The sequence below is a fragment of the Mustela putorius genome, unplaced genomic scaffold (assembly GCF_011764305.1).
Source record: "Mustela putorius furo isolate JIRA1106 unplaced genomic scaffold, ASM1176430v1.1 tig00003987_pilon_pilon_pilon, whole genome shotgun sequence".
Lineage (NCBI taxonomy): Eukaryota > Metazoa > Chordata > Mammalia > Carnivora > Mustelidae > Mustela > Mustela putorius.
The window spans coordinates 1,130,396-1,202,484 of NW_025422126.1; the positions used below are offsets into that span (position 1 = coordinate 1,130,396).

At 36.6% G+C, this 72,089-nt stretch overlaps 5 protein-coding genes and 1 pseudogene across 5 annotated transcripts; 3 read left to right on the forward strand and 3 right to left on the reverse strand.

Moving 5' to 3' along the window:
- Window positions 1–7,117: 7,117 nt before the first annotated feature.
- On the reverse strand, window positions 7,118–8,062 carry LOC101680017 (olfactory receptor 51V1-like). Its single transcript, XM_004768267.1, has one exon. The coding sequence runs from the start codon at window positions 8,060–8,062 to the stop codon at window positions 7,118–7,120; it is 945 nt and encodes a 314-aa protein (XP_004768324.1).
- Window positions 8,063–15,831: 7,769 nt separating this feature from the next.
- On the forward strand, window positions 15,832–16,776 carry LOC101679719 (olfactory receptor 51V1-like). Its single transcript, XM_004768266.1, has one exon. The coding sequence runs from the start codon at window positions 15,832–15,834 to the stop codon at window positions 16,774–16,776; it is 945 nt and encodes a 314-aa protein (XP_004768323.1).
- A 4,325-nt stretch (window positions 16,777–21,101) lies between these two features.
- Window positions 21,102–22,058, reverse strand: LOC101679424 (olfactory receptor 52Z1-like). Its single transcript, XM_004768265.2, has one exon. The coding sequence runs from the start codon at window positions 22,056–22,058 to the stop codon at window positions 21,102–21,104; it is 957 nt and encodes a 318-aa protein (XP_004768322.2).
- A 21,844-nt stretch (window positions 22,059–43,902) lies between these two features.
- On the forward strand, window positions 43,903–44,868 carry LOC101679128 (olfactory receptor 51A4-like). Its single transcript, XM_004768264.1, has one exon. The coding sequence runs from the start codon at window positions 43,903–43,905 to the stop codon at window positions 44,866–44,868; it is 966 nt and encodes a 321-aa protein (XP_004768321.1).
- Window positions 44,869–60,878: 16,010 nt separating this feature from the next.
- LOC101678819 lies at window positions 60,879–61,804 on the forward strand (annotated as a pseudogene).
- Window positions 61,805–63,543: 1,739 nt separating this feature from the next.
- Window positions 63,544–64,500, reverse strand: LOC101678529 (olfactory receptor 51G2-like). Its single transcript, XM_004768263.2, has one exon. It carries the CDS (start codon window positions 64,498–64,500, stop codon window positions 63,544–63,546), a length of 957 nt encoding a protein of 318 aa, XP_004768320.2.
- Window positions 64,501–72,089: the final 7,589 nt, after the last annotated feature.

A 72,089-nucleotide genomic window follows, 5' to 3' on the forward strand; every position in this document is an offset into this window, starting at 1 on the left:
TGATCTATACCAGGGTCTTCCTCGACTTGTGTGACAATGGCCAAACGACTCAAATTTTATTACAGTATTCCTCTCATCTATGAAAACAATAATACTTAGAGTTGTGAAAACAATTTTGTGTATTTATGAAAACTCATGATATACAACACGATATGTAACAAACACATAATAAATGATGGCTAATGTACATATGTTTGTTAGATGCCATGAATTTAAAACTCTGTTATCTGGGCAGTTTTCACATTTCTGCTTCATTTTTTGATACCCTGTCTGAGTTTATAAGTCAATAAAGAAGAAACAAAACATATAACTCTTGATGATCATAAAATTGAAAAAGGAAAATATAAAACCATTGTTTGTACTAATATTTTTTTCCAAAGTCATGCTGCTATGTCTTTGGACAGAACTGATTTCCCTCTTCTTTAATTGGTGAAATACTTCTTCTCCTTATGTTTACACAAAACCATATTTTCCTAATCTTTGCTTACTTACCCACTTCAATCACAGTAAACTACCATGAGCTCACATACTTAACAATTTATTAAATATTATTCAATTTACATTTTCTAGCATCATCCAAGCTATAGCTAATTAACATGATCAAAAACACTTGAAGCTATTAAGTAGTAGAGAACTGATTATCTTATAATTCATCTCTGTCTCAAAGAGTGCCGCAAAGGTAACAGACTGGCCATAGGGGTAAGTAGGACCTTGGCCTATGTTTGGAGTTTACCATTATATTTGGGCAGAATTCTACATCTCTGAAAAATAAAATGACATAAAGAAAACTTTTTGTCATCAGGTTTATATGAGACAGCATTTAGGGGTGAGTGAGTAAATCTAGCGATCCTTTTCCCCCCTTTTTTCTTCATTTATTTGAGAGAAAGAGAGATAGAGAGAGAGAGCACGTACAAGCAGGGGAAGTGGTGAGGAAGAGGGGAGAGGGATTCCTTAATCACACTCCCCACTGAGCTTGGAGCACATCTAGGCTCAAGGTAGGTTCATCCCAGAACACTGAGCCCATGACCTGAGCCTAAACCAAGAGCTAGCTGCTTTAACTGACTGAGCCATAAATCCTACAACTTAAAAACAACAAAAAGCAAATTTCCAAAAAATGAGCAAAGGACTTGAATAAACACTTCTCTGAAAAATATATATAATTGAGTAGTTACCACATGTAAAGATGCCCATTATCACTAATCATTAGTGAATGAAAATAAAAACCACAATGTGATGCCAGTTTACAATCATTAGGATGATTATTATAAAAAAACAAAAACAAAAACAAAAAAGCAAACAAACAACAACAACAACAGACTAGCAAACAAATAAAACCAAGAAAATAACAAGTGTTGGGAAGCATGCAGAAAAATTGGAACCTTTGTGCATTGTTAGTTGGTACAGAAAATGCTGTGGGAAACAGTATACAGTTCCTGAAAGAAGTCAATATAGAATTACCATATGATCTAGCAATCCCAGTTCTGATTGCATACCCAGATGAATGGAAAGCAAGGTCTTGAACAGTCTTAGTCCTCCAATGTTCATAGCAGCATTGTTCACAATAACTAAAAAATGCAAACAGTACAAATGTGTATGGATAAACAAAATGTGATATATTCATACAACTTAATATTGTTTAGCCTTAAAAAGAAAAGTAATTCTGACACTGGTTATAGTATGAATGAAACTTAAAGACAATATACTAAGTGAAATAAACTAGATAAAAAAAGGGAAATTACTGTATGACTCCATTTAAATGAGGTACATGGAATACTCAAACTCACAGAGACAGAATATAGAACGGTGGTTGCCAGGGGCTGAGGTAGGGCAAAATGAGTCTTTATTGTTTAACTGGTACAGAGTTTTAGTCTAAGGTAATGAAAAGGCTGTGGAGATGCATGGTAGTGATGCTATACATCAATGTAAATATTTAATACCACTGAACATCAATGTAAATATTTAATACCACTGAACTGTGCACTGAAAGATAATGACAATTGTAAATTTTTTTTAAAAGATTTTATTTATTTGACAGAGAGAGATCACAAGCAGGCAGAGAGGCAGGCAGAGAGAGAGAGAGAAGGAAGCAGGCTCCCGGCTGAGCAGAGAGCCCAATGCGGGGCTAGATCCCAGGAACCTGTGATCATGACCTGAGCCGAAGGCAGCGGCTTAACCCACTGAGCCACCCAGGCGCCCCAAAATTGTAAATTTTTTATTATGTATATTTTGTCACAACAAATATAAAGTTCTTATAACATTCCCCTCCAACTAAAAGGAAATAAACAAAAGTATCCCTATAGATTCCAAATCAAAGGAGTTAAATATAGAAATTTAAAAATGGAGATTGTGGTAGACTGAAAGTGTTTATGTTTTACTCCATGACTTATGAATATATTAGCTAGCTCACATGGCAAAAGGGTGCAGATGTAATTAAGTTAAGGAACTTGAGATGGGGAGATTTTTCTGCATTATCTAGGTAGAATTATGTAATCATAGGGTCCTTGTAATACAGAGGTCTAAGGGTCAGACTTAGAACAGATAAGGGACAACAGAAGTAAATGTCATATTAAGGCTACAGCTGAAGAATGAAGACCACCTCTAGAAATTAGATTTTCCTTTATATTATCTAAAAGAACAGAACCCCACTGACCCATTTTGGACTTCTAACTTCCAGCATTGTAAGATAATAAATTTGTGCTTATTAAACAACTAGATTTGGGGTAATTTGTTATAGTAGCAATAGAAAACTAATACAAAGATATCTTACAATCAGTTGAAGAAGTAGGTGCAGCTTCCAGAGTGAGGCAAGATTAATCCTATAGGGATTGTTACACTGATAGAAGATAGTTTAAGTCTTGGAGATTTATGTTTGCAGTAATCCTAATACAGGTGTAATATCAATAGGGTTCTATCAGAAAAGTGAGATTTTTTTTTTGAATGAGATTTGATAATTGGATTCTAAAACACAAAGAGCATAATAATGAATCAGAAATTGTCTTTGTCCTCAAGATGGTTCACATCTAATTGGAGAAAAATGAAAACAGACATATAGAGCATTTCTGGATTATATTAAAAATCCTATGTGAAACAAGTAAATTAGACAATACATTCAAGATCATTGTGTAATAGGATTAGAAGTCCTTCTAATCCCATGGAATTATGAATTTATTGATTTAAACTCTCTATTGCAATATGGTGATATTTAGATTTGCTTGGCAGAGGTATGGTGAGAGTAACACTTACTATTGCAGTTAGTTAGTGATTTTCCCACATAATTAGAAGAATATATACAGTTCAAGTATCCCACTATTTATATAAATTTAAAGATAATTCCAAATGTGTCAGAATGCAGACAATTCTGGACAAACTAATGCTAAATTAATGCTTTTAAGCCCCATAAACATCGCTGGACATGTATTCTTCACGAAGATGAAATTCACAATCTTCTTACAAACACAAAAATACAAAAAGTTATGGAAAAAATATATAGCAGTGCCAATATATTCATTCAGAATTCATTTACTAACTCATTTTTAAAGAAAAATTATATTGAGAATGCACTTTGAATCCTGGTTAATGCTATTGAGGATAGAGTAGTAAAAAAAAAAAATGAAAGTGAAACCAACAGAATAGACCCCATCCTTCAAATATTTATAGTCTAAAAGATAAAATAATCAGTAAAAAATAAATTAATCAGATTACCACAATGTACACTTTAAATATCTTATCATTTTTTATTCTCTACTTTCTTTTTAAAAATTTTTTTATTAACATAATATATTATTTGTTTCAGGTGCACATGTCTGTGAATCATCAATCTTACACATTTCACAGCACTCACCATAATACATACCCTCCCCAATGTCCATCACCCAGCCATTTTATCTCTTCCCCCACCCCCTACCCCTCAGCAACTCTGTTTATTTCCTGAGATTAAGAGTCTTATAGTTTGTCTCCCTCCCCAGTCCCATCTTGTTTCATTTTTCCTTCCCTACCCTCCACCACCTCCACCCCACCTCTCAAATTCCTCATATCAAAGAGATCATATGATAATTGTCTTTCTCTGATTGACTTATTTCACTTAGCATAATACCCTCTAGTTCCACCCATTGCTGCAAATGACAAGATTTCATTTCTTTTGATGGCTGCATAGTATTTCATTGCATATATATAGATATAGATACCTATATCTATATATTTATGTACCACATCTCCTTTATCCATGCATCTGTTAGTGGACGTTTAAGTTCTTTCCATAGTTCGGCTATTATGGACATTGCTGCTATAAACATTCGGGTGCATGTGCCCCTTTGGATTACTACATTTGTATCTTTAGGGAAAATACCAAGTAGTATGATTTCTGGGTCATAGGGTAGTTCTCTATATATGAAAACCTCTATTTTAAATGATTAAAGAGCTAATACTTATTCATCAAGAGTAGGACCAAGTAGAAAATGGTCCTACTCTTGATGAATAAGTATTAGCTCTTTAATCATTTAAAATAGAGGTTTTCATATATATATGATCCTGTACTTTTCAGCAAAGATTTGGAACACTGATATGTGTTACAACATAGATGGACATCAAAAGCATTATGCACAAGTAAAGAAGTCAAACAAAAACAAGAACAAAACCAAAAAACAACAAAAAAAAATGCCTTGTATGTTTCTATTTGTAAGACATATTCAGACTGGAAAATCTATACAGACAGTAAGGAGATTAAGTGGTAGTCAAAGACTGGGGTTGAAAATAGAAAATGATTCTAAATAGGTACAAGTTTTCTGTTTTGAGTGACTTATTTCTAAAATTAGATTGTGGAGAAAAATTGAAAAATATACTAAAAATGCTGATTTCTATGGTGATGTTAATTATATTTCAATAAATTTTGGTCATTCTCACATGATTTTGGTATACTCATACCTATCTTTAAAACACCTTTCCATTTGGATTCATTGATATAATGCTCCCCTAGTTATTATCATATCCTTTTCAAACTATCTTTGGTGGTTCAACTATATTGTATTTTAATGTTCAAGTATTATAGCATACTCATACTCACACTTGATCAAGTTATCCACCTTCATGATCTCAAATACCATGTTCATGATCATGACTTTCAAATTCATTATCCAGGTTTACTCTTCTCATCAGCTACCTGATACCTATATCAAACCTCTGCTGGACATCTCTTCTTCAGTGAAGCCTGGGAAGAACAATAAATTGAAAAGCCTACATCAAAATCAAGTCCCATGCGCCTGAACCTTGCTTATCTCAGTAAGTGGCTATAGGATCTCTGGAGTTTCTCATCTCAAAAATATAAACATGGCTGGCACCTCCGTGTCTCTTATCCCTGACAGTCAATCAATTACCAGACCTTTTGAGCCTACCAATTAAATATATCTGGTATGTGCCTACTTCTTGCAACTCTCTGAGTGAACCCTTATTCAATAGCTACTGTATCCTTTTATTAAGACACTCCTCTCTGGTCTTCTGCTGTCACCTCATGTCCTTCTCATCAATTTGGCACAAGACTGACTTTCTTAACATACACGATTGATTATTTCACCATTCTGATTGCAATTCATAAGTACTTACATATCACCCTAAGGATTAAAACTTAATCTTTCCTAACATTGCTTCTGTCTGCATTTCAACCTTTATGTCTGAATCTCAAATACCTGAATCTCAGGTATTTGCTTGCTTTTCATACAGTCTGATGTATTTTCAGTGTTTTTGTTTCTTCTTCTGATTGACTGAAAACTTCTTTTTTATTTTCCTCTGGTTGTTTTGAAGCCTCAACTATACATTACAGGGCAGTCACCAATTCCTCTGTACTCTTATTACATCCCCAGTTAAGCCTGTCACTGCTCTCCTGATTTCTCAATAATGGTATTTTTCAGAATTTTTAATTTGGATGTATGATTAAAAATTTGTATTTGTGTCATTTCTTATACTGAAGGCAAAATGCTCTTTTTGCTCTCCACAGTTTTCCTGTACCTGAGCAATGCCTAGCACTGTGTCTGAAACACTGAGGGTACTTACTCAATATTTGTAATGGATTTTATTAATGCTCCACAGATTCTTCATGTTCAATGTTCATATGTTCAATGTAGTTTCCACTATCTCCACTTGCATAAATAATGCTCTTTCTTTGTCACTATCTCATTGAAAGACACATCACCAATTTGATTTCACAAACTAGAAACATGAGCATCAAGTATGAAGCTACTCTGTTCAGCAAGGCACATGCAGTTATTAAGGTGTGTCCATAGATCCTAAATATTCTTCTATCCCTTATCTGATATTCTCTTTTCACAACCATTGCTCTAAGGGAGGTATCATCAGTTCTCAATCCTGCTTTTGCAGAACTTTCAAACTAAAATCTTTTCTGTATACTATGGAGAATTTAAAATACCATTAAGAAATCCCAATGGAAAAAAATCCCAATGATACTCAGTGAAAAAGTGAAGAATGAAATTTTTATGTGGAAAAGGTAATATTTATAGCATGGGAAAAAGTGATAATAAAGTCTTTTGGGTAGTTGGATTCCATATTTTTTTATTTCAAAATTCCTTTGATAGACTTGCATTTGTCACTAATGGGGAAAAAATAATAGAGGTGGGGGAAAGCTCAACATTATAGTTTCAGATGTTCTGCACCTCACCTATAGGAATGAAGAAAGTCCAATTTCACCATATTATGTATTGTGGTATAAGGACTAATTAATGGAAGAATCTAAGCAATAAGCATGTGTCCAAAATTGAGGAGGAAGAGGGTCTAAATGGAATGAAAATATTGAATAATGGAGAGTCATGATTTTCATATAGCAACCATGTTTCAAGAACATGTCAACAAAATGCAGAGACACTTGTTCCTTATATGATGGCCATGATTATTCTACAGCAGACATTCAGAAATATTTTCTGGAATGTGTATTTTAAAAATTAGTTCTATTTTCCCTCTTGTATTGAAAAGCCTCAAGTTCTTTAACACTCAAGTCCTCATTAAACAATAAAATGTTATAATAATTATTATTTATATTGCAAGTTGTTGCACATATGGGAGGTGGCTTCACTCTTCTGACCTTAAACATTCTTACTGATTGCATCCAAGGTTCCTACTTCATTTTTAGGGAAAACCACTTCTTCATCCGGCTTCGGATCTGCTGGGTCTTTACACTGTAGATGATTGGATTCATCAGGGGTGGAAAGAGAATATAGATATTGCCCATAAGCGCATGAACGGAAGGTGAGAGATGCTTTCCAAAGCGGTGCACCATGGTAAGGCCAATGATGGGGATGTAAAAAACCAGGACAGCACAGATGTGGGATAGACAGGTCTGCAAGGACTTGAGCCTCTCCTCCCAGGATGCAATTGCCAGCACTGTATGCAAGATGAAAACATAGGAGATGAGAATGAGCACAGCATCCAACAACAAGGTACAAATCACCAGAGCCAGGGCATAGAAGCTATTGAAGCGGATGTCAGAGCAGGCAAGTCGGAGTAGGTCCTGGTGCAGGCAGAAAGAGTGGGAGAGGATATGGGGGCGGCAGTAATGGAAGAACTTCAGGCGAATGATGACAGGAAGAATGGACAATGCACTTCTCATCAAAATCGCCACCATGACATGAATGACTCTGTTGTTAGTCAGGATGGATGTGTATCGTAGAGGATTGCAGATTGCAATGAAGCGATTGAAGGCCATGGCCAGAAGGACTCCAGACTCTGTGCAGGAAAGTCCGTGGACAAAGTAAGTCTGTGAAATGCAGGCATCCAGACCAATCTCCTGGCTGAGCCCCCACAGGACCCCCAGCACCGTGTGCACTGTGGAAAGCCCTATGCACAGGTCAGTGAGGGCCAGCATGGCCAGGAAGTAGAACATAGGCTCATGCAAGCTCTGCTCTGTCCGGATCACATGCAGCACCAGGCAGTTTCCCAGGAAAACCACAGCATAGATAGAGGAGAAGGGAATTGAAAACCAGGGATAGTACTGGTCTAGGCCAGGGAATCCTGTGAGAATGAATACTGAGGTGTTGATAATGGAAGCAGAAGAAGCAGACATGATTATGTGAAGGTAATTTTCCAGAGAAGATTGATATTTACTGACCAGTTTTGTCCAATGATCTGCTGTGCTGAGAGTAGTGGAGTATGACACAGCTACTCACACTGTAGCACAGGTAAGGCACATTGTAGAATCCCATGAAAGCTCCACTCTACAGGAGAAGCCACAGCCTAGGATGATTTCCCAAGAAAGTTCCTTGATAGTTGGTCTCAGGTCATAGAAGCAAGTCAATGCCCTGACCATTTTGGGCAAATTAGATCATTAACTTCATTCTCTTTTAATCCTTCTGAGTCACTTGTAGGACACACAGCAGGTGACAGTAGCTAAAGTTCTTGAGGGGCATAGGGCTGTTCCTGCTGTGCTGCTCCCGAGGAAGCCCCCTGAACACTGTCTTCTTGCCAGTGACTGTGGCACCGGGAGCCAGAACGCTCAGATTTATGAGAAAGGAATGAACAGGATTGCGTGGGTCACGTGGACCCAGGCTCCTGGGAGGCCACCATTCCCATTTGGAGGCTGACGCAAGTGAGAGATCCCATCCAGCCACTCACTGCAGGGTAGTAGTTTGAGTCCCTGGGACTGAGAGGAATGGGTAAAAGGCCACATTGTCTAGGGACCACAGATCTTTTTAATTCTCGAGGGAGAAAGAATAACCGTGTTGACTAAAAATTTACTACCTACTCAGAAAAAAGCAAGAAGTAAATACCCAAAGGAAAAAATAGTACCAGAAGAATCTTTAGTCTTTATTTCAGTTTGAAATCAACCAAAATATTTACATAAGTTTTACATGAGGTTTATTCATTTTTTCCCTAAATTTCATTTTTATTGTTCACTGACTTCCTCAGTAAACATTTCTCCCTTTTCTGAGCCCCTGAAAAATTTGTCTCCTTTTAGAGAGGCATAATATGAAGAACCATATATAAAACATTTGGAAAAATACTATAAAAATGACACAAAATATATTGACATTCACTTGAGTGTCAATAGTACAACGTTAATTATGCTCTCATGAGTGAAATAGTTAAAATATTTTCTTCTCTTTATTATCTGTATAATAAATCACCAGTGCTGTATAAAAAAGTTATAGATAACTGGGGTGCCTCAGTGCCTTAGTTGGTTAAGAAAATGACTCCTATTTCTGCTCAGGTCATGATCTCAGGGTCAAGAGATCAAGCCCTATGTGGGGACTCCATGCTAAGCAAGAAGTCTGCTTGAGATTCTCTCCCTCTCTCAGTGCACCTCCCCTACTTGCTTTCTCTCAAGTTTAATAAATAAATAAACAAACAAATAAATAAATAAATAAAAGGAAAAAAAGGGGGAAAAAAAAGAAAGAAATGGGGCACCTGGGTGGCTCAGTCAGTTAAACGTCTGACTTGGTTTTGGCTTAGGTCATGATCTCATGGGCTGTGGGATCGAGCCCTGTGTTGGGCTCTACACTTGGCAGGGAATCCACTTGAAGATTCTTTCCCTGCCCCAACTCATGCATGCTCATGTCTCTCTAAAATAAACAAATATATCTTTAAGAAATATATCTTTTATTTAAAAAAAAAAACTTTTCTCCATTTCTCTATTTTGGTCACATTTTATTTTTTTTCTTTGAGATATTTTCAATAGTTTTATGGGAAAGTTTTAAGTACAAAGAACATTTTCATGAATGATTTAATGATGTTTTCTACCCAATGCCCTATCCTTCCTGAATTCTTTAGTGTGTGTTTTCTATAATCAAGGACATTCTCTTACATAACTATAAAATAATCATCATTATGAACTTAACTCGGACACATTACTATTATCAAATTTTCAGACCCCGGATAAACTTGCTTCCATTATGGGGTGCCTGAGTGGCTCAGTGAGTTAAGCCTCTGCCTTCAGCTCAGGTCATGATCTCAGGGTCCTGGGATCAAGCCCCACTTTTTTTTAGTATATGTGCTGCCGAAGTGAGCACGGGATCGAGCATGGGATCGAGCCCCTGTCAAATAAATAAATAAAATCTTTAAAAAAAAAAAAAAGAAATACTTAGTAATGTACTATATCCCCATTTATTTAAAAAAAATTTCTCCAATTATACCATCAATGTAATTTATAGTAAACAAAAATACAGTTCAGAATCATGTATGTATTAGTATTCCTACTTTTTAAAATTTCTTCCCTGTGAAATGTCTTCAAATTTCCTTGATTTGTATAACTTACAAGTTTTTGAAAATTACACGTCAACTATTTTTTTAAGATTTTACTTACTTATTTATTTGACAGACAGAGATCACAAGTAGGCAGAGAGGCAGGCAGAGCGAGAGGGAGAAGCAGGCTTCCCGCTGAGCAGAAAGCCTGATGCAAGGCTTGATCCCAGGACCCTGGGATCATGACCTGAGCCAAAGGCAGAGGCTTTAACCCACTGAGCCACCCAGGTGCCCCACAAGTCAACTATTTTATAGAACGCTTCTCATCTGAGTTTGTTTGATTCGGCCTCATGGTTAGATTCAGATTGTGCAGCAATGTAATGACAATGAGGTTCTATTCTTCTCATGTATATATATTCATGTCGTATGTAGTTTGAATCTGTCCAAATGCTCATGGTGATCAACATGAGCATTTGTTAAGGTTGGGTCTCCCAGGAATCATTACAGTAAAGTTGTATATTTTCTTTTGACTTTAAAAGTATTTTGCAAGAGAGTATTTGATGCTATGGAATTATTTTATTGTTTTTATCTTATTTGATAGGTAATTATAGTCACTATTATATTTTTAGTGTTCAATTTGCTCTAGATTTGGTCATTAAGAGGACCATAATTTGGCTTTTGCATCTTTTTGACATTTGTTTTACCACTTCTTTAATTTTTGGCATAATGGTATGCTCAGCATACTTTCCCTAGATGGCCCTATCAGCATCTATTTTCCCAAAAAGCTAGGGGCCTTTTCATACAGATTACTATTTAGAAGCTTAAGATGTGGATGCTAGGTAAGTCATTTTTATAGGGGAAATGAGCTAGGATATTACATTCATATGTATTTCTCCGTATACATACATTGAAAATCTCAATGCACAGTCACAAGTCAATTACCTTTATTCATGGTTATAAAGTTGCCACAAACACGGAATCATTGAATACTGAACTATTACTGCTAGGAAAAATAAAAGGTAAGATTTCTACAAACCTTAGTCACATTAGTGAGTATAACAGAATTTTGCATTTAATAGCATTTAGCAGAAACCCCATCATGTTGTATAGATTCTCTTGCCAGTGTCACTATGAAACAAGTCAGTCTCATCAGCATTGAAAACCTGCTTATGCACAAAACTGTTTTCCTGTAACATTTAGCAGATAATGAAAGTTTCTCCTGCTTCCTGATCTGTTGATTCTGTCCTGCCTGAAGTTTCACATTTTTCATGCCATATAGCCTTTTGAAACATGCAAACCAGCTAGTACTAGCTCAGTAAGGTTTACATTTTCCCAACTAATGTGTATGGTGACCCTAAATTTCTAAATCTCAGAAGGATGCCCACTATGCAGCTTTTGCCATCTGTCATCTCATGAATCCACAAACGTAGCTGGTTTTCCATCTTTTCCTTCACTTTAACATGCACTAAAGACATTGTTTTAGCCCTTTCTGGGGAATTCTCCCCTGCAGATGAGAGAATTCTCTTTTTCTTTCCTTAGGAGTACCCTATCATTGGTTTGTTCACATTGAACTCACATAAACTCACATACACCATTATTATAAATCATGCCTGAAGGAAGTTTATCTCATGCACACACATATTTTATCTATAAGGTATGTCAACAGCCTTCTTGCACTTAAGAATGCTGGAAAAACTTCAGCACTGTGCTTGGAGGCCATTTTAAATAGTGAAATAACTACCCAAATTACAAAAATTCTTAAAACATGGCACTAAATACACCAAGAACAGGGTGATGCATATAATAATTGAATCAATGTGTTGTATACCTGAAATTAATATTACATTGATTTTTGAAAGTTCTGTTGATGTATATGATTCACTGATTCATTACACAGCATTGCCAGTCTGCTGATGTTATCATCAAAGTCATTCTTTATTTCTGTTAAGGTGTTTTTTATTTCTAGCATTTTATTTTGATTTTTTTCATAGAATTTCCATCTCCTTGCTTACATTATCCATCTGTTATTGTACATTGTATATGTTTTCTATCCATGCCCTTACCATATTAATCATAGTAATTTTCAGTTCCTTCTTTATGAATGTGACTCGTATCTGAGTCTGGTTATGATGTCTGCTTTGTATCTTCATATTGTATCTTGGTTTCTTTTTAGCAGGCGGTTAGCAATAAGCTTTTGTTGAAGGATGGACAAAATACATCAATGATAGGTACTAAGATGCATAACCATTCAGTGTATGGTTTTATATTAAACTAGCTACAGGTTGGAACATTAAACATTTACTGGAGTCATACATGCTGAAGCTTTCAAATTCCTCTATTATTTTTGTCTCTACTTTTGTCTTTAGTTTTCCTAAGAATACCTTAAATAGAGTGTGCACCTTGCAACTTCTCAGCTATAACCCACTGTTGATATATCAAGCCTTGTTGATATTGTGGAAAGAAGTGAGAGAGGGAAAACATTCTTTTACCTTATGGCAAGTCTGTCTTTTGGTGGGCCTGAGTCTTTAGGTTATCATATTTACTTGTGTTAATTTGCTTTTCCCTCCCTTTTGGGTGAGATAGGAAGGCTACAGAGAGCCGGAGCTGGTGATTCCCTTTTTCCCTCTGCCTAAGATGGACACTAGCAAAGTCTCTTCTACTGGAAAGTAGTCCTTTCTCAGGGACACCACACTGGATGTGTTCCAAAATGGCTAATTGCAACTTCCCCCGCTACAGACACAAGATGATTTTTTTTTTCCCTTGGCTTTTCACTGGAAGAATTTTGTGGGTTCTTTGAAGTAAAGTTCATAAAAGTACACTGCCATGTTATTAGAGTCTGCAGAACCCACTCCCTTTCATGTTAACCCATACTGAGCACCCTGAACTTCATCAACAGTGCTGATTAAGTATTTTATTTTATATAAGCATTTATATTTCCCTCGGCTTCTTTTGTCATTCTCTTTATTCGCCTTTCTTTTGTACTTCTAGACTATGGTTTGCCCTGTAACTTCAGTTCTCTGATCGGTTTGAGAAAAGAATGATTTTCAATTTGTTTAGTTTTTATTATTGTTGCTATAAAAATGGGAACTTCTGAGGCCTTTACATGTCAGAACAGAAACCAGAAGCATAACAGTTTGATTCTGAAATTAAAAAAAAATTCCATTATAATTGCACCCCCAAAATAAAATATTTGGCATTAAATCTAAAAAAAATGTTCAAAATGCTAGAATGAAAACCAAATAATAGTAATGGAAAGATCAAAGAATAGACCGATTTAAATATGTTCCATAGTAATGCATTGAAAGACATGCTGATTTTTCCCCAATTTTATTTTCTAGTTTAACACACTCTCAATCAACTTCTCTACAAGTTTTATGCACATATTTACAAATGTATCCCAATATTTATAGGTATGGGCAAAAGAATGGTGGTAGCCAGAACAAATTTAGAGAACCTTGCTGCATTTTAAGACTTTTCTTATAAAGCCACAATAATCAAGATAGGATGGTGTGGTGGAAGAAGGGAGACATAGATTAACACCAGACTAGAGAGGTCAGATACACCACATAAATGCATTCAAATGATTTTTGTTCAAAGTTCAAAGCCAAACCAATTGAGAAAGCGTAGCCAGAAAGGATGAATACCCAACTTTTGTATCAAAATGGACAGGACTGGAGGAGATTATGCTGAGTGAAATAAGTCAAGCAGAGAGAGTCAGTTGTCATATAGTTTCACTTATTTGTGGAGCTTAACAAATAGCATGGAGGACATGGGGAGTTAGAGAGGAGAAGGGGGTTGGGGGAAATTGGAAAGGGAGGTGAACCATGAGAGACTATGGACTCTGAAAAACAAACTGAGAGGTTTGAAGTGGCGGGGGGTGGGAGGTCAGGGTACCAGGTGGTGGGTATTATAGAGGGCACAGATTGCATGGAGCACTGGGTGTGGTGAAAAAATAATGAATACTGTCTGAAAATAAATAAAAAATAAATTAAAAACAAGAAATAAGACACTTGATTTAAAAAAAAAAAGTGTAGCCTTTTTCAAAATGAAAGTGCTGGAAGACAGAAACAAACTTGATACCATTTACAGAAACCAATTCAAAATGGATTATAGGGGCGCCTGGGTGGCTCAGTGGGTTAAAGCCTCTGCCTTCGGCTCAGGTCATGATCCCAGGGTCGAGCCCCACATCAGGCTCTCTGCTCAGCGGGGAGCCTGCTTCCTCCTCTCTCTCTCTCTCTCTGCCTGCCTCTCTGCCTACTTGTGATCTCTGTCAAATAAACAAAATGGATTATAGAACTAAAAGTACAATATAACACTTCTAGGAGCAAAGGAAGGAAGACTTGTGACCCTGGATTTGACACAGAGTTTGTAAACATAACATAACATATACCTTCAAAGAAAAAGATGTATAAATTGGAGTTTGTCAACATGAAAAAAATTGCTTTGCAAAAGTCACTGTTAGGAGAAATAAAGGACAATTTGCAACCTGAAAATAACTATTTGCAAATCAAGTGTCTCCTAAGGGTTTTGTAATTTAAATGTGTAAAGAACTCTACAAACTCAATAAGAAAAGAACTTCATCACAAAAGAAAAATTATTTGAATAACCATTTCACCAAGACTTGTATATATAACAAATAAGCATGTAAAAAGATGCAAAAGAATCATAAGGGAAAGACAATTTAAAACCATAGTGATATATCACTACACATCTATTAATATAGCAAAGCAAAAGAAAACCAAAAAATCTGACCATACAAGGTATTGGCCTAGATGTGGAGGAACTGTAATTCTCATACACTGCTGGCCTGAATGTCAGATGGTAACTTGCCTTGGAAGACACATTGGCAAGTATTTTAGAAAGTTAAATAAATACGTACCATATGATTTAGCCATTCTCTTTCCAGCTATCACCTGAGATGAAGTATTGGTTTGGTTTAAATGACAGTTTAAAATGTCATTTATGTTATATAAAAAGATAAAAGGGATAAAAACACAGAGGACCAGATAAAGGAGGAATCTCATGCAGAATAATGAGGTACATAAAAATAAAGAAAAATATAATGAAGTACAACTAAAAAGGATAAATGATTTAGAGGGGGCTAAACAATGTGGAATATGTAAAAAAAAAAAAAAGTTCTGATTTCTTAGTTTGTTAGGTTTCTCTCAACTAAATTGTAATGTTCTGCAAGTTAGTTTACTTTAATCAGTTTGTTTCCTCTGGGGTCTTATAGCCCCTTGGGAATAGTGACAGAAACATTTTTGGTACTCGAGAAGTATTAGCAATGCATTCCATATTTTACTGAGGATAATAACAGCCGTGGCTGTTACCTTCTTTGAGGAATGAACAAAGACTCCCAGAAGTCCAGCTCCAAATCCAAATCCCATTAGCATCATTATTTCTGCATAAAACCCCCCTAGTTTCTTGGCATACATAGCCACTGGTCCTGGAAAATCTCTGTCTAGACAATGGATTTTTACCTTAAAGAATACAGAAGCAGGTCTCTGTTTTTCTAAGTTTATGACACTTAAGGAAACTGTATTATATTTTAATTTATTTTCTTCTCAAAAGCTGACAAGTGTTACTAGAAATTAGAGGAGCATAAACTGATCTAACTTGTAACATCTCTCTAGAAATATTTTCAATCTTCTACTAATGTCTCGCATCTCTATCTTGAATGTCAGTAGTTCCAGATTTATTCTCACTGGTTTTCCTGGCCTTGAGGTTCACTATCTCTGGATCTCCATCCCTTTCTCCTCCATTTATGCCATGGTCTTCCTGGGAAACTGCATGGTGCTGCATGTGATCCGGACTGAGCCAAGCCTACACCAGCCCATGTTTTACCTCCTTGCCATGCTGGGCCTCACTGACCTGTGCATGGGACTGTCTACTATGTACACAGTGCTGGGGGTCCTGTGGGGGATCATTCATGAGATCAGCCTGGATTCCTGCATTGCCCAGTCCTACTTTATCCATGGTCTGTCCTTCGTGGAGTCCTCTGTCCTCCTTGCTATGGCTTTTGACCGATACATTGCCATTTGCAACCCGCTACGCTACTCTTCCATCCTAACTAATGACAAAATCATGAAAATTGCGGTGGCAATCTTATGCAGGAGTTCTTTACTCATACCTCCAGTCATCATTCGCCTGAAGTTCTTAAATTATTGCCGCCCCCACATCCTTTCTCACTCTTTCTGCCTGCACCAAGACTTAATTAGAATGGCCTGTTCAGACATCCGCTTCAACAGCATTTATGGTCTAGCCCTGGTAATCAGCAACCTATTGTTGGATGCAGTGCTCATACTTATCTCCTATATCATGATCTTGTATGCAGTCTTAGCTATTGCATCACGAGAGGAGAGAATCAAGTCCTTGCAGACCTGTGTATCTCACATCTGCGCTGTTTCAGTTTTCTATATCCCCATCATTGGTCTGACTATGGTGCACCGCTTTGGAAAACACCTCTCACCGTTGGTTCATGTCCTCATGGGCAACATCTATATCCTTTTCCCACCCTTGATGAACCCCATTATTTATAGTATCAAGACCCAACAAATACGAAGGAGAGTCCAGAGATTGTTTTATCTGAAAAGAATGTAAGTCTTGAGATCAAATGTGAATGTATTTGAAAGTCAACAAGTGGAGCTTAAAAGGGTAAGTCAGTAAATAGTTATAAATATATTTAATGATTTTTATTTGTATGTTTTTCATGTTATTCCCTCTCCTTTTTTCCCCACAACCATAAGTCAGTGAAACTGATATGGGTTATATTGTGATCAATTTTATAAATAAGAAAATACATATATAATGGGCTGAGGATCCTATTAATGTATAAGGCACATTCACTATTAAAATGTATATCTTACCATGTTCAGCTGAGTGAAGGTATTTTGGGATCTACTCATTAAGGAAAAGATAAATTTTACTGATTAAAATCCTTTAATTAATTATTTAAGTGTCAGCAATGATCTTAGTCCATTTCTACTACCTTCGGTAGCATTCTTGTTTATTCAGCCATTCTCCCTGCTAACCACTCTATCATATGGTCGTGTAATGGAGTAAATATTATGAAGAAATTTGACTCTTCGGGCCGCTTAAAAAGTAGTGAGACAAACAATGAAAAACTAATCTTGATACCAAGTTACTCACCAGCCACTCAATCTTTCCCTATTCCCTTCCTTCGAGCAGTAATTGAACTAAAGATATTGACAAGCAGTAATTGCCAGGGTAGAATGAAATAGACCTTTGTGATCAGTTTGTTTACCCAAATAATACAAATAGCAACTACCATTTGAAAATAATTCCTAATCTCATTTAAATTTCCTGGCCCAGTTTAAAAAACAAAAAAAGGAAAGAGAAAGCATAAAATGTTACTATGGCCAAGTAATATAAATGTTTATTTTTTGAAAAAATAATCAATTAATTATTTTAGAGAGAGAGAGAGAAAGCAGGGAGGGGCAGAAGGAGAGAAAGAAGCTCAGGTAAGCTCCATACACAGTGAAGGGCCCAACACAGGGCTTAATCTCATGACCCTTCGATCATGAACTGAGCTGGAATCAAGAGTCAGATGCTTAAACAACTGAGCCAGCCAGGTATTCCTCAGTTTGTTTCTAATTTATCTCCCCAGCAAGACTCCATGTAGGTATTATTTTTTTACATACATGGATAGTTTAAAACACATCAAGGTTAAATAATAAGTCAAATTTTGAGGAGGTAGAAAGTGATGGGATTTAGATATATTATTTGATAATTTTCTCCTGGATTCTTCTTAGAGAGGTATCCAAAATGTTGGATCTTAATCTACAAGCCCTGAAACCTGACCTATTTTCTCTTACTTCCCCAACTCTGGCATTTGTGTCTATAGCCCTTGGCTACAGAACCATTTTTCCCTAACCAAAGCAACTCCATTTTCAACTTCCCTAGGCAGCATTTGCCATGGTCTTTGTGTTCCCCACAATGCTGTGAAAAAATCCTATATTCACTGTTGTCTTTGTGAAATAGAAGGAAACCAGTTCTCTGACTGAACGTGCCACATGGTCATTTTTACCCTAATGCTACTCTCTCATAAAGGCATGAGACAACTTGCTATGAAATCTCTTTCAGATATTTAAGCAGGAAATAAGATATTCATCTCCCCTCCCTTTTTCTTCCTGTTCAAAACTCATTGGGTTTCTGTGCTTTTATTCCCTGACATTTTGAACAAGAGTCAGAGAGTGTGAAACTGAAACTAGAACCTTGAAGACTGTATCTTCCCTCTCCTTTCCATATATCTCTTTCTCATCTCATGCTGAAAGGGGTTCTCTTTTGTGTCTAAAGGAACTTCATCTGCATCTAAACCTCCTTCCTTTCTACCCTTATTCTAGCTGGTACCCTTTAACAGAGGTACTTAATGATAATAGACTTAGTGGAGGAAATGAAAACTCAATAGTTTTCAAAAAGCAGAATATCTTGGTATTTCATGTGTATGTATACATACACACACACATACACGCACACACATATATATACACATATATGGAATATATATGGAATTTAAATATCTTTATGAGATATAGATATATAGATATATTCTGATAGGTTAAACTAACTATTCATGGTACTATTTCTTAATTTTGGCTGCTTCTATTTATTATAAGGTAATGTTTATGTATTTTTGGCATAAGTTAAACTTTCTTTACTAAACTACATGTATATCAATTCCCAACCCCAATGTGTCCCTTTAAATGTGCAAGTAAATGGTTCTTCTAAAAATTTACACATTAGTAGAATTCTATATATTTTTCCAGAATTTTTGTGCAAATATGCATATATATGTGATTCCTTATATGAATATGTATGTGTGTGTACATCCATTTATTTGAGGTTACCTGATAAGTCCGTCCCATCTTATGAACCTGTAATTTCTATTTAAAACATTTTTAGCTTAGGGACCCCTGGGTGCCTCAGTCAGTTAAAGATCTAACTTGGGCTCAGGACATGATCTCAGGGTCCTGCGTTGGAACCCCACTTTGGGCTCCTTGATCAGTGGGAAGTTTGCTTGGGCCTCTCCCTCTGCCCCTCCCCCCATGGGGGTTCTCTCTGTCTCTCTCTTTCAAATAAATAAAAAATCTTTAAAAAAAATAATTTAAGTTCTGGGTGTGGAACCGGCTTTGATTCTTTCTCTCCATTTCCTCTCTATCCTCCCCCTCCTTCTCTTTTAATAAAAAGTCCCCCTGAAACAAAAAAAAGCCCCCCAAATTTTAACTTATTTCCATATTACTGTTTTATTGTAATTTTTTCTGTAATATTAATAATTACACTATATTTTAAGTAATGTATTTATCCTGTGCATTTATGTTTTCAGCTTTCACCTTCATCAGCAATGGTATGAGCAAATAAGACACATTTGTAAATTTGCATGAGTACTTGTACAAGTGAATACATATTCATATTCATATTCAATACATATAAAGTTCCTTTATTATTTATTTTGTTACATATTTATTTCATCTGACATCCCATTGTTGCTTTAATTCCCTGATAAATATCTTTTACTGTTACCAGTAGCAGTAATAATTATTGCTCTTATTGTGAAAAAAATACAGTTCATAGCATTCATGTAATGACTAGGATTGTTATAACTACTTTAATATTCATTTGAGGAGCAGATATGGATTTTTTGTCCATCCTAATGCTTTAACTAACATATATGATAATAATTCTTCAATTTCTATCTCTAACAAAATCTTTCTCCTGCCTTCATACCGAGAAATTAAAATGGTTTGATGCCCCCAGATTACCTAAGTCATTATGTCCCAGAATGTCTGACATTATGTGAAGAAAGGAACTAGAGCGTATCATGTTTAGCGAAATAAGTCAAGCAGAGAAAGACAACTATCACATGATCTCCCTGATATGAGGAAGTGGTGATGCAACATGGGGGCTTAAGTGGGTAGGAGAAGATCAATGAAACAAGATGGGATTGGGAGGGAGAGAAACCATAAGTGACTCTTAATCTCACAAAACAAACTGAGGGTTGTTGGGGGGAGGAGGGGTTGGGAGAAAGGGGGTGGGGTTATTGACATTGGGGAGGGTATGTGCTTTGGTGAGTGCTGTGAAGTGTGTAAACCTGGTGATTCACAGACCTGTACCCCTGGGGATAAAAATATATGTTTATAAAAAATAAAAAATTAAAAAAAATACATGGAAAAAAGAAAAAAAGAAAGGAGCCTCCTTTTTCTATCCTGTCCAGTATTTGTGGGATGCAGATCAAATATACTACTGGTAATAATAGCAATAGGCAACATTCTTTGAATTTCACTGTGTTATACACTGCTTTTACAAGTTTTGTATAAATCATCTTATTTAATACTTTCAATAGCCTTATAAAATATGCAGTATTTCCTGCTCACTATAAAGATAAATATGTAGAAACCCAGAAAGGGTAAATACTCTTTACCAAGGCAAGACATCTGGAATTCAAAACTTGAACTTGGAGCTCAAATGCTCACTACTAGATCACAATGCTAAACACATATTATTTTCTCTGAATTTCAAAGGTAATATAGGAAAATGGAAAGAGAACCTGTTAAGTTGATTTGGAATTCTGCTTTATCCATTCTTTTTTAGGGTGTGGGTTGTGTTTTCCTATTTTTCTGTGTTCATATGAAATTGAAGATAGTGACTGAGTTAATGTGCTTTAAGTCTGTTGTAACTAAACTCAAAATTTACAGAGTCTAAGGTGTCCCTAATCTGATACTGTCCTGAAAAAAATCAGCAATAAAATAAATGAATAAGTAAATAAGCTTTTAACATGATCTCAGAAATTCACTGTTACTGTCTTTTCGTAATGCTGGCATCATATAAGATGTCTGATATAATTTGAGGGACTCTACAATTGGTGGAATTACATAGAAGAATGGAAAAATTAAATTGTATAGTTGACATCAGCATAATTTTTTGCTCACAGAAAAGATATGGATAAACTTCTCCTGAATTTGCTTAGTCTTAACTCCATAAATAATCGGGTTGAGAGTGGGTGGTACCACCACATAAAGATTGGCAAGGAGGATATGTACATGGAGTGGTATATTGTGGTCCCCAAATCGGTGAGCAAAGAATGAAAAAAAGGCCGGAGTATAGAACAGTAGGATAACACAGACATGGGAGCCGCAAGTACCCAGAGCCTTGAGTCGGGCATCTTGGGAAGGAATTCTAAACACAGTACGGAGTATAAGAGCATAGGAAATGATGATTAACACGACATCCAGGCATGTAGAAAATAGCGCTACAATCACACCATAGTATATGTTGACTTTGATGCTATCACAGGCAAGCCTGGCAATGCCCATATGTTCACAGTATGAGTGATGAATAATATTCTTCCCACAATAAGTAAGCCGATAAACCAGAAAAACCAAGGGGAGGCAGATAAAGAAACTCCTAATCACAGATGCAATACCCATTTTTCCAATGACTGAGGGGGTTAGAATATTAGTATATCGTAATGGATAACAGATGGCTACATAGCGGTCGAATGCCATGGCCAGCAATATGGCAGACTCTGCCACAAAGATGAAGTGTAGAAAAAACATCTGGGACACACAACAACCAAAAGAAATACCCCCATCTTGGAACCAGAAGATTGCTAACATCTTTGGTGTAGTGACTGTGGAGAGAAAGATATCTGCCAGGGCCAACATGGACAAGAAAAGGTACATGGGTTCATGAAGACTGCGTTCAGTAAATATCAGGAATAATAAGAGGGTGTTGCCTATGACAGCAACTATGTACATGGAACAGATGGGAATGGAAATCCATATGTGTGCATCTTCTAGTCCTGGGATACCAATCATGGTGTACCAAATATCTCTAAGGTTGGTGTGGTTTGAAGAGATTGCCATATTTTACTCCGTCTGCTGATACTGGAACTAGAATTGAAAAAGAGAAAGGGAGAGAGTGAAGAAGCAGAGTTATTTTATCAGGTTTCAGTATGAATCTTGGCACTGGAATAAAGTATTGCTTTAAAAAAGAATCAGTAATCAGTAATGATTCAAGGATGATCATTCAAGGATGATTCAGATAGGCTTCACTGATGTGAAAGTTACCATGACCGTATAGAGCTGATGCTATGGTAATTCTAATGGTTATAACTACAATAATAACAAAAATTATGGGTTTATAATTTGGTCTAGACCCTATGGTTGATACATTATACTTATTGACTTAGCATTATACATGAAGTCTCTTAAATACTCTTGCACATCATGGTTTTCCTTCTCATTTGACTGTTTTTTTCCAATGATAATTCTCAGTTTCTTTCTGATTATTAATCACACACTCCAGAAATAAAGAGTTCAGGATACTAGTGTGGCATTTGGAGAATTCAACCACTAAGTCAGTAACAACCATTATTTCTGTAATTCAATATTAAGTCTTTCATCACCAAATAAAAATAACTTGGAGAAAAAGAAAAAGATATATCGAGATAGCCCTTGCTTTGTATACTGCTGTATTATCTTAACATGGTTTGTATTGGAATCATATTCTCTCTTTCCATAGTCCTAGTACGCATATGTTTCAGTTAAAACAATACTGTGCAAAGCAAGAGCTCCTATGACATCATTCTAGCTCAGCAGATAGTATCCTTTTACACACATTAAATCCTCCCTTCACTCTCTCTTGTCTACACTGCTTTTTCCCTCCTATTTATTCCTTCCAGCTTGTGTTCAAATATGTGTCCTTTCCTTCCCCTCCTTTTTTTCTTTTCTGGTCAAACTTGAATTTTTACTGGAGAAAAGAAAAAGGCAACTCATAGGTAAGGAAAAAACAACAACGAAAAATGAGTTGCAAACTCATGCAAGAGTTATAAGTTAATGAATATTTCTTTAAGTTAATTCTGTGATTAATACTATGCTAAAGAAGGAATTGAATATAAACTACATATATCCTTTAAAATATGTATGGAATCAGAAGAGGCCCTGAATTGCTAAGGAAATGTTGAAAAAGAAAAACAAAACTGGCGGCATCACGTTACCTGATTTCAAGCTTTACTACAAAGCTGTGATCACCAAGACAGCATGTATTGGCATAAAAAGAGACAAATAGACCAGTGGAACAGAGTAGAGAGCCCATATATGGACCCTCAAGTCTATGGTCAAATAATCTTTGACAAAGCAGGAAAAAATATACAATGGAAAAAAGATAGTCTCTTCAATAAATCGTGCTGGGAAAACTACACATATCCTTTATTTCAAGGATCTCTTACCCTTGTGAGGATCATGGGACATAGACAAAAGTAACCTCCAAAGCAGATCAGGATAAGAATGATGAGAGACATGAAGTTACATGTATAGAACACAGAAGAGACATTACCTTTAACTAGAGGGTGAGGCAAAGATTCACTGAAGTGTTGTCATTAGATCCGTTTATCAGAAAACCTTTAGGCTTCCAAGATACTACCATTAGAAAAAAGAACCAAGACAAATAAAAACCTAAAATGAGGAATGCCTTAAATCATTGTAAAAATCAATGTATTTTACTACATGTAAAAATACATGTAGTGTATCAAAGGCTTGCACACTTGAGAAACATGACTGGACAAGTAGATTGTGCCTTAAGGATTCATAGTTTTAAAAGTCAAGCTAACAGCTTTGGGTTTAGTTCTTTATACTAAGAATTGATTTCTTATTCAACAATATTTCCTGAATATCTAATATTTTACCATAGTCCTAAGGAGAACATAATGGGATCAAAATTTAAGATTTACCCTTTCAGAGAAGTTTTTGCGGATGGGCAATATGCTTATTTTTTATTCTCTACTTCCCAGTAGCACACCAGTATAATTCCTAGTGGCAAGTTTTGTAGTATTTTTCACCACTCTGTCTGAAGTTCCATGATAGCTATATCTCCAAAATCTAATATATTTTTGTTGAGTAAATATGGTTTAAATAACAAAAAGATGGATGGAAGAGATGAAGGATAACTACCTCAGTTAATGTAGGAAGCTTTTGCAACAAATCAAGCAGAACTAAGAATTTGGCGTTAAGTGAAAAAAAGGGGATAGAGAAGAAATGTGTTTGAAAAAATAAAATGGAGAATTCCAAGTGATATGTTATATGAAGCAAAAATGAAAGGCAGTATAACATTTGAGACCTACTGTCTGGGAAATGTGATGCCACTAACCAACACAGAAAATAAAGTAGGAGATGCAAGACTCAGAGAAAGTTAAAGCAATTGTTTTGAAACTATTAATATATGATGTGTCTATGGAACCACTAAAGAAATAAATCTGGCAGACTATCAAACCTGCATAGTGCACTGCAAGAGAACTGGACTAGGCATGAGGCTCTGTCTGATCTGATGCCTCAGCTATCCCCTGAACCAACTGGGACCTTGGGGGAGGCATTTCACCCTTCCAAATTCTTTGCCCATATAATTTGGAACAACTAGCTCATAGCTACTTCTAGATACAAAAGACTAAAATCCAATCATGGAACTGGAGCTTAAAAATACATTGATACATATCAGGCTGTATGCTTCAGTTTAGTGTAACTATAAATCATTCTATTAGATTCAAAAAAGAAAGACTTAAGAAGAGAAGAGTTATGGCATTAAATCTCTACCCTAGCTGCATGTCCAGTATGTAGTCCATTTGATCATAGTGACAGCCTTCAATCACCTGGGCTTTTAACCCAAAAAACAAGTTGTACTCCCCACATTATTTATACTGTTTAACTAATGTTTGAGTATTTACCATGAGTTATATCCTGTGCTAACTACTTTCTATAATTAAATGCTCACAAAATGCCATTTAATTATAATAAGAACCCAACAGAATGGCTACGGGAATGGTTTCCACTTCACACTTTAGGAAACTATGACATAACTAGTTTGAATAATTTGTCCAACCTAGTATCTATCCAAGCAAAGATTCAAACTCAAATTCTTTTGCTTAAAAACCCCATGCTTTTTTTTTTTAAGATTTATTTATTTATCTATTTGACAGAGAGATAGAGATTGCAACTAGGCAGAGAGGCAGGCAGAGAGAGAGGAAAGCAAGTTCCCTGCTGAGCAGAGAGCCCAATGCGGGGCTCGATCCCAAGACCCTGAGATCATGGCCTGAGCTGAAGGCACAGGCTTAACCTACTGAGCCACCTAGGCACCCCCTCCATGCTTATTTTAATACACTTTTTCATTTGCCACTAGTGAGCACTCCCTTCTTAAAACTTTCCTCTTCTTCACTTGTCTTGATCCCATCGTATTCTTGTCTGCCTAACAATTTTCACAATTCTGAGGGTTTTTTTCCAATGTTATTTTTCTTATTCTTTCCAGTGGTGGTAGTGGTGATGATGACGATGATGGTTCATTGTCATTCCCCAATTGTTGTGTTGATGTGTGTTGAGAGTAGGATGTGAAATAAAAATATTAGATATTTACTAGTTTCTAGTGAAAAATATTAGACTTTCATTAATGGCTAGTACAATTTCAAAGAATTGGTGTGGGTAAAGTCTGACAACTGATTGCAAGCTATTGGGTGTGTGAAAGCTGAAAACAGCAGTGGTGAACAACTCTTGAGAAGACTGGCACTGAAGGAAAGGAAAACAGTTAACTGGAAGGATCAAAAGGTACTGGAAAGTGTTCTTTTGAACAAGAGCTGAACATGTCCATTGATGTCAGAGGAGTTTGGTAGCAAAAAGGAAGTTGAAGCAAGAAAATGAACAAATTCTGGGATCAAGGCCCCCTGATGACAAAAGATAATTCAACCAGGTTATTATATGGGTGTTCTGCTTCTTCCACTGAAGCCAAAAGTAGTCAGAAAAGTATTTAGGGATATATGAAAGATTTTCACAAGACTCACATTCAATCCAGATATTTATAATAAAATAAAAGATAATGATTATTATAGTTATTGCCAAGCTCATGCGGGGGGAAAAAAAGAAATCTGGAAGAGAGGCTATTGAAAGAAAGGGGTATAGAGCAGAAAATAAGAATGAATAAACAATTGCTCAACAGTAGTAAAGGTTATTAAGGTAAGAAGAAAGAAAGATTTTGTAGGAGAGCTAAGGGTATCCTAGCAGAAAGAGAGGTTACACATGGCCAGAGGGGAAACTGACTTCTCACTAGGATAGTTCAACTTTCCGGGATCAAGCACAGTCAGACAGAGAGAGGGGATCTAATCACAGGAAGAGAATCAATGTCCAGCATTTGAAGGAAATGTTGGGTGGAAGGACAAATGGCTTATAAAGACTGATGAGATGTCATGGATCCCCAAAAGAAAGATCAGTTTTGGTCAGAGAGGGGATTGTTGCCTGCTTCAACTGATGCTAGTCAGTAAGAGATTCTGTTCTTGGTCTTTCTAACTTCTTACTTCTTGGAATCCAGGTAGGCAGTGATCTTCTCCATTTATCTTTTTCTCTTGTGTGCACTCTACTCACTTTCCTTTCAGAAGTACTGAGGATACCACATCTTAAATGCACATATTGTGATGAGCACGGGGTGTTATACACAACTAATGAAACGTTGAACACTACATCAAAAACCAAAGATGTACTATATGTTGGCTAACTGAATATATTAAATGAGTATGCACTAATATATTAAAGTAAATCCCATAAAGCCACATAAATGAGCTGATTTTGAAAACCAGCTTAGATATCAACTCAACCGCAGTTCTTGATAAGCTGAGATGGCATAACCCTTATAGTCTGTGGTCAAGGCTCCCTTTCTCACAGTCAGTCATTTAATTCTGTTCTAGGAATCATCCAGAACCCCAGTATATTCTAATATAATTTACATCTTTTCCCTTTCTCTCTAACACTGCTTACCTCACTCAAAGCAACATTCTGCTGTAACTGCGGGAACACACGAACAAACTATGGCAGGAGAGGCCACAAACAATGAGCCAACTGATCTGAAAATCTGTTACTCTCTTAACAGAGATAGCCAGAACTTTGCCAGACACTTGCAGTCCAATAGAGCTCATGGTTTATTTACTAAGAAGTAAGTTTCACTTAAATGCTCTCCTTTTTCTCCCTCTTTCTTCCCAACAATTTATATCTTTCTCATACCCTTGACCTCTGCATTATGTCCTATTTTATCACTTCCATTTTATTTCCCACCTTAATTCTTCCCTGCCCCAAATATATAGATAAGCCTCTCCCCCCACAAAAACAAACAAACAAACAAACAAAAAACAGTAAGTAGAAACTTTCATAACTGGCCACAACTGTTAGCCTTATGTCTCAGCTCCTTTTCTGCTTTGGATGAAATGAGGTGAACCTCTTCTGCACTAAATTGTTCCAAAAGAGTTTTAACCAGCAAGTTGAAAGTAAATAAAGAAAACCAAACAGACAGAAGTCTTCTGGAGAAGAACCTAAAATCATCATCACCATCATCATCATCATCATCATCATCATTATCATCTCAGGGATCTTTCTTCTCTTGTAAGAAATCTTATGTGACTGACTATAGTCAGGCAACAAAGCCCCGGACACTTTTCTTCTGCTGAGCCCATTTTTTAATTAACCCAACTTTCACATTATGAACTAATTCTTCCTCACAGAGATTGGCTGTGTCAATAGCCATCTACCATCTTTCAATTAACACTTCATTAACTTGAAAGAATATGGTCTGTCCAGGTAGCCAGATATTCATATTAATAACAAATATCATTTCACAGGCACTGGACTTGCCTCCACCACTCCCATGGATCTGCTTAAGCCATGACCCTGGGAAGGCATATATACATAGGCATATAGAGCAGGAAAACAAAAAACAAAAAACACCTTACAAATCCTTTCCTCTGTACCAGGCGTATGCTTAATCTAAAACCTGAGATTCACAGGACACCTTTAGAACATAGCAGTCATTTACTGCCCAGTATGAAATACCAGGGGCTTATTACCTCCTTTGTTCAGCAACTGAACCAAGGCCCTGAAAGATAAGCTAGATGTTCTTCGTTGAAGTCTCAACATTGGCTCTGAGGCTGGTTTTATAGCTTTCTCTATCCCAGGAGACCTAAAACCCAGGAGAAATGGGGAATCTAATGAAGTGTATATGGTCTTCTGAGCCCTTGATTTTTAGTTAGGTCAAGAAAGAACCAATGATGGAGTAAGTAGGTAGGCTTGTAGGAAGAGGGAATTAATGGCAGCCCTATCAACAACAATGATCAACACCAAGAGTGCTCTGATAGATATGAACAAATTACAGAAATATGGGATGTTGTTGAGGTTTTCACTTATTCAATGTATGAGTTTTGGGGAGAGTGTGATTTCAGAGAAGAGGGTCTATTTTTTAGTGTCATGGAAATATGAACCTTAGAATCTACTACCTCCTGAAAAATAGCATAATATCCATGGGGAGGAATAGAGAAATTTATCATGAAATATTTTTCCTGTACTAAATCTGTGTCAAACACAAATAATATAAAGTAATATAAAACGCTCAAAACCAGCTCACTGACTAGTAGAGAAAGGGAGATATACATGTTGGGGAAAAATGTCCTTTAAGACCAACCACTATTGCCATAAAACTTACCAAGTTTAAAACATATTTCAGATGTAACAATTGGCGGGATGAGGATATTGAAGTACAAAAAGTCCACTCACTTGGTTTACCTGCACATATAGTAAGAAATCAAGCTGAAAATCAAATGCAGGTTCTATTTTGCCAAATCTCATGCTCTTCTTAGGCTACCCCCTTATTATTAATAAAACTTTAGAGTGATCAAGTAAAAGAAGAAATGCTTCTTTATCCGAAATAAAACCATTCATTAGAATCTAGGAAGTGTTCAGTGTAATTTATTTTTTGTATGTGAAATATTATGCAATAGTATATGACTGTATGGATTATACTTATACTATAGGGCAAGGATCCAACACCGCATTATGGACCCACCTAATCCAGAATGGTAAAATTACAAAGAAGGACCCCATGTTTCAGGATTTTTTTTAAAAGATTTTATTTATTTATTTGTTTGAGAGAGAGAAAGCATGAACAGGGGGAGAGAAAGAGGGCCAAGCGGACTCCTTGCTGAGTGGGGAGTCTGATGCAGGGCTCAATCCCAAGACAGAAAAACCCCATTTTTAAAGGAGGATAAATCAATATGAAAATTGATCTATCTGTATACCTGTGTAGCTATATGACACTGTATAGCATCAATCAGGTGTAATCAGACAAAGATTGTCTCTGCCCTGTACAATAACTCTACCCCTATCCTTTCTGATGCCCTCATGAAGTTTGTTCAGGAATCAGTACACTCCAGCAGCACAGTGGATGCTGTACACTTCTTCTGTATAGTAAGGCCAAGTACACTGGTACAATATGCTTAGTTCATGCCCTGCAGAAATGAGATAAGAGTGTTGAGAAGCCCGATTAAGGTCTGATTGGGGATAGAGAAAGCTCTGAATCTCTAATGCCTCACATTCTTGACAAATGCAGGTTTCCCCCTATTTAAAAGTGAAAGCATTCCTAGGAAAACTTTTGGAAGCCAAGATGGTGTAAAGTGAAAAAGCAATTAATTTTATATGAAAAAAAGTTAGCATTTCCAGATTCAAAACATAATGCCTCTTAAGCTTTTCTGATTCCTTAGGACACATCTTGTTAAAGGATGCACAAAATAAATGGAGATAAAGAACAGATGCTCACAGACATGGTTCAGAGCCATGAGGGCTTGATGTTGAGATGCTGAGTGTGGCTACTGGAGAAGGATTGTGGTTCCTGGGGAAGAAGCCTGGTGGTGCACCACTCTGGCTGCTCAGGGTCTGAGCGGCCTCTGTAAGGACTTGGCTCCCTGCAGCACAAGCATGGAATTCTAGTTTCGCATTTTGCCTTTTCAGACAGTGAAAGCTGTCTTAGGATTGCTTTTGTTTAGCAAAAACAGGTACTAATAGAGGTCTTTCATGAAGGCAAAGTACTGTTTAAACATTTTAAATATTCATTGCTCTTCACAAGTGTGTCTTAATCCCCAGAAATATGGTGCCATGGTCGTCATAAAACTGCTTTCAGTGTTACAAAATCAGATGTCTTGTATTATTTCTTATTCTGTCCGCCCACCTAATCTCACCCTTCTTAAAAGTTTTCTTTCAATGACTAAGTATTATTGGTCTTTCTTTTTTTTTTTTTTCATTTCATCTAGATTTTGAAATTTATTGTCATTCAGCTATTGTTGATTTTTTTCTCTTTGTTATGATTTTCTTTTTTTTTTTAAATTTTTTTTCAGCGTAACAGTGTGCATTATTTTTGCACCACACCCAGTGATCCATGCAATACTTGCCCTCCCTAATACCCACCACCTGGTACCCCAACCTCCCAACCCTTGCCCCTTCAAAGGCATCAGGTTGTTTTTCAGAGTCCATAGTCTCTCATGGTTCACCTCCCCTTCCAATTTCCCTCAACTCCCTTCTCTTCTCCATCTCCCCATGTCCTCCATGTTATTTGTTATGCTCCACAAATAAGTGAAATCATATGATAATTGGCTCTCTCTGCTTGATTTATTTCACTCAGCATAATCTCTTCTAGTCCCGTCCATGTTGCTACAAAAGTTGGGTATTTATCCTTTCTGATGGAAGCATAATACTCCATAGTGTATATGGACCACACCTTCCTTATCCATTTGTCCGTTGAAGAGCATCTTGGTTCTTTCCATAGTTTGGCGAACGTGGCCATTGCTGCTATAAACATTGGGGTACAGATGGCCCTTCTTTTCACTCGATCTGTATCTTTGGAGTAAATACCCAGTAGTGCAATTGCAGGGTCATAGGAAAGCTCTGTTTTTAATTTCTTGAGGAATCTCCGCACTGTTCTCCAAAGTGGCTGCACCAACTTGCATTCCCACCAACAGTGTAAGAGGGTTTCCCTTTCTCCACATCCTCTCCAAAACAAGTTGTTTCCTGTCTTGCTAATTTTGGCCATTCTTCCTGGTGTAAGGTGATATCTCAATGTGGTTTTAATTTGAATCTCCCTGTTGGCTAGTGATGATGAACATTTTTTCATGTGTCTGATAGCCATTTGTATGTCTTCATTGGAGAAGTGTCTGTTCATATCTTCTGCCCATTTTTTGATATGATTGTCAGTTTTGTGTGTGTTGAGTTTGAGGAGTTTTTATAGATTCTGGATATCAACCTTTTGTCTCTACTGTCATTTGCAAATATCTTCTTCCATTCCGTGGGTCACCTCTTTGTTTCGTTGACTGTTTTTTTTTTTTTTTTTTTTTTTTTTTCTGTGCAGAAGCTTTTGATCTTGATGAAGTCCCAAAAGTTTATTTTCACTTTTGTTTCCTTTGCCTTTGGAGACATACCTTAAAAGAAGTTTCTGTGGCTGATATCAAAGAGGTTACTGCCTATGTTCTCCTCTAGGATTCTGATGGATTCCTGTCTCAGTTGAGGGCTTTTATCCATTTCGAATTTATCTTTGTGTACGGGGTAAGAGAATGGTCGAGTTTCATTCTTCTACATATAACTGCTCAGTTTTCCCAGCGCCATTTATTGAAGAAACTATCTTTTTTCCATTGTATATTTTTCCCTGTTTTGTCGAAGATTCTTTGACCATAGAGTTGAGCGTCCATACCTGGGCTCTCTACTCTGTTCCACCAGTCTATGTGTCTGTTTTTATGCCAGTACCATGCTGTCTTGGTGATCACAGCTTTGTAGTAAACAAATTTTAGGATTATTTGCTCCAGCTCTTTGAAGAATACTGGTGGAATTTTGATCAGAATGGCATTAAAAGTATAAATTGCTCTAGACAGCGTAGACATTTTAGCAATGTTTATTCTTCCAATCCAAAAGCATGGAATGATCTTCCATCTTTTTGTTGTCTTCTTCAATTTCTTTCATGAGTCTTCTGTAGTTCCTCAAGAACGGATCCTTTACCTCTTTGGTTAGGTTTATTCTCAGGTATCTTATGGTTCTTGGTGCTATAGTAAATGGAATTGATTCTCTAATTTCCCTTTCTGTATTTTCATTGTTAGTGTTTAAGAAAGCCACTGATTTCTGTACATTGACTTTGTATCCTGCCACATACTGAATTGCTGTATGAGTTATAGTAGTTTGGGGGTGGAATCTTTTGGGCTTTCCATATAAAGAATCATGTCATCTGCGAAGAGACAGAGTTTGACTTCTTTGTTGCAAATTTGGATACCTTTTATTTCTCTTCGTTTTCTGATTGCTGTTGCTAAGACTTCTAATACTATGTTGAACAAGAATGGTGAGGGTGGGCATCCTTGTCGTGTTCCTGATCTCAACAGGAAGGCTGCAAACTTTTTCCCATTGAGGATGATATTTGCTGTGGGTCTTTCATAGATAGATTTTATGAAGTTCAGGAATGTTCCCTTTATACCTATACTTGGAAGCGTTTTAATCAGGAATGGATGCTGGATTTTTGTCAAGTGCTTTTTCTGCATCAATTTAGAGGACCATGTGGTTCTTCCCTCTTCTTTTACTGATTTCTTCTATCACATTGATTGATTTGTGTATGTTGAACCATGCTTGTAACCCAGGGATGAATCCCACCTGGTCATGGTGGATAATCTTTTTAATGTGCTGTTGGATCCTGTTTGCTAGGATCTTGTTGAGAATCTTAGCATCCATATTCATTAGTGACATTCGTCTGAAATTCTCCTTTTGGTAGGGTCTTTAATTTGTTTGGGGATCAGGGTAATGCTGGCTTTATAAAAAGAGTCTGAAAGTTTTTCTTCTGCTTCATTTTTTGAAACAGCTTCAAGAGAATAGGTGTTATTTCTTCCTTGAAAGTCTGGTAGAATTCCCTGAGAGAATCCGTCAGGTCCTGGGATCTTGCTTTTTGGGAGGTTTTTGATCACTGCTTCAATTTTGTTACTAGATATCGGTCTATTCAGGTTGTCAGTTTCTTTCTGGTTCAATTTTGGGAGTTTATAGTTTTCCAGGAATGCATCCATTTAATCTAGGTTGCTTAGCTTGTTGGCATTTAGCTGTTGATAATAACTTCTGATGATTGTTTCTACTTCCTTGGTATTAGTTGTGAGCTCTCCCTTTTCATTCATAATTTTATTAATTTGGGTTTTCTCTCTTTTCTTTTGGATTAGTGTGGCCAATGGTTTAACGATCTTATTGGTTCTTTCAAAAACCAGCTTCTACTTTCATTGATATTTTCTACTGTATCTCTTGTTTCTACCTCATTGATCTCTGCTCTAATCTTGATGATTTCCCTTCTTATGTGTGGAGTTGTTTTAATTTGTTGTTGATTCTCCAGTTCTTTAAGGTGTAGAGATAGCTGCTGTGTTCTGGATTTTTCAATGTTTTGAGGGTGGCTTGGATGGCTATGTATTTCCCCCTTAGGACCATCTTTGCTGTATCCCATAGTTTTGGACTGAAGTGTCTTCATTCTCGTTGGTTTCCATGAATTGTTTCAGTTCTTCTTTGATCTCCTGGTTGATCCAAGCATTCTTAAGCAAGGTGGTCTTTAGCTTCCAGGTGTTTGAGTTCCTTTGGAACTTTTCCTTGTGATTGAGCTCCAGTTTCAAAGCATTGTGATCTGAGAATATGCAGGGAATAATCTCAGTCTTTTGGTATCAATTGAGTCCTGCTTTGTGACCCAGTATGTGGTCTATTTTGGAGAAGGCTCCATGTACACTTGAGAAGAATGAGTATTCTGTTGTTTTAGGGTGGAATGTTCTGTATATATCTATGAGGTCCATCTGGTCCAATGTGTCATTCAATGCTTTTGTTTCTTTATTAATTTTCTGCTTCAATGATCTATTACTGAGAGAGGTGTGTTAAGATCTCCTACTATTAATGTATTCATATCAATATGACTCTTTATCTTGATTAACAGTTTTCTTATGTAATTGGCTGCTCCCATATTGGGGGCATAGATATTTACAATTGTTAGATCATCTTGGTGGATAGTTCCTTTAAGAATTTTGTAGTGTCTTTCTGTATCTTTACTACAGTCTTTAGTTTAAAATATAATTTATCTGATATGAGAATCGCTACCCTGGCCTTCTTTTGAGGCCCACTGGTGTGAAAGATTCTTCTCCATCCCTTCACTTTGAGTCTGGGTTTATCTTTAGGTTCAAAATGGGTCTCTTGTAGACAACATATGGATAGGTCCTGTCATTTTATCCAATCTGCAACCCTGTGTCATTTTATGGACGCATTTAGGCCTTTCACATTGAGAATGATTATTGATAAATACATTTTTATTGATATTGTGTTACCTTTGAAGTCTTTCTTTCTGTATATTTTCTCTATACTTCTGTTCAATTATATTTTTAGGATTTTTTTACCTTTTACAGAATCCCCCTTAATATTTCCTGCAGTGTCAGCTTGGTGGTTGCATAGTCTTTTAAGCCTTGCTGGTTTGGAAACTCTTATCTCTCCATCCATTTTGAATGTCAGTCTTGCTGGATAAAGTATTCTTGACTGCATATTCTTCTCATTTAGTGCCCTGAATATATCTTGCCAGCCCTTTCTGGCTTGCCAGGTCTCTGTGGATAGGTCTGATATTATTCTGATGGGCTTTCCTCTGCATGTAAGGAGTTTCTTTGTCCTAGCTGCTTTCAAAAGGGTCTGCCTACAATTATAATTTTTCATTCTTACTATTAGGTGTCTTGAGGACTTTTGAGAATCTATAATCTTGGGGGGAAACCGTTCTGCTGCTAGTACATGAACACTGGTTCTATTCACGAGATTGGGAAAATTTTCATGGACAACTTGTTCCACTATATCTTCTAGACTTCTTTCTTTCTCCTCCACTTCAGGGATTCCAATAATTCTGATGTTGGAACGTTTCATGGCATCATTTATTTCCCTGATTCTGTTTTCATGGATTCTAAGCTGTTTGTTCCAGGCTTCCTCCTGGACCTTTCTCTCTATCTGTTTGTCCTCCAGATCACTAACTCTATCTTCTGTCTCAGTTACCCTAGCTTTGAGAGAATTTAGATCAGATTGGAACTCATTGAGAGCATTTTGAACATCATCCCTGGTGGCTTTCAGTTCTGCCCTAACATTATGAACATCATTCCTGGTGGCTTTCAGTTCTGCCCTAATCAATTCCATTTTGTCATCCATGGCTTTCTCCAACCTAGCTATTGCTTGGATAATTGTTAGCCTGAATTCTCTTTCCGACATATTGTCTATGTTGGTAGCCATTAGCTCTGTTGCAGAAGGTCCATCCTCTGTATTTTTCTTCTATTGGGCATTTCTCCTCCTAGTTATTTTGGTGAGAGATGACTGAATGGAAGTAGCTGGATGTATCAACTGTGGTGCAGTGAAGGGGCACCCGGGAACGCTTCTGAGCAATCAGGATTCCCCACCCAAATGAGAGAAAAAAGAAAAGAAAAAGAAAAAGAGTGACAGAGAGAGAGATACAGGAACAAAAGGGAAAATAAAAGAGAAGGCTCAGCCCAAATGGGCCCCAAAGTAAGATTTATGAAGTATACAAACAAAAACAGACAAACAAAAAGACTGATAAAAGTATATGACAAGAGAAAAAAAAAATATATATATATATAAAAGCAAAAAAAGGAAGAACCTCGTCAAAAAGAACCCCAAGTATAAGATTTATATACTATCAGGACAAAAACAAATACACAGAAACACTGGCAAAAACAAAAAAGATGGGAGAGTGGTTATAAATTCTCAGTGTGGGCGAGGAAGGTTATTTTGATTCTTCCTGGATGTATCTTGATATGTTTGTTAAAGGACTCAACTTTCCTAAGATAAAGGAGGATTAAAAACTGGTTTACCTATAAGGGTAGCATTGATTGGGGGAAGGGGATTACCTTGAAGTTTAACTCTATATGAATATGAGAAAATAAAAATAAAAAGAATAAACTAGACTAAACTAAACTAAAATTTAAAAAAATTAAAAAAATAGAAAAGCAGAAGAAAAACACAGGTGTATGAATCAAAAAGTTCAGGTTAGAAGGTTATTATGAAATTTGATGCACTGGACATCTCACTGTGATGGTAAATAAGTTAAGAAATTATCTATCTATCTATCTATCTCTATATATATAATGAATCAGAATAGTGGGAACGAGTTAAAAATAAAAGTTGTATCTATGAAGTAGTGGTGGTTGTTCTCTTGTCATCTTTTATTTATTTATTTTTTTTCTTTCCTGGTTGGTTTTTCTGGGCGAGGGGTCTGCCATGTGGGTTTTCAGTCAATGATGTTTCCTGAGTTAAGTTCTCCCACCCCCCTCAATGGGGTGGGCTCTGAGGAAACCGTTTTTTTTTTTTTTTCAGGCTTTTGTTCTCCAGAGGTTTTTATGTTTGTTCATTTGTTTTCTCTCACCTTGACAGCTTTTGATGGTTTTTGGAGGTTTAGAGGAAAGCAAACTGCACTCTGACCTCCCTCAAAAGCCTCAGTCTGCTCCCCTGTAGGAGCTGCAGAGCCCATAAGGTCCCCCTCGGCTGCTGGCTGAGCAGGCTCCAAGTCGCAGTACCTGGGGATGCAGAATCTCCTGCTTGTACCCAAAACCATGGCAGCAGCAGCTGTCTGGGCAGCTCCAGACTGCCAGAGAGGTTCCAAGCAGCGATCGCAGACAGATTTTCCTGATGGCCTGGGCTGGGATTGCCCGGTCTTTCCAGGTCAGAGAGCACGGGGCTGGTGTGCACCTCTCCCAGGGGAGGGTGTGGGGCACACACATCTCAGGCTCTGATAGCATGGTGTGGTGTTCTGCCATCTGGCAAGGCTCCCAGCCCCTCACAGGATCTGGACCCCATGCATTCTCGGGCACGCTGGTGGCTTAGGGACCAAGACCTGGTTTCTCCACTGCACTCTCTATGGCTCAGTGTCAGGGGCAGCTGTCCTGGGTCCAGGGACTTAAGCCCCTGTCTCTAACTGCCCCGATTCCCATAATTTCCCCCCAAGATTCTTTGCTCTTTTTGAATGCTTTCAACCAGACTCCAAATTGATGCTAGTCCCCAGAGGCAGGGCCCTCTCATATTGGGGTATTACTTTCCAGTCTGTCACCTCTGGTGGCTCCCTCCCCCCTTTGTTTATCTTCCAATATCAGTCTGATGTTTCCACTCTGCTTTACCTTCCCACTGGCATCTTCTGCCCCTGTAGAGATCCAGACATGTATAATTCTGATCTCTGGCTGATTTCATGGGTGATTGGAGTTCTTTGGTAGGCTATCAGCTCACTTTAGGGTTCAGGTTGAAATGACACCTCCTCCTACTTCCCTGCCATCTTGTCTCCTCCAGTATTATTGATCTTTCAACAATATTGTTCCCAATAGTCAGGAATATTTTCCTTAAAATGATTTCTAAGGCATTTTCCACTTTGCTGTGTTTCTTACATGGAGGGACTTCTGTTCTAAGATCAGTTCCTTCACCCTCTTCACCATACTTAGTCCTTGAAGGATTTTCTTGCCTTCTAATGCAATTTCAACCCTTTACAAGCTATTAGTTCTGTGTTAATGGTGGGTAAATTTAATTCCAGCAGTGATATCTCTTATAGGATTAAGTCTTATATGTCTTTCAGTCTATAATAGTCTATAAGACTTGTAAGTCTTGTATGTCACCTCAGCTCAGCATGCTACTCCATCTACTCTGAGTCTGCTCTTCCTTTATGGACTCCTTTACTATCCTCACACAATGTGTATGTATATGTATACACCTCTGCACACACCCATAGTCACTCAAGATAATTCTTACTACTTATTTCTTTGTCTGATACATTATTCTCATTCTGAATGCATTTGACATCTGATGACTCTTATAGCTATACTCCAACCAAAATCTTTCCTAAGCTAAATACAGTTACCAAATATACTTCTCCATTTATCTTCTTATATATACTATATATATATATATATATATATATATATATATGCCATGTGGATATTTAATTTTTGATACATACAATAGAGTTATAACAACTGTTGTAATGCCCTTGACTGCTACTTCAAAAGAATCTATGTCAGTTATGGATCAATTCCTATTGAATTGATTTTTTTTTTCTCTTTCTTGTGAGTCCTGCTTTTTTGTATGCATGTTTTGATTGAGTGCCAGACATTGTGAATTTTATTTGTTGGGTGTAAGAGTAGGATTTATAATTACTAAAAAATTATATAAAATTTGTGTTACTAAAAGTTATTTATATACCTATAAATATTCTTAAGCTTTGCTCTGATATGATTTTTAAATTATCTGGAAATAGTTTGATCCTTAAATTTTTGTGCTTAAGATTTATGAGGCATGAACAGACAGTATATAACCTAGAATTAATTATTATCTACTCCCCACTAATGGATCATTATTTTTCTAAATTTCCTGCCCTGTGGAATATGAGTCCTTCCAGTGTGGTTGGGGAGAGGCACTTATTCAGGCCATGTGTGAGCATTAAACTTATTTCATTTTTCTTTTAGAGGGTTGTTTCTATGGTCTCAGTTAGCTTTTCTACACATATGCATCAATTAGTACTCTGAAAAAATATTTGAGAGGACCCTGCAGATCTTCAAGACTCTGTAGTTCTCTCTTCTTTTTGGTTACTCTGTCTTATGAACTCTTAAAAATTTGTCTCTTGGATTCTCAGCAACAGTTCCTCAACTCAGGAAATTCACAGGCTCTGTCTGGTTTTCTTCCTGGAAACTCTTTCAAATCAGTGAGTTGAGGATTTATTGTATATTTTAGGATTTATTTTGTATGTTTCCCTGACTCTCCAATATTATAGTCCTTTGTTACCAGAGATTCATTGTCTTAAAAACTATTGCTTCATACCCTTTGCCTAATTATTTTGGTTGTTTGAGATTGGAAGATGATTCAATCCCTCTTACTCCATTCTGGCCCAAAATGGAAGCCCTCATCACTAACTATTCTTCATTGATCAAGGATATATTGAATACCTCTACACACTGGGTACCATTCTAGTCATTGTGAATGAAGTAGGAAATAAAGACTATAAATTTGAAAGGAGAGGAAAATGTTACAACCACATAAAAGACATAGTGAACCTTAAAAAGAGAAAATGACTTAAAACTAACAGCCTTACAGGAAGAAAAGGGGGAAGACCTAAAACTTTTAATAATACTATACTAACTCACACTAACATAAGTGATTAAAACAAAACAAAACAAAACAAAAACAAAAACAACACTGTAGCATTACAATGTTGAGAAAGAATATAATCATGGACATTTACAATAATGATATTGAAAGAGTGTCCAACCCTCAACTTCCCCCCACCAAAATAGTAAAAAATTATGGTTCAAAATGATTCACTTCAAAAAATGATCTAAACTAAGTCTGGATACAAAAGGTCATCTATCAGGAAAAATCATTTCTTATAGAAAGAGCTTATTGCATGTTTGTGGTGAATAGCAGAGATAAAACTGGTTTCATGCTGGAATGTGTGCTTAATTACAGGGACTCTGGAGCATTGAGAAAAGCAGGCATGGTACATCATTGCTTCCAGGTGATTTGTTTTTTGTTACATTTCATGTGTAGCACATTGAAATGACTGTCTCTTGAGGATATTTTGATTATCTCCCTCTGGCACCTTACATCTCAGATCTTCTACTTGTGACATTAAATAACTCCAGTATTTGGCAAATACACGTATCAGAGTCTTCTAACATCTTCTGAAAAACCATTCTCTGTGCCAAGGAAGGCGAGTCTCAGAGGAGAATTATACTGCTCAGCTTACATTCTCAGTCCATGTGAAGATGCAGGCTGCATGGTGAGGAGTTTGTACCACACATAAAAAGAACTGTTGAATGTATGTTCTTTAAGAGAAAAGAGATGAGGGACACCTGGCTGGCTCAGTCGAGGAGCATGAGACTCTTGATCTCTGGGTTATGAGTTTGAGCCCCATGTGGCATGTAGAGATTATTTAAATAAATAAAACTTTAAAAAGAGAAGAACAAAGATGAGGAACTGGCTTTAGGAGTTGCTTCATCAAAGTTTCCCATAGATTCAAAATGAAAGTTATGGAAGCTCAGTGCGTTTAGAAAGGAAATCAGAAGGAAAGGTTGGGAAAAGATGAGAGTAGTCACCTAATTGAGGATTAAGGAGCTAAGAATTGTGTTATGGAGTTCAAGGTTAACAAATGGGGATTCAGAGTATATAAGTGAGAGACCAATGTTTGGTTTGGGGCTCTGGGGGGAAGGCCAGAGAAGTGATACATCTTAAAGGAACTTTTAGAAGGTTGAAGGTGGGGCATATATATAATTGATAATTAAATGTCTTTGGCTCTCTAGAAATAACCTGCAGGATATCTTTCTGGTTAGAATGGGCAATCTACCACAGTTGAATGGAACTCTAGCACAAGGATAACTGGAAATTGAGCAGGCTGATAAATACCAGAGTGAATATTCTCCATCTGATTGTCACCTGTCTTGCTACTCTTCAGTTCTAAATGAGACTTTATGAGGAGTATGACTCCCAGAACATTTTGTACAGCAGAATTTAAAAGGGAGCATGAATTCCTGGTGAGTTTTTAATCTTCACTAGGGATTAACACATTTATGTTACAGTAAGAATCTTTAAACAAGTAATTTATTTGTTTAAACAAAGCTTACTATGATCCTTCTATGTCTAAAGAGTATTGGGCTCTCCTTACTCCTATATGTTAAGGGTGCAGTTCTAATCTTAAAGGTGTTTAAAATCAAATTCTATAAGGAAAATTCAGTTGGAAGACAATATAAAATCATATGATATAAATGTCAGCCACTGGGAGAAAAATACATTCTGTAAGACTGTAATGGCTTGAGGAATTCTTGTAATATGAAATAGTCATGAGAAAACTTTATAGGGGCATGTGGGTGGCTCAGTTGGTTAAGCATCTGTTTTTGGCTGAGGTCACAATACAGGGTCCTGGGATCCTAGGGTCCCATGCTCAGCAGGGACCCATGCTCAGATCTCCCTCTGCCCCTCCCCCTGGTCATGCTTGTGTACTCTCTTTCTTTTAAATAAATAAATAAATATTTTTTAAGAAGAGAAGAATATTTTATATATTGTTGGATATAGAATGGCTTTTAATCAATGAATTTAATTACCATCAGTGGAGGTAAAGCAAGATCAGATTTGAGATCCTATCAGAAAGTGTACAGATATTGTGATGTTGAAATGAGTGAGTCATATGTGGTAGAATTAATCCACCAATCTGACTAGAGTGGAGAGTGACAAGAAAAAAAAAATTAGTTGAAATAAAAGACGTTCTCATGGAACAGGGTAGAAATAAGGACACTAGAAGTATTAAAACTGAAATAGCCACCAATAGGACTAAGTATATACTTGAGTTTTACACTGGTGGTGCAGTCATGTTGATGGTGGCATGGATGCTGGTGCTGGTAATGCTAGAGGCTCAGTGCCAAAATCAGAAGGGAAAAATGTGTATAAAGGAGAAGAGAGTGAATTCCAAGATATTCTGCAGCATAAAGCAAACGGAGTAAAGACGGTTAATACATGTGTGTATGACCCTGTAGTGTATGTATTTATGTATGTTTAAATGAGGTCCATTGTGTAAGTCAAAAGTTTATGTCCCAAGCCTCGGTTTGGTGTGATGCAATGTGTAGAGCTACTGTGAGATTGTGGTGTCTTCAGACGTCCTTTCTATTATGAACTATGAGTTTTCCCCTCCTCTTCCACCTCTTTCTCCTTCTCTTTCTTGACTCATGTCAAAGACTCAGATATTTCATATGTACAGATGAAAAAATATGTATAAAGCTTAGTATTCTAATCTCCAAAGAAGTCTGTCTCCGTATTAACGTCTCTCCTTATGAGGGATTGACTCACTCCTTCAGCTAAAAAGACATGCTTTTTACTTGGCATTCTATGAAAGAATGTAGTAGGGTATAGTAGACATTCACTGCCAAGAATATGAGAATAAGGGATTGAACAAACATAGGTCTATATATCAACACATGGAAATGTATGTATTGTGATTCATCTGAGATCCGCTCTTCAAAAATATATTTGCTTCTTTAAAAAGATAACTTTGCTTATGTTGCCATGTTTTTAAACAGTATAGTACTAATTTTGGCTGAGGGTAAATAAAGCCTGGTCTCTTATCCCAATCCTCCCTGTCTCTAGCTTTCTTCCTGAAAAGGAATCCATTAATCTCCATTTAGTTTCTCTTCTGCTGTTTTATTTTTTTTTTAAAGATTTTGTGTATTTATTTGTGAGAGAGAGAGAGTGAGAACGAGCACAGGCAGACAGAGTGGAAGGCAGAGTCAGAGGGAGAAGCAGGCTGCCTGCAGAGCAAGGAGCCCGATATGGGACTCGATCCCAGGACGCTGGGATCATGACCTGAGCCGAAGGCAGCTGCTTAACCAACTGAGCCACCCAGGCATCCCAGCTGTTTTAATTTTGTCATACTTTTAAATAATATGACTTTACAAAATACATTGTATTTTGATTTCATGCTCTTCAAGACAGAGTTTACGTTAGTTATATACTTAACCCTCTTCCCCAATCTCACTTATCCGAATGCATTTACATCACTATTTTGTTTCTGTTTGCAATCTTAAACAAAACACTGAAATCTAAGTGTATTCAACCAATCATATATAATCTCTTCCTGCCCTTCTTTGTAAGATAAAGACATAAGTGTTAAGACCATTTCCTCCAATTATGTTATTTTTGTTTGTTTGAATATAATTGACACAGTGTTAAGTTTCAGCTATGCCACATAGTGATTTGACAAGTCTGCTATGCTGAGCTCACCACAAGTGTAGCTGTCATCTGTCACCATATACTGTTACGATACCATTGACTATATTTCCTATGACTTTTATTCCCATGACTTACTCATTCCATAACTGGAAACCTGTATCTCCCACTCCCCTTAACCCATTTTTCACATCCCCCCACTCCCCTCTGCCATTAGTTTGTTCTCTGTCATTATAGTTCTGGTTCTTTTTTTTTTTTGTTTATTTATTTTTTTGTAAGTTCCACATCAATTATGCTATTTTTAAGATATTTCCTAAAGTATTGGTATCTAGGGACGCCTGAGTGGCTCAGTGGGTATTGGTATCTATTGCCTAATTAATTATGTCTGTGTTTTCAAATAAACATACTTCAAATTTTATTCAGGAAATTGTTAAAAAAAAGAAATTATTTGTTAATGTTTGAACTATTCTAGCACTAGCTAAGATGTAATGACAGTATCCACTTTAATGATTTTATCACTCATGTTTTGAAAAATCAGCATATGATTTTAAAAATCAACATAGAAATTAATTGTAAAAATAAATGATGTCACATGAAGTTTTTTTTTTTTTAGATGATTTGCAGTTTATGTTTCCATGCTTAATTTCTACAGGTAAAACTAACAGGAAAAATGACCAGGTTTCCAGATGCCTGAGTATTTATAGGTATGATGTAGATCTGGAGAAAGTGGAGGAGTTTCTTTTGGGGTTCCAGCTTAAGTAATTGAAAATAAAAGTAGATGCAAACAACTAAATAAATTTTAAAAAATACACTTCTGAAAATAAAATTTTTCTAAACATTGAGATAAAAAAGAAAATCATGTACTTAATTTTCATTGTCACTTGATCAATGATTGGAGTGTTCTAGGCCAAAGGAATACTAATAGCTCTTCCATTTTAATACTAGGTATCCATTGTCCTCACTCCAGATAGTTATTCAGATAAACTGGGAAACATTTTAAGGGTTAATTCTTTGATAACTAAGGATGCCTAGGATTAGTGCTGTCCCAGAGAAGCTGGGTGCACTATGTCCTCTTATCTTAAAATCTATGTTTTTCTCCCAGTAGAAACACCTAGAACCTGATTTGGGCTGGATCCCGAGAAATATCCTTATGGAACTTGTAAATGGTAGCTGGTTCCAGCCACCCACTCTCCTTCTAACAGGCATTTCTGGACTGGAGGCTGTGCAAATATGGATCTCTATCCCACTGTGTGTCATGTATCTAACTGCCCTCCTGGGGAACTGCATCATCCTCTTTGTTATCAAAACCACGTCCAGCCTTCATGTTCCTCAATACATCTTCCTATCTATGCTGGCAACCACAGATGTAGGTCTGTCTTTATCAACTCTACCTACAGTACTCAGGGTCTTCCTCCTGAATCGCAGAGAAATTGAGTTCCATTCTTGTCTAACACAAATGTTCTTCATTCATACTTTCTCCTCCATGGAGTCAGCCATCTTGTTGGCCATGGCCTTTGACCGATTTGTAGCTATTCGCAACCCACTGCGCTACACTGTGATCTTAACCTCTCCTCGAATTATTGGGATGGGAATTGCAGCCGTGTTTAGGGGTGTGATGTTGATGGTACCCTTGCCAATCCTTCTCAAGAAATTGTCTTTCTGCAAAGATGTTGTTCTATCACATTGTTATTGCTACCATCCTGATGTTATGAAGCTGGCATGTGGCCCCATCAGAATCAACATCATCTACGGATTGTCCCTTGTTCTCTGCTCCTTCGGAGTTGACTCTGTGCTCATTGTCATTTCATACATACTTATTTTGAAAACAGTGCTGGGTATTGCCTCAGAAGATGGTCAGTTCAAGGCACTTAATACTTGTGTGTCCCACATTTTCACTGTCTGTATCTTTTATGTGCCACTCATTGTGCTGGCTCTAATTCACAGATTTGGTACGTTCACGTCTCCTGTTCTCCATGTCACCATGGCCAATCTCTTTCTCTTTTTGACCCCTGTCCTTAATCCCTTGGTTTATAGCCTAAAAACCAAACAGATAAGATCTGTAATACACAAGGTATTCAAGGGCAGGGGAAACTTGCTGTTGTCAAGGGTGGCTTAGTGAAAATGATACCCTGACTCTCTCTTCCTCTTTCATCTGTCTGTTTTCCAAGGACGGTTTTGTGAGAATGGATGTATTTCCTTCTTGTCTGACTAAAAGATGGTAGTATTTGAGTTATTGTCTTGAGCCAATTTATTATTATTGTTTTGATCTAATCTATCATCCATTAATGTGTTGCATGAAAGAGCTTATTGAAATAATTTTTATGTCTCTCTGCTATTTAAATGTTTAAGTTTAACTAATTAAGTGATTTACAATTAAATGTAAGATAAAGGCCAAGTTATTACATATTTTAGAAACTTTTCCATTTTCTTATCCTTACCTTTCTCTCCAACCTCAATTCTGATTACATGATGCTCCTTTCTTCAAATTGGGTGATTCAATATATTTTTATACATGTATACCAGCCCTCATAAGACTCTAAACATTTACCAATGCTTGGCTTGCAATTTCAATACCAACATGGTACAGAAATTGTTCTGTTATGAGTGTTCCCAACATTTCAGTAAAATTGGCACTTTCCTTTTCCCCTCAATATAACCCATTAATAATTTTATTATACTACAGCACAATTTTACTTCATATATATATATTCTTCAATTTAGAATTATTGTGGAAAAGCATTGTGCTGCTTTATACTAAATCTTTGTATATACCTATACACTGGCACAATAAATCCCAACTGTTTTCTTTTAATAAATGAAGAAATATTTGTGAGCATAGGTAATTGCACTTGGCAACCATGACGCTTTCCTGCTAACATAATTATTGATTAATGACTCTCCCCCTCTAAACAATCAGGAGTCAGGTCTCTTGTCTTTGCCATTTCATTGTCAGTACCTTGTGAAATATCTATACTATAAATTATAATAAATGTGTATTGCTGAATAAATTAATAAATATGTCAGAGATGTCTTTGGTAATATGTAATACCTGTAGAAGTACTATATTTACACATTAGTGTATATAAATGTATGATATTTACACATTAAAATGTAACTATAAAACAAGTGAGAGAAATCTTTAAAACACTGTATTATGGAAGGAAGAAAGGAAACTGAATTATTGGATATCTTCCTCAAGCTCCAAACTTTTAATTACATTACCAAAATGAGCCTCATTTAAACCAAAGGAGATGAGTTTTACTAGCTCCATTTTAGTGAAAAGGAGATAGCTAAAAGATAGTAAACAATTTGTTAGTATCTGCCTAATAAAAATGATTAGACCTAGGATTAAATGCCACAAGATATTATATAAAGAACACATAAAGTTTACTAAATCCAACTTTTTTCTGACACATGTAAGACGTAAAGATATACAGACACATAGGTGTCATTGAACACCATTTATTTCATTGTAGTATTTTTTTTTAGATTTTATTTATTTATTTGACAGATAGAGATCACAAGTAGGCAGAGGCAGAGAGAGAGAGGAGGAAGCAGGCTCCCTGCTGAGCAGAGAGCCGGATGCGGGGCTCAATCCTAGGACCCTGGAATCATGACCTGAGCCGAAGGCAGAGGCTTTAACCCAATGAGTCACCCAGACACCCCTAATTGTAGCATTTTAACCTGATTGTATCTGTATTCATGTTCACTTACACTAGATAAGCCAAGAGTTCCCTGATTCCAGAAATATTTGTCTTGCTCACAAATACACTATTTTTCCTATCAAGTTATGTCTGCATGAAATATACAGTGCCCAAGAAAGCTGCTCACTGTAAAACTAGGATTTAAACTCACATCTGTCTGTGCTCCTTCAAATGTCTATGCTCTCAACTCCACCACATATTTCATGCCTGAAAAACCTGACCTCTAAGAAGAACATTGCCAAAATGTATAGCTTTACCACACTGTGAAATGTGATTGTATGTGGAGGTCAGTATGTTTATATTTTTATTTTGCTTTCACTTAAAAAAAAAAAAACACTGGAATATTCTATTCAAAAAACTGAGGTTATCCATATTTCAATTCCCTTTTTATGACATACCCTAGATTTGAAAGCGGTCTGATTCACACTCAAAGAACAAAGTCAACTTCAGGATTCCTTCCTCTCATACATTCTTGAGTTGCTCTCTGTTCCAGAATTTAGAGGCACTCTCGTCCTGTGCATGCAATGTGATTTCTGACTTATTACACTGATTCTATATTAAATTATTTGAAACCAGCAGATCTAGATAAGGTGATATTTCTGCCTTTGGTACTGAAGGCTTAATTTGTCTTATTGTCTGATGAAACTTTTAGCAGTGTAAGTGATAGAAGTAAGAATATCTTGAAAAGTGGGGCTGCGGTTCCTCTCCCAGAACACCATATCTGTGTTTCCTTAGCACAGCTAGGCCAGGTCTCCATTTGGCAGTCAAGGAATACATTTTGGAAATATATTTGGGAATACACATGGGAATATACTTCTCCATTTAACAACCAGGGAATATGGAGAACAGTTTTACTATTTGAAGATGGAGGGCTTATTGTCTAGTGAATGATCAAGTAGGGAGTCTGACGACAGGCTCAGAGGAGACATAATAACAATTGCTCTGAAGACATGTGAAAATAAATAACTGTGTATTTATGTGAAAAAGTTGAAAATAGAGCTGCACTATGACCCAGAAATTGCACTACTGGATATCTACCCTAAAGATACAAATGTAGTGATCCAAAGGGCCATGTGCACCTGAAAGTTTATAACCTCAATGTCCACAATAGCCAAACTATGGAAAGAACCTAGATGTCCATCAACAGATGAATGGATAAAGAAGCAGTGGTGTATATATATACAATGGAATACTATGCAGCCATCAAAAGAAATGAAATTTTGCCATTTGCAACAACGTGGATGGAACTAGAGGCTATTATGCTGAGTGAAATAAGTCAGTCAGAGAAAGACAATTATCATATGATCTCTCTGATATCAGGAAATTGAGAGGCAAAGTGGGGGATTCAGGGGGTAGGGAAGGAAAAAATGAAACAAGATGGGATTAGGAGGGAGAAAAAACATATGAGACTCTTAATCTCACAAAACAAACTGGGGGTTGCCAGGGGGAGGGGGTTATAGAGAGGGTATGTGCTATAGTGAGTGCTGTGAAGGGTGTAAGTCTGACGATTCACAGACCTGTATCCCTGGGGCAAATAATACATTATATGTTAATAAAAAAATCTACACCAACAGCAAGACAGAAGAAAGAGATATTAAGGAGTCAATCCCATTTACAATTGCATCCAAAACCATAAGATACCTAGGAATAAACCTAACCAAAGAGACACAGAATCTATACACAGAAAACTATAAAGTACTCATGAAAGAAATTGAGGAAGACACAAAGAAATGGAAAAATGTTCCATGCTCCTGGATTGGAAGAATAAATATTGTGAAAATGTCTATGCTACATAAAGCAATCTACACATTTAATGCAATTCCTATCAAAGTACCATCCATCTTCTTCAAAGAAATGGAACAAATAATTCTAAAATTTATATGGAACCAGAAAAGACCTCGAATAGCCAAAGGGATATTGAAAAAGAAAGCCAACGTTGGTGGCATCACAATTCCGGACTTCAAGCTCTATTACAAAGCTGTCATCATCAAGACAGCATGGTACTGGCACAAAAACAGACACATAGATCAATGGAACAGAATAGAGAGCCCAGAAATGGACCCTCAAATCTATGGTCAACTAATCTTCGACAAAGCAGGAAAGAATGTCCAATGGAAAAAAGACAGCCTTTTCAATAAATGGTGCTGGGAAAATTGGATAGCCACATGCAGAAAAATGAAATTGGACCATTTCCTTACACCACACACAAAAATAGACTCAAAATGGATGAAGGACCTCAATGTACGAAAGGAATCCATCAAAATCCTTGAGGAAAACACGGGCAGCAACCTCTTCGACCTCTGCCGCAGCAACATCTTCCTAGGAACAACGCAAAAGGCAAGGGAAGCAAGGGAAAAAATGAACTACTGGGATTTCATCAAGATCAAAAGCTTTTGCACAGCAAAGGAAACAGTTAACAAAATCAAAAGACAACTGACAGAATGGGAGAAGATATTTGCAAACGACATATCAGATAAAGGACTAGTGTCCAGAATCTATAAAGAACTTAGCAAACTCAACACCCAAAGAACAAATAATCCAATCAAGAAATGGGCAGAAGACATGAACAGACATTTCTGCAAAGAAGACATCCAGATGGCGAACAGACACATGAAAAAGTGCTCCATATCACTCGGCCTCAGGGAAATACAAATCAAAACCACAATGAGATATCACCTCACACCAGTCAGAATGGCTAAAATCAACAAGTCAGGAAATGACAGATGCTGGCAAGGATGCGGAGAAAGGGGAACTCTCCTACACTGTTGGTGGGAATGCAAGCTGGTGCAGCCACTCTGGAAAACAGCATGGAGGTTCCTCAAAATGTTGAAAATAAAACTGCCCTATGACCCAGCAATTGCACTATTGGGTATTTACCCTAAAGATACAAATGTAGTGATCCAAAGGGACACATGCACCCGAATGTTTATAGCAGCAATGTCCACAATAGCCAAACTATGGAAAGAACCTAGATGTCCATCAACAGATGAATGGATCAGAAGATGTGGTATATATACACAATGGAATACTATGCAGCCATCAAAAGAAATGAAATCTTGCCATTTGCAACAACATGGATGGAACTAGAGCGTATCATGCTTAGCGAAATAAGTCAAGCAGAGAAAGACAACTATCATATGATCTCCCTGATATGAGGAAGTGGAGATGCAACATGGAGGCTTAAGTGGGTAGAAGAAGAATAAATGAAACAAGATGGGATTGGGAGGGAGACAAACCATAAGTGACTCTTAATCTCACAAAACAAACTGAGGGTTGCCGGGGGGAGTGGGTTTGGGAGAAGGGGGTGGGATTATGGACATTGGTGAGGGTATGTGATTTGGTGAGTGCTGTGAAGTGTGTAAACCTGGTGATTCACAGACCTGTACCCCTGGGGATAAAAATATATGTTTATAAAAAATAAAAAATTAAAAAAAAATTTTTTTTAAAGGGAGATGTCTTAATTGTTTTCTTATTTATTCATTCACTGGGCTACCAACTCCATAGTAGTGGGTATTTTTCTTTCTTTTATTCATAAGTGGATTCCTAGTGTCTACATTTGAGCCCATGGAAATAAATATGTATTGCCTGAATTTAGCAAATTCCTTTATGTCTATCAAAATGTGTATTTAGATTTCATGCCTATACTTTGCTTGTCTCAAATATGTGATAGTGTTTTCACATTATGAATATGATTCAGACTGACATTGTGAAAGAAGGTGCTTGAAATACAGATTTTTGACTAAAAATAATAAATTCTAATTCTTTGTCCTTATATTCTTCTAATCATTCACACACACACACACACACACACACAAAACGAAGACACAACATTAAATTGTCAACGGAGAAAAGATGTAGGACTTAAATGAAAGGAAAGCATTTATTTGAAGCCTTAGAATTATAATTGTGATTTGGGCAACCCAAACTGTGTCCTCCTGGGAAACAAAAGTCAAAGGTTTTTTAAGACAAAGGGAATGCCTATTATACATTGTTTACAAGGAATTTTGATTGTTGTTGAAGGCAGAAAACTGATTTCTGCTAATAGCAAGTTGTAGCACACATTTCAGCTGAGTCCTTAGGGTATTCTGGTTTGAACCAGTTCAGAAGTTCATGGCGTGTCTCCTCAATGAACTCCTGCTTCTATTTTAAACTCCCTGATGTAAGTCACAGCATTGTATTTCACCTCTCATAAAATCTTACTATGGATCTAGCTATATCCATGCCCTGTTCACAGTAGGATTTTTTGCTACAAATGACTCTGTACCAGGGCAATTGGAGGGGCATTTTGCTGAGCTGGTTATTTTTGCTGTTCACTTCTCAATTCCTGATCTCATTTCCGCAGGGATTCTGTAATCTCCTAAAACATCATACACCTGGTCAGTCCTCAAGGGAGGTGGAAGAGACAGAAGGCCTTTTACTGACTTTTAGCTGTTCCACCCAGCAGAGTAAATGGGTCCTGTAGATGCCGCTGTCTTTCCAAGGTGCCTTGGCCCCAAATATGACTGAGGACTTTCTTGTATGGACAACTGAAAACAGTTAAGTTATTACAGCTCAAGATGGGTATGGCTGGTTAAAGCTAGAAATAAAAACCCAGTGGCTGAATTTAAGGTAACCAAACCATTAAGATTGCCAACTCTCTTTTGTTTATCTGCATTAGCCTTTACCATTCATTCCTTCCCATAGCCTGAAGTAAAGACTCCCCATTATCCATTATCTCTTTCTGAAACACTTTTTTTTTCCTCTTATGGTTAAATCCCTAACGTGGCAAGACCTAAGTTAAATAATTTTCCTAAATTATCTAATTGTTAAATGTCATAGTTTATAATAGCACTATTTTTCCTCTCTTGTGAAAGTGTAACAGAATATAATCTGCTTTGTTTTGTTAGAATATTTGAAGAGAATATATGGGATGAGATTTACCAGTACCTTTTCCTTATTACTCTTCACATCTGATCTGTGGAGTCATTTAACAACCAGGGAAACATCTCCCCATCTCAACCCAGGAGTAATTCAGAGAGAACATTGCTCTGACTTGCAAAAATAGTAAGATTCCATACCTGAGCAGCTCCTTCCTTGTCAGGCTTGTTCAAATTGAGCATATGATGCACCATGGAGTTTCTGAAAGCACAGGTATCTTTATTAATTTTTTATTTTTTATTTTTTATTTTTTTTTAATTTGAGACAGAGAGAGAGGGAAAAAGAATCTCAGGCAGACTCCAACTAAGTGCAGAGCATGGTGGGGGCTGGTTCTAAGGACTGTGAGATTATGACCTGAGCCAAAATCAAGAGTCAGCTGCTTAACTGACTGAGCTACCCAGACATCCCAGAAAGCATTAGGTATGTTGTGGAAACTGGACTGGATCCTGGCGGAAGAATCAAGTGGCACTCAGAGACTTTGGAGGATCAAAGGTTTATTTAACACCAGTGGGCTCAGATGAGGTCATTCTCCAAAGGTCTGAGCCCCGAGCACAAGCAGGGAGGGGGATTTATACCCTTCTACTTCTGCATACTTGGTACTTTTGGCACTTTTGGCACATGCGGGAAATGGGGTAGGAAAGAAGAACCTTGAAGGGTTTTGAGACAGGAACTGGAATTCCCTTGTTGGTATGGTCAGCCATCTTAGAGTACAGTTTTTCCCTATCATTTCCCCCTTTGATGCTCCTTTAAACACCTAGTTTAGAGGGCATCATTTTCATCTATTATGATGGCCCTGCAAGGCTAGTATTTGGGCAATGGCTCACCTGATAACATTGTTTTCTATGATCTTAGCAATCCATCTTAAGGTTCCTAAGGCTGCCCAATAAGCAATAACAATAAAAAGTTTCTGGGAGAAAGTCCAGTCAGAAGGGGGAGCAAGGTGAGGGTGTCAGTGTCATGTCAACAATATCCAGGGACCACTGTGAACAGATATCCATCAGTCAGTGGGGTCTCATCAAAGGTGGAGCCAGAGCAGGTCTGTAGGATCTGGTTGGGCTTTCCACTGATGTGATTCATCCAACTGGTGAGAGCCTTCTTTACTCTAGAGCAGTGGACTCATTCAGTGACACCTAAGACCCTGAGGGCAGTAAGGATTGTTAGAACAACAGCGTGGGGCCCTGTTCAGCATGGTTTGAGGGGATCCTTTCTAAAGTTTCTGGGCAGATGTGCCTTTGAGTTTTACTCAGGGCTTGGAGGTATTGGGACACTTCTAAGTTTCTGATCTGTTTGAGGTCTCCTCTAAGTCTACTTACTACAGGGAAGTGGCCAGCCATAGAAAGTTTGAGGTGAATTATAGCTGCAGCAATCTTTTAAATCCAGTTGACTAGAATAAACACTATCAATGACCTCCAACAGTTTATCTCTGTACGACATTCAGGTCCAGACAAAAGGGTAGCTGGATTTAAAGTCTGACAGGTTTGGGGTATTATTTCAGGCATATCTATCAATATAACCTGGTATTTAATAAGTTGGCCTCCATCAAGAGCTTTGCGGCTCTTTCTAGCAGGAACACTGTCATATGCTTAGAAAGGCTTTGTTTACAATTGTATCTCAATAGAGGTGTTTTCTAGGATAAATATAACTAAAAAATACCATTAAGCTCTTTGTTTGAGGTATTAACATTCTAATTACAAAGGATCACTGGCAAGTAGGAGAAAACTTGTCTCAGGAGATAAGGCAATCCCCAAGTGCATTACCCAACCAATCATAAAGTGGAATTATCCATTATCTCCACAAGTTAACCATATGGATTGGTGTATGCTCTCCTTTTAGAGCATGATTTCCTTATTCCAGCCAAACAGAACTGGTCAAGGTGGTAAGTTACACAACTGTTGGGGAATCAGTCCCATTCTCCAGCTGTTTAATCATGTGCCATGGGATCCTGTTATTATCCCCACAGAATATTAAACAAGAAGATTGTCTAAATGAGTTATTGTGTAACTTCTCTGAAGTTTACCTCAAGTTGTCTAGGTTAGGTAAACAACATTAAAGGACAATCAAATCAAGAATCCACAAGGTGTGTTACTAAAACATAATTTTTCTCTCTAAAATAACTCTCATTTCCAGAGATGGCCAAATCAGGGCTAATTTATCTGAAAAACAAGTCCAGTTTTAACAAACATGGCCTAATTATTTACATAAACTCATCAAGAATAGTGAGTGATCATATACATCCTTTATAATCTGCTTTGCTGGAACTTCTTATAAGGAATCTCTAGGTTGAACTTTTAGTAGCCTCTCCAGACCAGAAGCTAAGCCACTTACTTGCCATTAGACATGCCTATAATAACTCTTGATTTGGGTGAATTCCTCTCCCTGCACATGCCAGGAAGTGACATTGTTTACTTACCTAGTGAGGCTGCTGGGAACTCTGTAAGCAAGGTATCAGGCCAACAGTTCCAAAGGGTTTTATGGCTCCAAGTTTCATAAAGTCAACCTTAGTTCCTTTAAGCTGTCTGGTAATATCTGAGTCTATGCATGTCTTTCTTAAGTATGACATTCCAGTCAAAGCCTTGGTAAAATAACCCATGTTTCCAATGGTGTCCTGTTACAAGGAGAACAGATTTTTATTGAACTTATGCAAATGACTGATTGCCATGGAAGAAAGAATACTTACTGAGACCTTTTGAGTTTTAGAGGGTTCATATAGAGAGAAAAGTAGAATGCTTTGATTTGTTTACAGATAAATATTTTTGCATTTCTATATGTCACAGATAACTTAAGTAAAATTTTCTTTACTGTGGAAGAGCAAACATTAGAGAGCCAGCAATCTTTCAAACAAGAGTCACAATATTATAATCTTTTAATTCATTTAGTATGCAGCTTTACTTAGTTCTGGAAATTCCCACTTCAGTTTTAGGATTTTCAAGATATTGAATACCTGTATTTGTTCTGAAAGTCCTTTTCAGGACTAAGGTGAAACTCATTTTACAAAAGAATAAAATTATAAATGACAAAACTCAGAATAGGTATGGTAAAAGAGCTGATGAAATGAGAGTTTATAATTTAGCTGGCAAGGAAATCCGGTTATTTCAGTGACACATAACACTTCAATAATTAAATATCAAGTGATGAAATTATCAAAACATTAAAACTTTAGGAAATGTATAGAACCTCTAGAATCCTTATAGCATTTACCCCAATGTAACCCAAGGTTTAGTATTTGTTTAGCAATACTTCCTGAGTAACTTAGCATACCAAGGAAAAGCCTAATGAGTTAAAGAGATTTCATTTACAATTTAAATCTTGTCAACATTTGCTAAAATATTAGAAAGTTTTAAAGCACATGTCTAAATATAATTAGGGATGTTAAAGAACTCATATAGGCAAAATGTGGAAAATGGTTTTCTGGACAGGCAAAGAGGAAACAGCTGTTTACATTTTCTTCTTAACAGCAGATCAATTAACCTAAGAAAACTTAGTCCTTTTGAGCAGAGAAAAAACTAGCTTCCTATACTAGTGTCTTTTTAAAATTCATTTCAATCTTAGTCCACTTAAAATTCTTTTTCTGAAGATTTCCCTTCACAAACCTTCTACAACTTTCCTTTGCATTTAGGTTTTGTCCCAAGCCATTTCCTTCTAAACAACCATCTCATTTAGGTCAAAATTACCTCTTTTTCTTCAACAAAATACATTCCCATTCCTTATATCTTTCTTGCATATCTCCTACTTTTCCATATACAGAGTTGTTTCCCTTATTTTTATCAGTCATTGTTACAGTTAGTAGAATTTTGTACTCTTAGAAACACCTTAATATCTAGTGATGGCTAAGTATTAATCATTTGTGAACTGTTACAACAGAATTCTTTGAATGGCAAATTTATGAATCAGTTAAGCACAAGACACGTTTACCAACAGATTCAAATATTCTTAGTTTCTTTGCAGTAAGGAGTCAAAAGCACAAACCTACATCCAGCACTCAGTGCTTTAGCACTTTATCCTATTTGGAAAAGACCTAGATGTCCAACAAATTTAATTCCATCTGTCATCCAAGGAAAATTTTAAACTTTCAGATTACCAAAGACTTTGAAATCTATCTCAAGACTTACCCATGAAAATTTTGAGACAGACAATTAACCATCAGTTTAGTCATTTCTTTGCTAACAAATTTCAACAAGTAACAAGAGCTTATTTGACCTTCAGTAAACCTTGATAGAAGTTTCATATTTACTGCTGATAAGTTAAAAGACATGTTTATCTTAATTAAGACAACAAACATAACTTAGTGTAAATACTGATTTACATTCTACCTGAGCCCACTCCACTTTCAAGACCCAGGTAGGGAAATCTGGAGTAGGAGGTGTTAGGTCCAGGGGGTGCTCTCCTTGCTCCTTGACAGTGAAGAGAGGAGGAGCCATAGTGCAGGAGGCACCAAGGATGGTCTAGAGCCCAGTTATGTAGGCCATATCCAAGTTGGTCCAGAAACAGAAGAAGGGGAGAGAGAAGAAACAAAGTGCTGCCAGAAGGCAGAGAAAGGATTCCTGGCTTTTAAAGCTTGTCAGCTCCAACAGAGGAGCAGATGCCATGCTTTCCCACTAACAAGGGAAAGGGGTTAGGCAGTCCACAAGGGGCCAGAGAATAAAGGGAGTTTCCCTGAAACAAAGGGATCTTTGGCAGCTGTTTGGGAATATTTCTTAAAGTCCCCATCCTGAAAGACACCTGGATGCCTCTTAGCCTTGGTGACTCCATATAAACCCCAGACTGGCACTCCAAAGGGGCTCTCCTTATACCCCATGAGGTCACCACAGAAGTGGGTTAGGGCCAGTCAGACCCTATGGGCTTCTGAGGACCCTAAGGTTGCCCGCCCATGGAGTCACAGACTCAGGCCGCCTGACAAATCAGGTCAAACTGCACATTCACTCATGCTTTCACACTGAAGTTATTATAGTCCCCGCCCCCTCCCCCCCCAGCCTCAGGAGGTCCTGACCTGTGGAATTCCTTCCAGAAACTCCTTCCTGTCCCCCCTTATGGTGGGGGTAGAGGTGTCCTGACCTGAAGGACCTCCCCCTTGAGAGCAAAGCAAATAGAGACGCCTGGGCCCCAGCCCTCCTGTCCACTGCTCTCCACCACCTCTCTTGAGGCAGAAAAAGACCAAATGGCCATCCCATCCAGCCAAGAAAAGATAAGAAGTTCCTGGGGATGACCCAGAACTCTCCCAAGATACCTCCACACAGATCACACTTCCACATAAAGGGGGCCAATTGGCCCGAGAGACTGCGAAAAACATTCCACCACCATCCTCCATCACCGGTGATCACAAAAACTCACCCCTAACCCTGTCGGGCACCCAACCAGCCAGGGAAAACAAAGCTGTGCTCTCTCAGATTTCTGTGTGACACTTGAATTTCCTCAGTCACTTCAGATTTTCCTCATTTTTCCTGTGAGACCTCTAAGAGGTCTCTGGGAGGTGATCAGTCTTCCCTTACACCCTCAGGGATGGGCCTTACTGGGCCCTGGGGCTCCAGGCCTTACTGGAATCCGGTGTAAGAAAATAATAAATGTATTATTTTTATTAAAGTATATCAATACATAGAAATAATAAAAGATGCATTATAAACATGGATACAAAATAAGTAGGTCAAAATGTTACTTTAAAAAGTGTATATGTTATTTTTAAAAGTATATCAATGGAAAAAAAAGTTTGTTAACCTTTAATGCCGTTATACATATTGTAAGAATTAAAAACTTTTACATCTTCTTGTTTAAATTCTTAAATAACTACAGAATGGCTAAATATGTTCAGGATACTTTGTGCATAAAAATCAACTATTTATAGTTACCTAGCAAGCCAAATACATTTGACCTTTGAACAAAACAAGTTTAAACTACACGGGTCCTCTTACATGCATTTTTTTTTTTTTTTTTTTTTTTTTGCAGTACAGTCCTGTGAGTGTATTTTCTTTTCATTATGATTTTAATAAAAATTTCTTTGCTCTAAATTACTTTATTGTAAGTATACGGTATATAATGCATATAATACAGAACATGTGTTCATCATCTTTTTTCATTATGGGTAAGGCTTCTATTCCATACTAGGTGCTTATTAGTAGTTTTGAGGGAGTCAAAAGTTATACATGGATTTTTGACTATGTGGAGGGTTAATGCCCTCAACCCCTGAATTGTTCAAGGATCAACTAGAATTTATTGTGCTGTATTTCTGTTGTTTTATAACATACTGTGGTTTCACTTATAAAGGTGTTAGTTTATTAACTCACTGAGTAATACCCTGGGGGGGAAAACAAATTAACATGTTCAATAATATCTCAGCTTTCTATTATTTGGCTTGTCATTGTCCACAAAAATCTGTGTTACAATGCCTGCTTCTTTAGTTCTCCTTTATAAATTTCCTTTTTTTTTTTACTCCATTTATTAATTATACAAATTTTCTATCACTGTTTCTTTTGTTTAAATGTTTTATTTCTATTTTTTTAAACAGGAAGCATGATTAATAAAATGTATATTAATATAGGAAATGAGTTGAAAATGGTTCTTAGCCTATATCAATTGATTCTTAAATAAGTCACTTCTACTTACTGTGTCTCCATCACTTCCTAAAATGACAGGGAACTCTGTTCTGCTGATCTTCTAGGGTCCTGGAGATAAATTCTTGTTTGGGACTTTAAAAAAGCCAGTGGCAGGGCACCTGGGTGGTTCAGTGGGTTAAAGCCTCTGCCTTTGGCTCAGGTCATGATCCCAGCGTCCTGGGATAGAGCCCACATTGGGCTCTCTCCTCAGCGGGGAGCCTGCTTCCTCCTCTCTCTCTGCTTGCCTCTCTGCCTATTTGTGATCTCAGTCTGTCAAATAAATAAATAAAATCTTAAAAAAAAAAAAAAAGCCAGTGGCTATAGCCATTAAAACTATAGATTTATGTTATATAACCTTACACAACTCATGAACAGCAACTGTTGGTTTATACTGACACACTGTTTTCCAAAGTGCTATGAAAGGATGCTCATGGCTGTGCTGACAACGGAAATATGTTAAGATAGCTTGGTGTTCTGGATGCCAAGTTTTTTGTTATTTATTTAAGCGTACTGTGTCCTTTGTTGATTATGGCCTGCCCCAAGTAATTGTAATTCATTTATTTGGCTCTCATTTTATTTATAGATATATTTTATACCACTATTATAGCATCACATATATATTTTCTTATTTGTTCTTATTTATCACACTCACCAAACATTGGCTTAAGAAATCTATCTTAAGGGGTGCCTGGGTGGCTCAGTGGGTTAAGCTACTGCCTCTGGCTCAGGTCATGATCTCAGGGTCCTGGGATAGAGTCCCACATTGGACTCTCAGCTCAGCAGGGAGCCTGTTTCCCTCTCCCTCTCTTTCTGCCTGCCTCTCTGCCTACTTGTGATCTCTGTCAAATAAATAAATAAATAAAATCTTTAAAAAAAATCTATCTTAATAAACTTTGTATCCCCAAATGTCGTAATGTATATTTATTGCAGTATTTGAGAATATTTAATTTGAGTACCAAAAAACAAAAAACAAACAGACAAAAAAACCCCAGGAAAACAAATGGAGCAGATGAAAGTCATGTGATGCAATAAACATAGATAGGGAATAAACTGAGAAGTAGCTTATAAGATATAGGCATCATTCACCAATTATGGTAAATACAGATAATAGATAAGTTGTAAGAGATGTTAAAGAACATATTAAGGAGGTCATGTATTTTGATGAGCATTGGGTCTTATGCGCAACTAATGAATCATTGAACACTACATTAAAAACTAGTGATGTACTATATGTTGGCTAACTGAACATAAAAAATTTTTAAAAAAGAACATACAAAAGATAAAATATATGGAATATGTGATAGAATAAGCAAAAATGTTACTTATAGACAAGAAAGGAAAAAAGATCCTGAGACATAATACGTCATGTCCAAAATGGTGGCTGGGTAGTACCTAAATCACCACTTTTTAATGACATCCCTTGTAGTTTAATTCTGGTCACACTTATTCTTAGAACAAGAAATACAGGTAAAATCCATAGATGCTTAGCATTCTTATTGATAAGTTAGAGCTGTGGCCATGCATACATGATGCTGTATGACTGATAAAGTGTAGGTTGGCCCCAGGTACCTTTTCATCTTTGGGGTTCTCTTGCTCAGACTTCATCTCTGGCCTTCCTAGTGCCATCAGCAGAGGGACAGAGCAGAGTAGTATTGCATAATCCAGCATTCAGATACTGCAGGGCCTTCTCCCCACTTGTACGCTATTTTAAGTGTCTTAACCAACGCCCTCTCTGTTCTCCCACTTCTCACCGTGTATTTTAAATTGACTAAGTTAACCAGGTGATTTGTGACTCTTAATTTGTTCTGTGAATGTTTTTGTTCAAAACTTGCTTAGTTTTTCTGGTAGTGTATTTGGACACTATCAATGTGTCAATAATATATTTGTGCGCACAATATAGAAGTTATAAATCATGTTGAAAATAGAACTGCCCTATGACCCAGCAATTGCACTATTGGGTATTTACCCTAAAGATACAAATGTAGTGATCCAAAGGGGCACATGCACCCGAATGTTTATAGCAGCAATGTCCACAATAGCCAAACTATGGAAAGAACCTAGATGTCCATCAACAGATGAATGGGTCAAGAAGATGTGGTCTATATACACAATGGAATACTATGCAGCCATCAAAAGAAATGAAATCTTGCCATTTGCAACAACATGGATGGAACTAGAGCATATCATGCTTAGCGAAATAAGTCAAGCAGAGAAAGACAACTATCATATGATCTCCCTGATATGAGGAAGTGGTGATGCAACATGGAGGCTTAAGTGGGTAGAAGAAGAATAAATGAAACAAGATGGGATTGGGAGGGAGACAAACCATAAGTGACTCTTAATCTCACAAATCAAACTGAGGGTTGCCGGGGGGAGGGGGTTTGGGAGAAGGGGGTGGGATTATGGACATTGGGGAGGGTATGTGATTTGGTGAGTGCTGTGAAGTGTGTAAACCTGGTGATTCACAGACCTGTACCCCTGGGGATAAAAATATATGTTTATAAAAAATAAAAAATTAAAAAAAAAATTACTGACATAGGCTTTTTCTTTGTTTGTTTGTTTGTTTGTTTCCAAAGATTTTATTTATTTGACAGAGAGAGACATAGTGAGAGGGAATACAAACAGGGGGAGTAGGAGAAGGAGAAGCAGGCTTCCAACTGAGCAGGGAGCCTAGTGCGGGACTTGATGATCCCAGGACGCTGGGATCCTGACCTGAGCAGAAGGCAGATGCTTAATGACTGAGCCACCGTGGCGCCCCTGACATGGGCTATTTGAATTAAACCAAATTCTACTCTATTCAATTTGCTTTGCATGCAACAGATACTTAGCTTGCTTCTGCCTCTAGACTCTCTTGAACCATTGAATGAACTCGAATTAATTTACCACTTGATTTCCCTACACTTGTTCTTTTTTTTAGGTTTATGATCAGGTCTACGTTCAATGGCACCTACTACCAGCCACCCTTCTTCCTTCTTTCAGGAATTCCAGGGCTAGAGGAGTCTCACATCTGGATCTCCATCCCCCTGGGCATCAGGTATATAATTGCCATCCTTGGAAACAGCATCATTATTCACATAATAAACAAGAATCCCAGCCTTCTCAAGCCTCAATATGTGTTATTGTCCCTGTTGGCAGCCACTGACATAGACATATCAGCGTCTACAGTGCATACTGCACTTAATGTCTTTCTTCTCAACCACAGAAGCATTGAGTTCCATGGTTGTCTGGCTCACATACTCTTCATCCACACTTTCTCTTCCATGGAGTCAGCCATCCTGCTGGCCATGGCTTTTGACCACTTTGTTGCCTTATGCAACTCTCTGTGCTACACTGCTATTCTGACTCATTCCTGCATTACTCAGATGGGATTGGCTGCTGTGGCTCGAGGAGTGGCACTGATGGCTCCCTTGTACATCCTGCTCAAATGGCTTCCCTTCTGTAGGAACATCATCTTATCCCACTCATTCTGCTTCTGCCCTGACATGATGAAGCTAGCTTGTGAATCCATTCGTGTGAATATCATTTATGGGCTGGCATTGGTTCTCTGCTACTTTGGTACTTCTTTCTTTATTTCTTTATTGTTCTGTCTTATACTTTGATCTTAAAGATAGTTCTGGGCATTGCTTCCAGGGAAGGACAATTTAAGACATTCATGAGTCTCCCATATTGTCACTGTCCTCATTTTCTATGTTCCACTTATTGCCTTAGCCCTGATCCACAGGGCTCTCTCCCCCATGTCAAGATGTCCAAAATTTTCCTTTACCTCACACCTGTCCTTAACCCTCTGGTTTACAGTGTGAAAACAAAACAGAATAGAAGGGCACTATGTAGATTGTACTCAAGGTAGGAGGATGCAACAGAGTGGGATCACTTTGAGGGCATGACTGGAAGGTACTGGGGATATTGAAAAAAAAAAAAAAGGCCATGTGGGCTGAGGCACTTTCTTTGGTACATCTCTATATGGTTTTACCATAATATTTCTAGAAATATAATAATATTCCCTTCTAGTTTGAAATATTAGAAGAAAGATTCCTAAAGCTCCTTTCACCTTCACTTATATTTCTCATTTCTGATGTTTACACCACTTACCTATGAGCCCATTTCTATCCGAACAACCCTACAGATACTTCTATTTGAGATTCCCTCTTAGATAGCTATATGGCTAAAATCTGATCCAAAATAAAATATTTATATTGTTATACAGACATTTATTATCTTTGAGGTGTTTGAGATTTTATAGAGGGAAATATTCCAAATGAGAGAAAGGAAGGTTTAGTTTCATAATTTTTATTGAAATCTGTTCATATTTTATAATTCTTTGAAATCTTGCCAATATAAGTTCTGTATAACACAAAAATTCAGTGAAAGATTAAGGCAAAAATACAGCAAAGCAGGTATGTAAAATCTACCATTTATGTAATGTATACTCGATTTTCCTACATTGTATGAATTTAGATTTCATATTTAGTTGAATATATAAGTATAGAGTGCTTAAGCTAAAATCAAGACTCTGCAACTTATCTGTTATATATCCAGGGATCATAGTGACCCCGATTCTTATGCCTCAGTGTTCCCATCAGTGAAAAGAAGTTAATACTGTTATCTACTTTGTAAGGACATTATAAGAAGAAATGTGATAATTTATTTAATGTGTTTATAACAATATCAGACATATTGCAAATGTTCAATAAACATTAACCACTTTATTGTAGGTCAAAAATATGGTAGAGGACAAAGACCAAGCCAGGATTTAAACAAAAATCCAAAAGAATAAAGGCTTCTATGATTCAGATGGTGATATCAAAGGTGACCAGAAAATGAAGGGGGGAATCAGAGAGGGAGATGGACCATGAGAGCCTGTGGACTCCAAGAAACAAATTGAGAGTTTTAGAGGGGAAAAACAAACCGAGAAACCAACTGAAGTTTTATTCCTTCAGCAGTCAGAATGAAACCTTATTTATTCTCAGTATGAAATAGAAAATAAGATCTAAATAAAGTATGAATTCTGAATAAGTAAGCAAGATGAGTAACAATAGCCATTTCTCAGATCCTTATATATTATTCTTTGCAGACAGCTCCTTTATCTTTTATTACGAGTCAGAATGTTCAGACATTAGACAGTATCTGGCTACAAGTAGAAGACAGATAATAAGCATATATAGTAATAAATTTATCTTCAATTTTGAATTTTCACACTTCAATTTAAACAACATTGGCAGTCAAGAATCAGGTGACATCCTGTTTTCGGCTATAAAATTAATCCCTCATTGATCTTCAACTCCTCAATTTAGCACATGGGGAAATATGATTTTCATCTGACTTGTACACCAAATACATTGAGTTCCTGATGCCATTTCTCCATACCAATACCAAACAATCATCATTCATGACCACAGTTATGATCATTTATTCAAGCATTCTGCTCACTCTCCCTCCTTAGTAAAGGTGGGTATTTCTTGAGGGGAAAACCAAAGTATTTTTTTTTTAATTTTTTAATTAACGGTACCTTGCATACTACTCGGCACACACTAGTTCTTGAATTGCATTTTTAACTGGTCACCCCTTCTGATAATAGAGAAAACTCATTCATTCCCCAGCAATAACACGTTGCACCCAAAATCGCTTGCGTAAGGCAGACTGGATCTGCTGGGATTTGAGACTATACACAAGAGGGTTGAGCAGCGGTGTCATGAGGAGGTAGGCATTACTCATGGTGGTATATAGAATAGGAGAAGCATTCCGGGTATAGCGATGCAGCACTGCTAAGCTGATGAGGGGCAGGTAAAACACAAGCACCGTGCATATGTGACAGGCACAGGTGTGCAGCGATCTCCAGTTTCTGTCCTGAGTCTTTAGCTTCATAATAGTGCCCAATATTTTTATGTATGAAGTTATGATGAAGACCACATCCACTGCAAATGTGCAGAGTACAAAAACCAATCCATAGGCACTACTGAAAGAGACATCCCCACAGGCCAGGTTCAGCACATCTGGGTAGTAGCAATAAGAGTGTGAGAGGATATTAGCCCCACAGAAAGGAAAGGTCTTAAGGAAAAAAGGCAGAGGAGCCAGCAGAGTGGCACCTCGTATGAGGGCAGCCCCACTAAGGCAGGCAACAGTAGAGTGGGTAAGGATCCTGGTGTAGTTTAGTGGAGCACAGATAGCTACCAAACGGTCGAAAGCCATGGCCACCAGAACACCTGATTCTACTGAGGAGAGGGTGTGGATGAAGAACATTTGAGTTAGGCAGGCATCCAGGCCGACATGGCGGGCATCAAACCAGAAGACAGCCAAGACACTAGGCATTGTGGACAATGAAAGGCCTAGGTCAGTAAGGGCAAGCACAGCCAAAAAATAGAACTGAGGTTCATGAAGATTCTGCTCTGCTGTTACTAGGATAAGAAGAAGAGCATTACCCACAAGGGCTATGAGGTACAGGACACAGAAGGGGATGGAGATCCATATATGTGCAGCCTCCAGACCAGGAATACCAATGAAGGAGAAAGTGGGCCAAGTAGAGGCAGTACTATTAAAAGCCAACATGATAGGATGTATGTAGGACGATAGTCCAAGGTGCTTGCAAACCTGTAAAGGAGAAACAATGTATCAGGAAATTTGAAAGCCAAATTTAAAGTAATTAATGCACAGAATGATCAAATTAAGATATGGAGAACTCAAAATTGAGTTTATATTTTTAGCTTCATAATTATTTCTTTTGGTGTGTGGTTGGCACTAAGTACATGGAAAGATGTTCACCATCATTATTTATTAGGTAGATGTCATTTCTCATTCAATTCAATAAGATACAATTAATAGAATGGCTAGAATTAAAAAGATCAAAAATGCTATATGTTGATGATGATGTGAACATCTGTAACTCTCATATATGGAATCTAAATAGTACACCTCTTTGGAACACATTTCAGCAGTTTTCTTATAAAGTTACACATGTACTACTTGTACAGTTAGCATCATCCAGAAATTTCCCTTCTAAAAGTTTTCCCAAGAGAAATAAAAACTCATATTCACACAAAGGCTTGTACACATTTATTTATAGCAGCTTTATTCATAATAGCAAAAATAAAACAGAAAGAAACCAAATATACAGCCATTACTGATTGGACAAACAAACTGTGGCCAATCCATATATTTTAAATCAAAAAGGAAGATATTACTGATAGATCCAACAATATGAATGAATCATTTATGCCAGGTGAAAGAAACAAACATAAAAGATAAAATGCTGTATGGCCTAATTTATATGAAATTCTAGAAGAGACAACATCATAGTGATAGTTGATCAGAGGTTTCCGAGGTGAACCAGAGTGTGAAGCAATTGATTGTAAACAGGCAGATCTATCTTTTTGGGAGATGAAAATGTCCCATACCATGACTGATTACATGACTTTCTATGCTTTTAAAAATTCATCAAATTCTACTATTAAAATCGGTCATTTTATGTTAAGTGAGTTCCACCTCAATAATGTTAACGAAAAATATAAGATTTTTGAATGAAGGATAACTTTATAATTATTTTAAATTTACAGTTCATCAAAAAGTATCTCTTTAGGATATCTTCTCCAAATCCTTCCTTTCAACTCATTCATAAAGGAACTGTCACTGTCGTTTGTGAAATAACTTGACCCTCTTACCAGAAATATATCATATCTGAGATGAGTGCTAGGCTATGTTTTTCACACATTAACCTGACTCTGGTCTAAATGGTCCACATCCCATACTGAAAAAAATAAAAATCTCTATGTCCTCTTTACCATTTTTGTCGACAGCGTCTTTAAAGAGCTGTAACACCCTACATACATCTTATCCCTTAGAAATCTAAACCTGCCTTTGGACAAAAAACATAGCTTCTTTATTTCAAATTGGTTTACATATCTGCTCCTCTTTTTTCTGAGTCATATAAAATTTCTGAGGACTCTGAAGGTTTCAGTTAATTCCTAAATTTTCATGCTCAACCCAGATCTGTTTTCTGAATATATATTCAGGTGACCCATAGATATCTCTACCCCTGTTTCAAAGGAAATTCAAGTACATACCCTAAGCATAAGGGCTAATTTAACCCTTATTGATGCTTACCACTTTTTCCTGTGCTTTCTTCAGAAATATCCCTCTCTATTACATGCCTTGTGAATTTCTCTTCAGTCTTAAAAGTTAATCTTAAATTTAATTTATCTAGAAAGTATTCCCTAATCCCTACAAAAAGAATTAAACAAACTTTCTTCCCTGGTACTTTTTAATGTTTCTATCATTACACCCACAAAGTTTTGAATTTGTGATTATTTTTCTGCCCTGTGGAGTAGTCTGCAAGTACTTGAGATTACAAGCTTCTTTATTTCTCACAATGAGATTTTTTTTTTCTGAAAAACCTTATGTATTATGATAAACAATGTATATAAATAAATGATTGACTTCTTTAAGAACAATTGAGGTAAATTGCTTGATCTTACTAAACCTCAGGTTTTTTTCCCCAGTAAATTTGTAATAATGTTACTATATTAAATGGTGCTGTGAGGATTAATTGTGTGAGGTAGAGAAAAAAGCATACAACACACTCACTGCCTAAAACTTACCAATCAGTATTTGTTTTTTGGCTTTCATAATACTTAACTCAATACAAATGTATGTGTAAGTGAATTGTAAAGATTAGAAAAATCATATATTAACTTCATTAGAACACACAGTGATCAATATGAAATATTAAAATATTTCTGCAAAATAATAAAATCTCACATTATTTTATAGTTTAAAATTTCATATTAAAATCATGTATCAATTTTATTAAACATTATAGTATTTCAGAGAAGTTATATGTATATATAAACTAAATTATACATACATATGTGTAGCTATCAAATCTTTTCTGTGTGTTGTTCATATTTTTGAAAGAACAGTAAAAAATAAACTAAGGTCATAGTTGATCACACCAATATTCCAGGTCAATAATAGAAGCTTGATTATATGTTGGATAAAGAAAAGAGGCAGCACAAACAGAGATAGAGAGGCAGAACAAGACAGGGGTACAGAGGGAAAGAATGGAAGAAAACAAGAAAAAAAAAAGGGAGGGAAAGAAGAATGGAAAAAGGAAATTTTAGGAAAAATTAAAGTACAGTTAAATTAATTAAAGTACAGCTGATTTAATTAATTTAAAATTAATTAAAATACAGCTGATACCTGGCCCATTTTCATATACTAGTGAAGAAGTCAATACATATTTTCTAGATCCCAGTACTTGGATTTCTATAAGAAAACAAACTAAATAATCAATATAAATATGATATATAAAATAATGTACATCTAAATAATATATGAATATTGAATGCATTATATGTGTGTGTATATGTGTATGTATTTTTCCCTGCAAAGTCCAACCAGAAGCTATGTTCATACACAAATTTTTAAAAAGATTTCACTTTGATTTTTTGAAGGCTCTATCTTAAACATGTACAAATGAGAAATGCCCCTAGTAGTAGTAGGTATTGAGGAGGGCACGTATTGCATGGAGCACTGGGTGTGGTGCATAAACAATGGATCTTGGAACACTAAAAAATAAAATAAAATTTAAAAAGAAAAAAGAACACATAAAACATCTAGTTAAAAAATATCTTGCACTTATGCATAAACCCCTACATAAAGACTGCAGAAATTCAGAAAAGTAAGCCAATTTAAAAGATAACAATGTATGCACCACCTACATTTAGCAGATTTAACATTTTGCCATTTTTTTTTCAGATAACATTTTGTAAAGGAATAAAATGTTACAATACAAAAAAACCCCACTCATTCACATTTATCTTTTATGCATGTATCTTAGTTATTAGCATAAAAGCTTCTTGCTTTACCACAACTCAAGCTTCAAACAAGTTGAAAATAATTCATTTGATTCCAGCTCTTTAATCCTGCTTTCATTATTATATATTATTTTATACATAAATATATATTATAAATATTACTTATAAATAAATATATACAATGTTATTTATAAATGTTCTATGATTATATATAAATAAATCATTATTCAAAAATGTATAAATATAACATATTTATAGTATAATAATTATAAATGACATTAGTTATGTATAAATAAAATAAATCCATTATTTTGGTCAAGGAAAAGACCTAGCTTTAAATCCATTTTATATCATCTGCTGAAAGTTTTCTTTTACTTCTTTCCCCTTTGAAGTTACATTATGTTATGTTATATTATGTTATGTTGTTCTGTTATACTACCTTTTGTCAATTATGTAGTTTTTAAAGAGAACCTTGTTTGTGTCACGTACCATCCAAGTTGCAGAATCAGATAAAACAGCACTATGAAAGAAACTAAATTATTTAGGTTTAAAAATTGGCTTTGTTATTCACCCTTATGTCCTCCAGAGGGTCATTTAGTCTTTCTGAGAACTAATACTCCTATTGTCAAGGTATGGGTAATCATTTTAGAAAGATTAAACAGAATGCAGAAGAAGAGCTTATTGTGATGCTGACAGAATTGAAAGCAAAACTTATAAAAGTTACTGTGGACTAATGCGTTGAGGTCTGCTTCAGAGGTATATACCTAATTCACGTTCATATCTAAATCATTCCATATATGTTAATATGGGAATGCTGGTGAAGGCTTCACTGATGAGCTGGAATTTAAGGAGAATTCTAAGGAAACATCAATTTGGGAAAAGCAAATATGCTTCCTGTGTAAAGGAACAATATTCCTTGTGTAATTCTGCAAAATTAATGTGACATTACAGAGAACTGAGATTAGGAATATTATGGCATCTGGTATTACTAACACACGGTTGTAGCTGCAGATCAGCAAGTCTCTAAATACTAGAACTAGTTCTTCACCCAGGATATATATATATATATATATATATATATATATATATATATATATATATATTTATTTATTTATTTATCAAAATATACAAGTTTGGTTTTGAATGGTCATTTTCCCAAAACACAAATACTCATCTGAATACTTTGAAGCTTGTAAAGAAGATGACAGTTATCACCAGTAGGCATGAACTCAACATTTAGATTGGGAAAAGTTCTTTTGCTTAATAGGATGGGAAAGGAAGCTTCAGAATTTGCAAAATCATTTGATATTCTCCATGGTTTTGCATCTAAAGACAGAGTATGCCAACTTAGTCAAATCTAATGCATGTTTGCAAAATGTATTCATGAGACATGAGTTTTAGGATTGATTCCAGGGAAAGCTATCACATTAAGAAACACAGTCCATGAAATCTGAGAATCTGCTACTAGCTGCGTAACCACAGTATGCACATATACCATTAACAAATACTCTTTAATTTGATCATGATTACAACAATTATTACTTAGAAAAAAACACAGATAAAGTCAAATCAATCATTTAACTTAAAAATGTACTATTTATCAAACACAGATTTCACCAGTTTAATCCTCAAATCTCACATCCCCTAACTCAACAACACTCTGCATTCCTGTAGGTCTCTTTACTCTGGAAAACCGGTTACCGTTATACCAGTTTACTTGTAAGGACACTGATGATGGCAGTTGCTATTACTTATCTCTGAAAGACTCACACAGTGAATGACCTTTTCACTTGCAGATGTGTCTGTTGGCAGGATCCTCCCTCCCAAGAGGAGAGGCAGAACTCCACAGCTCAGCGTGCAGAAACAGTTTTACTTCAAAGGCTTGGTGGTTTAATGGTGATTTACAAACCAACAAGAGAGGGTCTCCCAAGTGCCCAAAAAGTTCTGCTGAGATTTAAAAATCCCTGTGGGTTCCCAACTCACAGCCAAGAAGTGTAAATTTATTTTCACCCCAAAGAATCTGAGAAAGAAGGGAGCATGATAGAGAATCTTTTTGTATTGGAGAAACCAAAAGCTTCCTCTTTTGTTTTGTTTTGAACATAGTGGTCTGAGCAATTTCTGTATCAGATGAAAAGCAGGCTGGAGTGAATACATGTAAATCAGAACTATGTTTAAATAACATCAGCTGTTTAAGAAATGTTAAGCTTCTTAGCAAATAGTAACTACTTAAAAATATTTAGTACAAATAAGTACCTGCATGCTGTCAAAGCTTAAAACATGCATAATTGTTTCATTTAATTTTTGCAAAGACAATAAGTATTTTCCCAGAGGTAACAAAGCAAAACCACATCTAAATTTATCTTTCTGTAAAGAAAATAAAATATATTAAAATAATTTAGCACATGACATCAGACTGTATCCTTCTATACCTTGTGTTTTTCTCCCAAGGATTTATCAAAGGCATATTTCCATGACAGTACCAAAAAATGTCTCTCTGACTTTTAAAAGACAGTTAATATTGCATAATAAGAATATAATATAATGCAATAACTACCTTCCTGATTTTTCCGATTATGTTTCACAAATATGGATAATTATGCCATCTTAGTTCTTATCATTTTGTGCTCTCATATCTGTATTTCTATAGGAGACAAGCTAAAGTGAAATTGCTGGACCAAAGTTTATCTACTTTGCATATTTAATTCCTGTTTAACTTCCTTTCAAAAATGCACAGAAGTGTAAAGGTTTGTCAAAAGATGTGAAAGACAAAATTTTCTATTCATAAGGCAAACTTGTACCAATGTAAGGTTTTCTAATCATAGCAAATATGAAAGGATTGCATAAAATCAGTATTTTGAAACTCAATGTAAAGAAATTGGAGACCAGGCCTAACAGGAGATCAACCTCATGTTGTATCTTGGAGATCTCCAAGCAGGTGAATCATGAGTTCTGGGTCTTGAACCATGCTGGAATGGCAAGTATAAATTAGATTCATAATTTATTAATTAAACTAAAGAGAATCCTACTTTGACATAATCCTAATAGTATTTTTTTTAAAGATTTTATTTATTTATTTTAGAGAAAGAGAGAGCACAAGCAGGAGAAGTGGCGGGCAGAGAGAGAAGGAGAAGCAGGCTCTACACTGACCAGAAAGTCCAACTCTGTGTGTGATCCCAGGACTCTGGGATTATGATGTGAGCCAAGGGCAGATGCCTAACCAACTGAGCCACCCAGGCACCCCCCAGTAGTAGTTTAGAAGAAGGTGGTCAGGTTGGGATCTTTATAGGGTTTTGGGATCTGGACCAAAGATCTGAGATATTTTTTGGAAGGTGGGAATTGAAAGGCAATGTATGAATTTTATAGCTAATGAATTAGGGGGGAGATAATGTGGTATGGGAAGTGAAAGCAGTTTTGACAAATAAACTGTCATTTGATAAGTGACTCAAGCTGTTTTTCTATGTGCGTAATCTATTTCTCTCAAATAATTTCCACTTGTCCAGAGGAACATATAGATTGTTTGAATAAATTTATTTTCAGGAACATAATAAAACCAAGGATGAAGTTATGTGTTTTATCTACATGGATCCAAGTGTTCTAGCTCTGTTTGCCATTTCACTGATGGGAACATTAGGAAATTTTACATTTAGTAAAGCTGGGGTTAGATAGTGTATGATATCTAGTTCTCTGAGATTCTATGTATTTTAGTTCTTCCCAAAGCTTCCCGAGAGGTTAAATTGATTGATAAATTCCATAATGCCATTTCATATAGTAACTGTTCGCAGCTATATCTCAAGAATACATATATAGTCATTAATATATTAATACACAAAGTTAGGGCACATGGGTGGCTCAATTGTTTAAGGGTCTGACTCTTGATTTTGGCTCAGGTCATGGTTCAGAGTCATGAGATCAAGCCCTGTGGCAGTCTCTATGCTGGGTATGGAGCCTGCTTAAGATTCTCTCTCTCTTTCTGTTCCTTCCTCTCTAAAAATAATAATAGTAAAAAATACACAACATTGTTCAATAAATATTTTTAATAAATAATACATTGCTAGATTTATTAATAGAGATGTAACATGAATTTAATGTCCTCTCTTGATAAGCTTCTTTAGATAATATATCTGATAAATCAACAGAAGGATAAAAAATAAGAAATACTCCTTTTCCGGAAAGTGACTGAACTTTATAAATTTGAACACCTCATCTAAGAGTCTGTCCTCACATTTTAGGAATTACTTATACAAAAAACATCTTCCTCTGGCCCCCATTCCTTCGTTTCACTTTTCTCAGATGTCATGAGTCTTCACACCTTTGAGAAGAAAGGAA

What these genes read in the sequence shown, in the direction of transcription:
- LOC101680017 (XM_004768267.1), bottom strand. Translation starts at nt 8,062, where the DNA reads ATGTCTGCTTCTTCTGCTTCCATTATCAACACCTCAGTATTCATTCTC.
- LOC101679719 (XM_004768266.1), top strand. Translation starts at nt 15,832, where the DNA reads ATGTCTCGCATCTCTATCTTGAATGTCAGTAGTTCCAGATTTATTCTC.
- LOC101679424 (XM_004768265.2), bottom strand. Translation starts at nt 22,058, where the DNA reads ATGGCAATCTCTTCAAACCACACCAACCTTAGAGATATTTGGTACACC.
- LOC101679128 (XM_004768264.1), top strand. Translation starts at nt 43,903, where the DNA reads ATGGAACTTGTAAATGGTAGCTGGTTCCAGCCACCCACTCTCCTTCTA.
- LOC101678529 (XM_004768263.2), bottom strand. Translation starts at nt 64,500, where the DNA reads ATGTTGGCTTTTAATAGTACTGCCTCTACTTGGCCCACTTTCTCCTTC.